The 72,089-nt window shown below is 33.3% G+C and overlaps 1 protein-coding gene across 1 annotated transcript; it reads left to right on the top strand.

The window, feature by feature from the left end:
* Nucleotides 1–22,073: 22,073 nt before the first annotated feature.
* Nucleotides 22,074–45,640, top strand: LOC139887715 (uncharacterized). Its single transcript, XM_071870777.1, has 11 exons — nt 22,074–22,092; nt 22,242–22,258; nt 23,197–23,267; nt 42,314–42,384; nt 42,472–42,662; nt 43,446–43,473; nt 43,528–43,668; nt 43,811–43,948; nt 44,045–44,514; nt 45,028–45,503; nt 45,595–45,640. Exons 1-11 carry the CDS (start codon nt 22,074–22,076, stop codon nt 45,638–45,640), a joined length of 1,668 nt encoding a protein of 555 aa, XP_071726878.1.
* Nucleotides 45,641–72,089: the final 26,449 nt, after the last annotated feature.

Raw genomic sequence — 72,089 nt, 5'->3', positions numbered from 1 at the left:
CGTGTTTTACGAACGAGCATAAAAAGAAAGTGGACAGGCCACTTTGGAGCGGCGCGCCCCTATATGGAGCAGCGCTCCATATGCCTGAAACTGGACTGTTTTAAAAAAAAATTAATTAAGCGCTTTCGGTTGGATAACGGGTTGGGTTGTTACAACTAACTATATCAAGTGGATGCCTAGAACATGTGGTAAGTCCATCAGTTTATAAGGGAAAAGACCTTGGTTCGAGTCCTCTTTCCCTTTTTATCCTTTTTGTTCGAAATGTTTTTCTCAGTTCTCGCTCAACAGTAGTTTCATAAAAGAGGTTAAAATGTTCCAATGCAACACGCAGGCCATTAGGTATATTTGTTTTCTTTGAGGAGAGTTAAAGAAAACAATATAATATATCATGGTATCAGTATTTGGTTTTGATAGAAATAAAAAAGAGAAAAATCGGCAAAAAAACATTACTTTCAAAAATATCGTGTTTTCTTTAAATATCGTCTTCTCAAAATTTTCAAATGTACAAGATTATGTATGTATGCAATAAGTAGTAAACATACGTAGACATTTTGTAGATAAATATTGTCTGATACTACAAACACGTACCAAACAACGTATATTCAAATGCAAACACAGCAACTCGCGGTTCGGACAGTTTCTAGTTTACTACTATATCATTAAGAATTATGAACACTAAAATGACACTTAAGGACAAAAATAAATAAAATATAATGATTTAAAGGGTAATGATGTAATTTGATGTATGTCATGAGCTTTTAGCTTATTTTCATTGGTTACTTCAAACAGTAACTTATATTTTTAGAGCTAAATTTTTTCATAAGTACTTAAATGAGCTGCTACCAAACAATGTTACTAGCTTTAACTTATTGAAGAAAAAAATAAGTTTAAATTCATATAAGTTTAATAAGCTTAAATTCTTATAAGTCACTGAAGTTGTGTGCCAAACACACCCTATATTATATTCTACGAACGAAATAGAACTGTGGTTTGTTTGAGGATGGAAATGAAAAATGGTTGCTTTATATAGTGTAAGAGAAAAGTGAATGGAGAAAAATCGATGGGAATAAGATAATGATCGAGGGTTTGAAAGAATAAATGTGTTTTTATATAATATATATAAAAAATAAAAATCAAAACTTTTCGTTTGAAGTAAAAGCATCAAGAGTGAATACATTGTCAATGAAAGTGTCTTCCAAAAGAAACTGTCCAGACAAAAATAAAGACAACGTCCTAAACAAGGTCTATAGTAGTGAGATTTTTAGTTTTAATAAAGAACATATATACTTTATGTAAGAAGACAAATTAGTCCAAAGTGAATAGTTATTCACTTTGAATTTTAATATAAAGAGATAATTCACTTTGGATTTTAGTTTAAAGAGATAATATCTCATTCTACAAAAAAAAAAAAAAAATGCAAGAATAAGTAAGATGCAGTGTCTCCTAAACGACACTGGTAAGGAGACACTGCTTGTAACAATCGAAAGACATTTCATGGAGAGTGGAGACATGATTTTACAATGTCGTGAATGTGGTAAATCGTTAGTAATTATGGATAGGCATGTAAATGGTCATTGATGGGCGTCGAAATACAGATCAAAAATCAACCTAATTACCTTTAACTAGTAAGGGTAAGCATGATTCATTCTACGGGAAGTAATGGACAAAAGCAATCAATTTTCAGGTTTTGGTTGTTTATATAACTAAGTGATTAACTAAATGACTTACTGATTTAACAATTAATTAAGCAGGATGCAAATTTTGGTGATTGAAAACAAGGATTGTAAGCAAATAAATAAAGAATAAGAGTTGTAAACAATTATTAAAAGGCCTTTATTCCTTCATAATCTCAATCTAAGATGCATTGATTCAAACAAGTCTTGTGTTTATTAAGTATTGATCAGATCTATTAGACAAGATTTCTTGAGTCTACTAATTCTAACTATCTTGAGATTGAATTATGCAACCTAGACACTATATCTTTATCCTTAATCTAATTAACACTAAGTTAGATCAAGAACACAATGTTAAATTACTGTAACTCAACTTGCAATAATAAAAATTATAAAACTTGCATTAATCAATACTCAATCGGTTCATAAACATTACAATCCAAAAGACACAAGTTTCATAATATCATAAACCACATAAGAATTTGAATGAAAATACATGTATTAATTGTTCGTGGAAGAAATAAAGAGAAAAGAACTAGCCGCTTATATTGGTGATGATGAACATGATGATCTTGTGATGAATAGTGAAGAAAAAGCCTTTGATATTGACTTGAATCCTAGAAAGAATGATGAACTTGTGTTAGGTTTGTGTTTTTGCTCTAAAAACTGGAAAAATGGGTGTCCCATTCGTATTCTAGGGTTCCCTTTATATAGGAAGGATAAACTTGTCCCCTAAGAAGAAATCACAAAAAATCCGAATGCAACAAATTATACTGGCGTAATTTACGCCAGGTCTAGAGTAAATTACGCCACCATGTCAAAACCTGGCATAATTTTGAGCCAGGAAATCCATTTATGTCCTGACCCATCTTCCTCTTGGGCGTAAATTACGCTAAGGCTGGCGTAATTTACGCCAGTTATAAAATGCCGATATTTTTTCGCTTTTAATAACTTTTTGCACAAAACGTCTTCAAATGTCATTTTTCACCAAAAACTCATATTTTATTTTTTTATCTTCAAAACGCTTCAAACTTTCGCCATTTATGAGCTAAAACACGCGTAAAATACGGAACGATCAGTCATCTGACACAAAGAATATCCATCCAATTCGATCCACCAAAGACGAATATAGGACTAAACAACTAAATATTGATATATTGATATGGGAGTTTATTAGGGTCAAGGTTGAAAAAGACGCAGAACGAAGACAAGTCGTTAGGACAAGGTTGAGTCGATCAAGACGGATGTTTACTAACGGTGACTTTTTAAACACTAAACACATACACACCATTTTTATCTACGATCGAATTTGAACTCGGAACTTCAAAGTTGATGAGTTTCCTTGATACCGCTAGACAAGAATATTTTGATCCAACATTGACTTATAAAAATAAATACATTAAATATAAATTTTTTCAAACATTATAAAAATAAATATAATACAAATAAATGAATCACATATAAGATAATGTGGTGTAGTAAACAAGCAGGGTGGTCAGCCGCGCGTTGCGGCAGCCACCCCTCGTTTACGCAAAACCTTTTTGTAGCATCCAATTATGTATTCTAATAGGAATATATTAAAGCAGAGCAGTTAACGTAACCTATAAGACAATAATTCATTTTAACATATTAAACATCTAATACAATTGCCAAGAAACATATTATTGTAAAGAAACATATTGTCATATATTACTATATGGGTTGTAACAAATTAATTATCCTGAGCTGTCCAAATTATGTTGTATAATATTTTTTTTTGAGATGTATCAAATTAATTGTTATAAATAAATACTATATAACACGTAAATAAATTTTTATACACGTAATAAAAATTACTCCGTATATATTAGAAGAATGATTTAATAAGGTTTGAAAATTCAAGTTAGAAAAGAATGGCCCAATTTTGATGTAATTTAAATTTGTAATTGTAATGTAATTTGTGTTACACATTAAAGGAATATTTTATTAATGACTCCAAGTCTTTAATTGAAGGAAGGGCTATATCTATGTAGCTAGTATTAAAAAAAGTCATCATGTGCTCCCTTCTCTATTCCTCTCTTACTTGAAAATCTACCCATCTCATTTTGCCTTTTCCATTTGATTCGCTGGTCTCCGGTCTTCTTCTCTGGTAACCATTTACAATATCTTCTGAATATTTTTTCTATGAGTCTCTACATTTTTGTTGACTCTGCCTTCTCTCATGTGTCTCGCCTAAAACCTGAATTTTTCGGCGTCGTTCCGGCTTCTGGTATCCTCCGAACGTCCGGACTTTTCTTCTTTCTTTCCTTTTTCCGTCGCTGATATCTATTGTTCCCACTGAAGAACACATCTATACTACATGGAAAAACTCAGAAAAAGTGGCGGGAGAAATTTCTGATGACCTATGTGGGTGGCGTGTGGCAGTGCGTTTCAGGCCGATTGCTGGTAAAAATTGTACGTTCGAAAATATACCGCGAGTTAATTTGTGTAGGTGGTGTCTTTTTATTTCGCTAGGAAAATGAAAGTATTTGCATTCAAAGTTTGGGGTGGGTTTATGAGGTTTCTTAGGTCTAAAAGCTAAGTGCGTAGTTTCTAAAAGCTGCATTGCCGGAAGTATGACGGTTAGAGTTGTTGGAACAAAGACGAAAATAGTTTGAGATGGAAAAGCCAAAAAAAAAGGACAAAAAGTTACTATTGAGGAATAGTAACCATATTTGCTCAAATGTAATATTACAAGCAGGGTGGTCAGCCGCGCGTTGCGGCGGCCACCCCCCGTTTACGTAAAACTTTTTTGTAGCATCCAATTAGCAAAGCAGTTAACGTAACCTATAATACAATAATTCGTTTTAACATATTAAACATCTAATACAATTGCAAAGAAACATAGTGTCATATATTACTATATGGGTTGTAACAAATTAATTATCCCGAACTATCCAAATTATATTGTATAATTTTTTTTTTTTTTGAGATGTATCAAATTAATTGTTATAAATAATTACTATATAACACGTAAATAAATTTTTATACACGTAATAAAAATTACTCCGTATAAATTAGAAGAATGATTTAATAAGGTTTGAAAATTTAAGTTAGAAAAGAATGGCCTAATTTTGATGTAAATTTGTGTTATACATTAAAGGAATATTTTATTAATGACTCCAAGTCTTTAATCGGAGCAAGAGCTATATCTATGTAGCTAGTATTAAAAAAAGTCATCACGTGCTCCCTTCTCTATTCGCTCTTACTTGAAAATCTACTCATCTCATTTTGCCTTTTCCATTTGTTTCTCTGGTCTCCGGTCTTCTTCTCAGGTAACCATTTACAATATCTTCTGAATATTTGCTCTATGAGTCTCTACATTTTTGTTGACTCTGCCTTCTCTCATGTGTCTCGCTTAAAACCTGATTTTTTGTCGGCGTCATTCCGGCTTCTGGTATTCTCCGAACGTCCGGACTTTTCTTCTTTCTTTCCTTTTTCCGTCGCCGATATCTTTTGTTCCCACTGAAGAACACATCTATACTACATGGAAAAACTCAGAAAAAGTGGCGGGAGAAATTTCCGATGACCTATGTGTGTGGCGTGTGGCAGTGCCCTGCAGACTGATTGCTGATAAAAATTGTACGTTTGAAAATATGCTGCGAGTTAATTTGTATAGGTGGTGTCTTTTTATTTCGCTAGAAAAATGAAAGTATTTGCGTTCAAAGTTTGGGGTGAGTTTATGAGGTTTTTCAGGTCTAAAAGCTGTGTGAGTAAGTTTTAAAAGCTGGGTTGCCGGAAGTATGGTGGTTAGATGATGTTGGAAAAAAGACGAAAATAGTTTGGAATGAAAAAAAAAACCACAAAAGGACAAAAAAGTTACTATTTAGAAATAGTAACTTTTTTGCTCAATTGTATAACTTTTTTGCTCAATTGTATATATTGATAATGATAGTGATAATGATAATGATAATGATAATGATAATTATTAATAACATATACGTCTTTTCATAATTATATAATGTATTTATTGGTTTCTCTTTAAGTGACCCTATCTATGTAAGTTGTGTTATAATTTTAGTAGTTTATTACTACCTTTTATCTAAGTTTATACTAATACTTATATATTGAAGAGTAGTAATGGAGAGAGATGAATATATATTTCATATATATGTAAGAATGGTGTACCACTGCAAACTACATCTTTACATATTTATACTACAATATTTCACTGTGCAGTTAGGTGGAATAGTAATACATCCGTGAGTTGATCCACCAAATTTGTTGATCCACTAAATCTACTTTATCAAAAGTGTCGGCCACTAAATTTACTTTATCAAAAGTCTATGATTTATAACACTCCCCCTTGGACGACAATTTTGTTTCATTAAAAATCAACTATATGTTACTGCCTCGTTAAAAACCTTGCTAAAGAAAAACCCAGTGGGATAAAAACTTTAGCCAAGGGAAAAAGAGTGCAGCATAGAGTTGACTCCCCCTCAAGTAGACATCGCTGAGTCGTCACATCTTTTTGATCTTGCCTCATGCCAATATTGTGAACATGTGTTCTGAAAACAGTAGTTGACAGTGTTTTGGTATAAAGATCTGCATAATTGTTGATTGAACGTATCTCATTTTAATCTGGTTGTCTTTTATAAGATCTTGAGTATATGAGAAGAATCTAGGAGGTATGTGTTTTGTTCAGTCACTTTTGATATATCCTTCTTTCATCTGTGCTATGCAAGCTGCATTATCTTCATAGATAGTTGTTGAACTTTTATCGCGTTCTAGTCCACAAGAATCAATAACGAGTTGTGTCATTGATCTTAACCAACAACATTCCCGAGTGGCTTCATGTAATGCAATCACTTCGGCATAATTTGATGATGTTGCAACAAGTGTTTGTTTTTGAGAACGCCATGATTTTGTGGTACTTCCATTTAGGAATACATATCGAGTTTGAGATTTATCTTTATGAGGATTTGACGAATGACCTGCATATACATAATCAACCAATTCTTGTTTTGAAGCGTTAGAATAAAATAGTTTTAAATCGGCAGTTCCTCAAGGGTATCAAAATAAGTGTTTGATCCCGTTCCATTGTCATTTGGTAGAGGTTGAGATGAATCTTGCCAACAAATTAACTGCAAGAGAAATGTCAGGTCTTGTACAATTTATAAGATACATAAGAACCTCAATTGCACTAAAATATGGAACTTCCGATCTGTTAAGATTTTCAAGATCTTCGCAGGGATGAAATAGATCAGTGTCAATATTGAGTGATCTAACAATAATGAGTTTGTCTTTAAAAAAAATGTTTTAAAATCTTTTCAGTATAAGTTGTTTGATGTACAAGTAGACCATTAGGCATATGCTCAATTTTCAATCCAAGGTAATACTTGGTTTTTTCAAGATTTTTTTATTTCAAAATAATTCTTTAGAAGTTGAATGATTTCATAGATTTCTTTATTTGTTCATATGATGTTAAGAACATTGACATAAACAACTACGATCACATATCCGAACATTGTTTTTATAAAACATACGTGCAAAATAAGTTTATATGTATACCCTTTTTTTTATCAAGTAGTCATTTAATCGGTTATACCACATACGTTCCGTTTGTATAAACCCACTTAGAAATCTTTGTGATTTAATGGAATATATTCCCTTGGGTTTTACATTAGATGCTTATGATACCTTAACCCTTTAGGTATATTCATATATATCACTATTAAGTGATCCATACAGATAAGTAGTAACAACATTCATGAGATGCATTTAAATAACTACCAGGTTGATTAAGTATCTAATAAGTAATTGTATCCATTACAGGAGGATAATTTTTCCTCCTAATTCATTTCTGGTCTTTGTGGGAAATATTGAGTTACAAGTCTAGTTTTGCCTTGTAACTTCATTTGCACATTTCTTTTCGGATAAAAATTCATTTGTATCCCATACGTTTCACATCTTTAAAAGTGATAACGATTGATCCGAAAACTTTTCTTTTATCGAGCGATTCTAATTCAGCTCTTATTGCTCCTTTCCATTGAGCTCAATCATGTCCATTTTGTATATTCAATGACAGATTTTAGTTCCAGATCATCATCTTTATTCATGATGTCATTGTAACATTATATGAAAATATCTCATAGAGATTTTAGTTTCATTTCGGTTCCATAATATTGCATAATTTATCGCAATTTTAGTATTTACATTTATCAATATCCTCTGCAGAAGGAATATTGATTTGTGGTTCTTCTTGAACACTTTCTCTTACCTCATTATCAGCTGATTTTCTTTTTCGAGGATTTTTATCTTCGGAACCAATTGATCTTCCACGTTTGATGCGTGGCAAAGACTCAACAGTGACATTATTGCCAGCTTTTGGAATTTCAGTTCGAGCTGGAGCATTTATCGCTGGTATATATGATTTAGTCACTTTTTATATCTGTAAATGCATAAAGTAATTAATTTGCAAGTTCTTGCATATGCATTATTTTTGAACTTTCGTTTCACATTCTTTTGTGCGAGTTCAATATACCTTAATTGATGTTCACATCATGAAGCATCATTTTATTTTTTATTTTTATTTCTCCCCCTAATCTAGGGAATAATATTTCATTAAAATGACAATCAGCAAAATATGTTGTAATAACATCACCCGTCATGGGTTCAATATATCTTATGATTGAAGATGTTTCATATCCAACATACATTTCCATCCTCCTTTGAGGACCCATTTTAATGCGTTGTGGTGGTGCGATAGGAACATAAACCGCACAATCAAATGTTCTAAGGTGGGAAATATTTGGCTGATGGCCAAAATCAAGTTGCAAGGGAGAATATGTATGACTTGCACTTGGTCTAATGCGAACTAATGATGCAGCATGTAAAATTTACATGTCCCCATATAAATATTAAGAGTTTTGTACTCATTACCAATTGTCTAGTTATTAGCTGCAAGCGTTTATCTATTGATTCAGCTAAACCAATTTTGTGTATGCACATGAGCAACTGGATGTTCAACAACAATCCCTGTAGACATATAATAATCATTAAATGCTTGAGGTGTTAACTCACCAGCATTATCAAGTCTTATCCTTTTAATGGTGTAATCAGAATAATGTGTTCTCAATTTAATAATTTGTGCAAGAAACCTTGCAAATGCCATATTATGGCTTGATAACACACAAACATGAGACCATCCGCTAGATGCGTCTATTAGAACCATGAAATATCAAAATGGTCCACATGATGGATGAATTTATTCACATATCTCACCTTGAATACTTTCAAGAAACATTTGTGATTTCTTTTCACAATATACCTTTCATTAATCACCATATGTGCTTTTCATTAATCACCATATGTGCTTTTCATTAATCATAAACATAATTTTCATTATCGTTTACCGTCACCCAATTTCATATCCTATTGTTCACCTTATCATATCTTTTATCCTAATTCTTATCATGTATCATAAAAAAAATTAAACGCCATATATGTGTCCATACTGTCGGCCATGAGTGCCACGTTGTTCCACTAGTATATTTTATAAAGTGTTGTAATATATTATATATTTAATCAAACCCAAAAATTTCTCAAGCCCACTTGCTAGTAAAATTCCAATTGAGTATACTATTTGTTCAAGTCTTATGTGTAAAGTAATAAAGATTTGTTAATTGCAAATGGGATAAAAATATCTTCATTTTTAATCATACCCGTTGATTATTTTAACAGATCATCATGAATCATCTCATACTAATCTTACTTGTAACAACCCTGATTTCCTTTATTTAGTTTTATTATATTAAATATTAATATACTCGTACACTTTTCAATAAGAAAACTTAGTAACATACTAAAGAAAAGGTCCAGAGAAAAGTAAGCCATATTAAAATAATAATAATAATAAATACCATTATGTTTTAAAATTAATAGGTTCTAGGTGTGAACTGTAATACACTAATACTAAAGTGGGTTTTAATCTTATCATAGCTAATTATAAACACCAATCAAATTGAAAAAGTTTGAAATTCTGAAGCTACATACAATGCACAGACACAAGTAGGTAATAAAAGATAAATTATTTACAGCTGATACATGATGATGTGTTACGTATATCATTAAATTAGATAGTTTACTAATTATATGCTTATTATAAGTTATTATACTATTACACTAATCATGCTTATTATATGCATAATGCTTAATTATTTAATGTTTTATTTTGGGTCATTATAACATATCCCACTAAAAATGATTTCGTCCCCGAAATAGTTTAAGGTGAGCGGGAACCTACTCGATTTCTTGGATACCAAAATATTACACCTTTATTATATTATCATGTAATTAACGACTAGCACTTTCACTAATATCATCTCCATGTTATGTTCCATTATCCGAATCATTACAAACCACTACCGACACCTTAATAATATTACTATCTTTAAAATCACAAGTGCTATCTTGGGCTCACAACAGGAAAAAGAAACCGCACGTCAATTGATCTAGTGTGTATTTATTAATCATAAACAGAAACAGGACCACCGATTTTAAAATAACGATCTAGCATCGTCGAAAAGTTAAAGATATCATGAAAAGTTATTGTGGATTCAACCAATCAAATGGAGCCACCGTTACTCCTAAATTGCATGGCTAGAGTTCAGTCTCAGAACTTTATATGATTAAACTTATGAATATTATAATATATTTTCATTAGCAACCCATACTATTTTGGGAAGTAATTAAGTAATAAAAAATATATTACAGATTGTGATAGGTACAAATACTATTTTAAAAATAAAGAATATTGCTCCCACAATTTTTTAAATTAAAGTAGATCCATTATTTGCTCAAAAGGGGAAAGGGACCACAAAACACCAATAAATAATTGCTATCTTGTTTCACTTAATAATTAAATGGGGTATTGGGATTTAAAGGTTGTCGGTTAAAAATATATACATAAAAGCCACTCATTTCATTCGCATGCTTAGTTCACAAACATACCAAATTATTTGTCACTTTGATGATTGTTTTGAGCTATCTTTTGTCTCGGTTATAAACCACCAACAGTCGAAATCAAGTAGTCATAATGGGTGGTGGTATTTTAGCTTGAAGTGGGTTCAAAAGATGGCGGTTTGAAATGAATTAAAACAGAATATTTTACAGCGGTATTGGGCTTCGATGGGTGGCGGTTATGGTTGTTGTTGAACATAAAGAAAATATGATACCCGAAGGTAGTGGTGACTGTGATCGTGAAAATGGTGATTTGTTTTATGGTGTCGTGGAGATAATCAAATGAAGATGGTGGGTTGAGTTTCGATTATGAATCTTAAATATCTCTCTGCAATTGCTTGAGTGTAAGTAATATATGTATATGTATTTTAATATCTCTTCTTTTCTTTATCAATATTAACAAGAGGATAGTTTTGAGGTACGAATTCTTTGTTAATTAATTAAGTCAAACTAATGTAAATTAAATATCTTCAACAATTTTTGGAATACCTGATGAGAATAACTCAGTGGTGGAAGAACCCAAGCTGATAAATTCTTGATCAGAAGACACATCAGAGGTTTCAAGATCGTCCGACGGTTTCAGCGGCGAAGGACGGTGGCCGGCGGGAATCTTGAGAGGTGGAAGTGGTGGTTGGGCAACTGGAAGAATCACCTTAATTATACGGAGCTCTTCGTGCTGATAACGTGTTATAATTTTAGTAGTTTATTACTACCTTTTATCTAAGTTTATACTAATACTTATATATTGAAGAGTAGTAATGGAGAGAGATGAATATATATTTCATATATATGTAAGAATGGTGTACCACTGCAAACTACATCTTTACATATTTATACTACAATATTTCACTGTGCAGTTAGGTGGAATAGTAATACATCCGTGAGTTGATCCACCAAATTTGTTGATCCACTAAATCTACTTTATCAAAAGTGTCGGCCACTAAATTTACTTTATCAAAAGTCTATGATTTATAACAAGTTGGTATTTTTTTCTAACTGTTTTTTAAGTAGGCATAACAGTTTCGTTCACAATAGAACATGTCCATACAAAAAGCTGACTTTTGACAAACCTTTTTCTTTTTGGAAAGGCCGCAATTTTATTAAAATAACGAGACGGTTTAATCACCGATATATATATATATATATATATATATATATATATATATATATATATATATATATATATATATATATATATATATATATATATATATATAGTGGTAGGATCAAGAGGGAAGTAACCAATCGGGTGGAAGTGGGGGGAAGCAAATATTTTTTTTTTTCGTTTTTTGAAAAAACTTTGTCACGAACATTATAGATTGGATGAAAATAAGAACATTTAGAAAAGACACTTCGTGATTAATGTTATTATTTTGGCGGGAAAACGCTCGAAGAAGTAATATATAACAATTATCGTGTTTTTCGAGCGTATGTTGAGGTTTTAGACATTAGGGTTTAGATATTAGGGTTTAGATATTATGGTTTATAGGGTTTAGATATTAGGGTTTAGAAATTTAGGGTTTAGGGTTTAGATTTAGGGTTTAGATTTAGTTTTTAACACGAACGGTTTAGAGTTTAGGGTTTAGGATTTGGTGTTTTGGGTTTATGGAATAAACCCAAAACACCAAACCCTAAACCCTAAACTCTAAATCGGGCTAAATTTTACTTCACAAAACATGAAGAAAAAAAAACGTTAACATTCTTCACGAACAACATTATCTTGAATGTTATTTTTGTCGATCGTTTTTCCACCAAAATAATAACATTCATCACAAAGTATCTTTTCTAAATGTTATTATTTTCATCCAATCTATAATATTCGTGAACAAAGTTTTTTCAAAAAACGATTTTTTTTTTTTTTTTGCTTCCACCGCTTCCCCCCGATTGGTTACTTCCCCATTGATCCTGCCCCTATATATATATATATATATATATATATATATATATATATATAAATTAAAAAAGTTTTTGCTTAGGTGTCATTTTGTTATTAAATTGAATTAATTATTCATTATAATTTAATATATACATATACATATAGATTTACATATATACTAGTGAAATGACCCGTGAAATCACGAGTTTGTTTAAACGAAACAATTTAATGACATGTTTTAGGTATTAGTTGAATGTAAATGTTAAACTCATTTATAGAGACATATATTTTCGCATACATATGTAACGTAATTAATTTCATAAAAAGAATCCATATTTGATGTAACATCCTGATGTCGGGCCTAGGTGAAATTACCTATTTTGCCCTTTTTGTCCGTTTAGTATTTTAAAAGTGTGTTTTAGTGAAATAATTAATTAATAAGTGTTTTTAATTAATTATTAGTCTAGTGGGTGCGTTTTGTGACAAGGGTCACATAAATATTTTATTTATCAATTTTGAACTTCGTTTGGGCTACCGAACGAAGTGTGTTGCGTTTCAGTAATCAGGTAAATACCCGTGTTTTATAAGGAATGGGATTTAATACCCATTTAAAGACTAAAACCGCCCCTTGTTTTTATTTTAGTTCCAGAACTTGGTCTTCCTCTTCTCTCTCTTCGTTCCCATCGAACCCCAACACCATAAACCCTAGTTCTTTGATTTTTGTTGAAGATGATGATTAATTGCAAGCTCATATTCGGATTTCTTGCTTCTTTAACATCCATAACAGGTTTGTCTTCTACTAATCTTGTATTTGATTCTTGTTAATTTAGGGTTTTTGATAAAAAGTTAGAAAATGCAATTGATGCTTGAATCTTCATTCTTGTATTGTTATTTGTTAGATAAATGTTAGATTAATAATAATTACATGTTTGTATCTCTGATTTCTTGTTTTGTTCTTGATGATTTGGTGTTCTTGACAAAAATGATAAATATTGTATTTTGTGCTTAAATCTTGAATTGATGTGTTCTTTTGCTTGTGGAATGCTAGATTATTGTTGTTGTATGTTTGTTCATCTTTGAGAACCCTTAACTTGGTCAAAATACTGCTCGAAACATGAAAATAGTGGGTGAAATCGAAGGGTTCAGCAGCGTAGCTGCTGCTGCGTTATTTTTTGCTGCTGTGCAGCCTTGCTGCTGCTGTTTTCTGCTGTTATAGCAGCTGATTGCTGCTGTAGCAGCCCTGTCATGATGATATTCGCCCACGTGGTGTGCACCCGTTTGCCCGTACCTTTGTTTTGTGGTTCATGTGCGTTGTTTGGTCGCCTGTGTGGCTCATAACCCATTTTTTTGGACATGTTTAGTGTATGTATTATATATTTATATTTAAGTGTGTATATATATATGTATGTATAAGTGTATATATAAGTGCATATATAAGTGTGTGTGTATATATATTCTTGTATATATATGTGTGTATGATCGTGGACTTGTTTCTTGACCATAAAAACTGCTCGAAACTCGATTTTTGTGGGTGAATCCGGTAGGGACAGCAGCGTAGTTGCTGCTACTGTTTTTCCTGCTGCGCGCGGGCTGTTTCTGCAGCATTTTTGCAGCTGGAGCTGCTGTTAGCTGCTGATTGCAGCCTTTATACTGCTGCTCTGCTGCGCTTCGCCCACCGTAGCGCGCATCGGTTTGGCGTGGTTGCACCCCGATGACCCGTACACATGTTCTATGGTTTATGTGTTGATTTATTCGCCCGTTTGACCCCGTTTGACCCCGTTTGACCCGCTTGGACTATATTGTGTCAAAATGGGTATTTGTTGGTTTTGATACGTCCACGATGTCGATTTAAGTGTATATGCATGTATATATGTAGAAAAGTGAATGTTGGGTCGGTTTAGGTTAATTGGTGATTAATTTGACCTAATTGGACCTAGTATGACTTAATTGGTCATAATTGACCTAGTTTGACTCAATTAGGTTAGTTTGACCTAATGTGACTTAGTTTGGTCATAATTGACCTAGTTTGACTCAATTAGGTTAGTTTGACCTAATGTGACTTAGTTTGGTCATAATTGACCTAGTTTGACTCAATTAGGTTAGTTTGACCTAATGTGACTTATTTTGGTCATAATTGACCTAGTTTGACTCAAATGGGTTAGATTGACCCGTTTTGACCTAGTTTGACCTAATTGGTGTTAATTTGACCTAATTGGACTTGGTTTGACTTATGTGGACTTAGTCGACCTAAGTGGACTTAATTTGGGTGTAGTATGACTCGGTTGACTAGATTGGTTTTAGTTTGACTTGTTATGACTTCCACTTAGTTAGATTGCATGAAAGTGGGCGTTAACTGAGAACATCGGACTGACCGTTAGAGTAACTGTCCGTTAACATGGTTGATGTATGGTGTTTATCTTATATATGATTTATATATACGTATAGTATAGTTAGTATTGTGGTATAGATTACTAACTTGTTCAGTGTTATCCTCAGGTGATACGGACGAGGAGAAGACTCGGTGATATTAGACTACCGAGTTCAGCTGGCTATCGGTGAGTGGGTCTATCAAAGGATAGAGTTTGAGTAGCAAGCCGCGCTACTGTCGTTTACTCTATTTTATTAGACTGTGGTTATATCTGATTGCCATGATTAGATATTTGATTGCCATGTTTAGATAATGGTTAACATGTTAGTGAATTATTACATGTTGATGATATTGTGTGATATTATGTGCACCGTGTTTGACGCCAGCCGGGCCTGGGGAGGCTGGGGACTCATAACCGAGCCTAGGGAGGTTAGAGTCCGTATGAGGTCAACCGTGCCTGGGGAGGTTGGGTCCAAAGGCTACTGATTGTGGAGTATAGTTTGAATGACGCATCTCCTGCGTCCGAATGACTATACTGTGAATCGAGTAGCGAGGACTATCGGTAGACTCTAGCCCGATCAACTAGGAGTCGTGTGCTCGTACAAGCCGCCGATCCTCATATTGTCATTGTCTTTGTTTGTATGCTGTTAGGACGTTAGCATACTTTTATGTGGTTGCTGGATTGATGCTTATACTTGATCCGTTAGATAGATTCCATTCACTTAGCAGTTATGCTAATTCCCCCTCATTTCAACCCTTGTAGGTTCAGTATGATTGCATGTTAGATACCAGGGTGAAGATGGGATGTCGGAAGATATGTTTGACGAGTCGGGCCTCTGATGTCGTGTCTTTTTATTACATCAGTCGAGTCGGGTTAAAAACCTGTTTTGTATATATATGGAATATTTATATTTAATAAGTTGTAATTGTAATATTAAACAGGTAATGTGTTTATCCGGTTGTCCGACTTACGAACGGGTCATGCCCGATTTTCTAAAAAAAAAACGTCTTGTCCGCTGTGTTTTAAAAAAAAAAAAAAAAAATCAGGGTGTTACAACTTGGTATCAGAGCATAGGTTCGGCAGCGTGTTCGCGGAAGTGACACGTTCCCGAACCGTGAGTTTAGTCAAACATATCTTGGGGGACGGTTCAAGTGAATGTGATAGGTATATCGGTGTTAGTTGTAGGAAGCTAACCAGTGTTATACTAAGCTTTGGTGTGAGATGTTGTGCAGTACAGGTACGGCTGATAGTGACGGTGACACTGTGACCCCACGCCCCGAAAACAGGCAGCGCTTCAGATAAGCTTCAGATTACAGATGCGTCCCAGGTAAGGAAGACAAGAGTCAGATGTCAGGGTCATACGGACCGATGACCGGGTGGTAAGGGCTGTTACCGAGGGATTCTGGTCGGGTACCCTGAGTAAGAATCGTTAGTATCGGTTGACACATGTATTACCCTGGAACTAAACGGTTAGCCAGTGTCAGACGGGTGTTCGGTTTCACTTAGGTGAAACAGTGTTGGGTAAAATAAACAATAAAGAAAATAATAAAATATTAATAATGATACTGAATAAGGGTTCAGTTGGACGGTCGGTGGATAGTTGACCCTTTGGTATCACGGAATAAAATTATTTTATAAAAAAAAAAAAAAAAAAGAGAGGTTAGTAAACTTAACTCAGTAAAAAGGACTAAGACGGAGTGATACGGGCTGGGTAAAGTTTATGATGTGACAAGGTACGGGTCGTCTCACTTTGAGATACAGACCTTTGGCGGCCATGTAAGTGGGTTAGGGTAAGATAGACTAGGAGTTCTGTAGTTACCCTGCAGGGACAACTTCAGTTGGATCAGACAGTGCTCGGGACACAGAGCATTGCAGCGATTGACAGTTCAGAGGTGGAGTCTGGGGCGGGGTCAGGGGCACAGATTTCATCAGTCGGGTGATCTTCTGCTCTTGTGATCGGACATGAGAGAAGGAACCCTATAGTGAATACAGTGGAGCATACCAGAGGTTGTCAGAGATTGGTAATGCATTAACGGCTCGACTAACGGTACGTGTGCTACATTCAGTATTTCTATTATTACCGTTGGTAGTTTGTAGTTGCTTTGTATGTGTCGTCAATGTGGATCTGTATGCTAAATATCTGTTGTGTATTATAGTGGAAACTGTGTAGTTGGCCTTAGACTAGTTTCCTGCTTGTAGCGCATAGTAGCTTAGATAGTGGAATAAGTTGTCATGCTAGATGAGACCGTATTTGTAGTGCATGCAACCCATTGGCTTGTTAGCTCAGACCTAGTTATGCTGCTATGCTAGAGAGTTTGGTAGGAATCAAGACCTAAGGATGGTCTACGTTCTTACTGTTGACTGTTGACCGTTGGGACACACGTAGTGACCCATAGAGACTGTTCTAGGGCTGTAATTCCTTTATGACGCGATCAGAGACTTGAACCATAGTTCATGGTCGAGTGACGCGTAGACTGTATGCTTGATAGACAGTGACAGACCCGGTAGATGTAATTGGACCCGACAGTGGCCTAGTATGAGTGGATTTGTCGAGTAGGACCAGTAGGGTTGTCCTAAGGGGTTGTCTTCCTTCTTTGACCTGACTTGACTTTGTGTGACGCTTAGAAAGTAAGTACAGGTAGTTCTCGTGACTTGAGTCTCTAGAGTAGGTAGAGACGTACGTTGACCGGACCGAGGGTTGAGAGTAAGTTGACCCTAAGGTTGAGATTGTGTTCGGCTATAACCTAAGTTACTGGTAGTGTCACCTAGGGACGAAACGGTGATAGTAAGTAGTACCATGTTTAGAAGGTATCATGACTTGTTATGATGGGACTGTACGGAACGTATGTGACCAAGAGATGGTCCATTCGATAGCGAGCAGAGAAGTCATGATAAGGTCTTCAAGAGGGTTGACCGAGCCTGGTATTTTGTAAGGGATTAATAGCTATACTTCGTGATGGATTAGTGGATTCACTTAGGGTCTTGCTCCGAAATACCCGAAATGAAGGTATGATTTGGGATAATGTATTGCGCCTGGCCAACGGAATACATCATGGCGAATCATACAGTAGTTTCGGGAGTCGGAGAAGACATAGTGATTGGTAGTCTGTTTGGGATTTCGGAAGGTTTAGACCGAAATTTGACTATGGTGAATTGGTACTGACGGAGGTAATGTACCTAGACTTGGTATAGTTGTTGATTAGATAGGTTTGGATTGAGGATTCTGACGGGATCTTAACCTAGTGATAGCCTCTGAGATGTAACTTTAATGATACCAGACAGGTAAATTAAGGTTAACTAGCAGACTCAACCCGCAGATAATCACTTCTGGTATAGGATGACGGTAATTCTATACTTGGAAACTATGATTTAGTGGTTAGATTTGACTCAGAACCGTGTGGTTTAGTGGTCCTTCGAGAAGTGAGTTGGACTGAGATGAGTGAATTTTGACGAAATTCTCAAATTTCGCGGTTGGATACAGGTATTAGGTTACGAAACTTGGGTAATTTAGAGTAACCTGGTTTGACTTAGCAGGATTTTAGCGTCGGATTAGCTAAGTTTGAGTGTTTCAAAGTGATCAATGGCATATTGTTCGTGTTTCAGACTGAGTTGATTCGGGAAAATTCGATGAACGTGACTCGGGGATAACCTCAAATCATGAGTGATATGTACTATGTAGTGGGTGCGTTAGTAGTAACTCGAGAGGTTTGTATGTAGAACCTAGACTTGGGTTAGTTAACTCTTAATCCACGAGAAATGGACAGAGCTTTGTAGGTATATGACCGTAAGACCTGTTTTGATTTAGGTCTAGTTGTGACCCGTTGAGGTGGATTGTTGTACCCATGACCTCTGTTGACTTTGATTGACCAGATTCCGAGGACGGAATCTCTTTAAGGGGGGTAGATTTGTAACATCCTGATGTCGGGCCTAGGTGAAATTACCTATTTTGCCCTTTTTGTCCGTTTAGTATTTTAAAAGTGTGTTTTAGTGAAATAATTAATTAATAAGTGTTTTTAATTAATTATTAGTCTAGTGGGTGCGTTTTGTGACAAGGGTCACATAAATATTTTATTTATCAATTTTGAACTTCGTTTGGGCTACCGAACGAAGTGTGTTGCGTTTCAGTAATCAGGTAAATACCCGTGTTTTATAAGGAATGGGATTTAATACCCATTTAAAGACTAAAACCGCCCCTTGTTTTTATTTTAGTTCCAGAACTTGGTCTTCCTCTTCTCTCTCTTCGTTCCCATCGAACCCCAACACCATAAACCCTAGTTCTTTGATTTTTGTTGAAGATGATGATTAATTGCAAGCTCATATTCGGATTTCTTGCTTCTTTAACATCCATAACAGGTTTGTCTTCTACTAATCTTGTATTTGATTCTTGTTAATTTAGGGTTTTTGATAAAAAGTTAGAAAATGCAATTGATGCTTGAATCTTCATTCTTGTATTGTTATTTGTTAGATAAATGTTAGATTAATAATAATTACATGTTTGTATCTCTGATTTCTTGTTTTGTTCTTGATGATTTGGTGTTCTTGACAAAAATGATAAATATTGTATTTTGTGCTTAAATCTTGAATTGATGTGTTCTTTTGCTTGTGGAATGCTAGATTATTGTTGTTGTATGTTTGTTCATCTTTGAGAACCCTTAACTTGGTCAAAATACTGCTCGAAACATGAAAATAGTGGGTGAAATCGAAGGGTTCAGCAGCGTAGCTGCTGCTGCGTTATTTTTTGCTGCTGTGCAGCCTTGCTGCTGCTGTTTTCTGCTGTTATAGCAGCTGATTGCTGCTGTAGCAGCCCTGTCATGATGATATTCGCCCACGTGGTGTGCACCCGTTTGCCCGTACCTTTGTTTTGTGGTTCATGTGCGTTGTTTGGTCGCCTGTGTGGCTCATAACCCATTTTTTTGGACATGTTTAGTGTATGTATTATATATTTATATTTAAGTGTGTATATATATATGTATGTATAAGTGTATATATAAGTGCATATATAAGTGTGTGTGTATATATATTCTTGTATATATATGTGTGTATGATCGTGGACTTGTTTCTTGACCATAAAAACTGCTCGAAACTCGATTTTTGTGGGTGAATCCGGTAGGGACAGCAGCGTAGTTGCTGCTACTGTTTTTCCTGCTGCGCGCGGGCTGTTTCTGCAGCATTTTTGCAGCTGGAGCTGCTGTTAGCTGCTGATTGCAGCCTTTATACTGCTGCTCTGCTGCGCTTCGCCCACCGTAGCGCGCATCGGTTTGGCGTGGTTGCACCCCGATGACCCGTACACATGTTCTATGGTTTATGTGTTGATTTATTCGCCCGTTTGACCCCGTTTGACCCCGTTTGACCCGCTTGGACTATATTGTGTCAAAATGGGTATTTGTTGGTTTTGATACGTCCACGATGTCGATTTAAGTGTATATGCATGTATATATGTAGAAAAGTGAATGTTGGGTCGGTTTAGGTTAATTGGTGATTAATTTGACCTAATTGGACCTAGTATGACTTAATTGGTCATAATTGACCTAGTTTGACTCAATTAGGTTAGTTTGACCTAATGTGACTTAGTTTGGTCATAATTGACCTAGTTTGACTCAATTAGGTTAGTTTGACCTAATGTGACTTAGTTTGGTCATAATTGACCTAGTTTGACTCAATTAGGTTAGTTTGACCTAATGTGACTTATTTTGGTCATAATTGACCTAGTTTGACTCAAATGGGTTAGATTGACCCGTTTTGACCTAGTTTGACCTAATTGGTGTTAATTTGACCTAATTGGACTTGGTTTGACTTATGTGGACTTAGTCGACCTAAGTGGACTTAATTTGGGTGTAGTATGACTCGGTTGACTAGATTGGTTTTAGTTTGACTTGTTATGACTTCCACTTAGTTAGATTGCATGAAAGTGGGCGTTAACTGAGAACATCGGACTGACCGTTAGAGTAACTGTCCGTTAACATGGTTGATGTATGGTGTTTATCTTATATATGATTTATATATACGTATAGTATAGTTAGTATTGTGGTATAGATTACTAACTTGTTCAGTGTTATCCTCAGGTGATACGGACGAGGAGAAGACTCGGTGATATTAGACTACCGAGTTCAGCTGGCTATCGGTGAGTGGGTCTATCAAAGGATAGAGTTTGAGTAGCAAGCCGCGCTACTGTCGTTTACTCTATTTTATTAGACTGTGGTTATATCTGATTGCCATGATTAGATATTTGATTGCCATGTTTAGATAATGGTTAACATGTTAGTGAATTATTACATGTTGATGATATTGTGTGATATTATGTGCACCGTGTTTGACGCCAGCCGGGCCTGGGGAGGCTGGGGACTCATAACCGAGCCTAGGGAGGTTAGAGTCCGTATGAGGTCAACCGTGCCTGGGGAGGTTGGGTCCAAAGGCTACTGATTGTGGAGTATAGTTTGAATGACGCATCTCCTGCGTCCGAATGACTATACTGTGAATCGAGTAGCGAGGACTATCGGTAGACTCTAGCCCGATCAACTAGGAGTCGTGTGCTCGTACAAGCCGCCGATCCTCATATTGTCATTGTCTTTGTTTGTATGCTGTTAGGACGTTAGCATACTTTTATGTGGTTGCTGGATTGATGCTTATACTTGATCCGTTAGATAGATTCCATTCACTTAGCAGTTATGCTAATTCCCCCTCATTTCAACCCTTGTAGGTTCAGTATGATTGCATGTTAGATACCAGGGTGAAGATGGGATGTCGGAAGATATGTTTGACGAGTCGGGCCTCTGATGTCGTGTCTTTTTATTACATCAGTCGAGTCGGGTTAAAAACCTGTTTTGTATATATATGGAATATTTATATTTAATAAGCTGTAATTGTAATATTAAACAGGTAATGTGTTTATCCGGTTGTCCGACTTACGAACGGGTCATGCCCGATTTTCTAAAAAAAAAACGTCTTGTCCGCTGTGTTTTAAAAAAAAAAAAAAAAAAATCAGGGTGTTACATTTGAATATCAATAATATAATATTAATAAATAGACAAAATTACACAGATAGTCCATGTGGTTTGCTCAAAAATGCACGAATAGTCCAAACTTTATTTTTTCAACTAAATAGTCTTTTAGTTTGGACTTATTCCATGAATAGTCCAAAAACGTTAGCTCCGTTAAATCTTTCTGTTAACCCCAGTCATGTGCCAGGCACATGAGGGTATTATTGTCACTTAATCTACTACTCCCCATTTTTTTTCCAGATCTAAGGCACCTTCAACACAAAGAATTTATTCAGTTTCTTCACCATAATCTTCCTTATTCGGTTTTTTTTTTTTTTTTTTTTTTTTTTTTTTTTTTTTTTTTTAGGAATACATCTCAACCAAGTAAAGCATGATTTAATGAAAGGAAATAATCAATTGTCTATGACCAATCTCTATAATTAAATCTCGAAGCAAAATGAATCTCTAATATCAAGCCATTGCGACAAAAAACAACCATTATGAATTTGATCCAAAACAGATGAGTTTCCATTGTATTCTTATTACTAGTTAAACCATTGTTGTTTTTTGAGATTTTAATGTATTTGTCCCTAATAAGCTCTAATATAACGTATTTCTCCAAGTAAACAACAAAATATCACATATACCCTAACTAATCCCTTACACTCATATATATCCAGCAACTCAATCGTGGGATTATATTAAACCTAAAAATCTTCATAATGACAATTAAGCCCTCTCTGATCAATCACTCCCGCCCTTTTTCTTCTCAACGACCCATGATTCCCTCTAACAGCGAACTACAAATGGCGAATAACTTCCAAAATCAATCTTATTCATCCGATTTTATCTTCCATATCAACGGATTTTCAAGGTTAGAACCCTAATTTTTATATAAAACTTGTTGATTTGTATTGGAGTAATCATTATTTAATATATGTTATTGTTTTTATATAAAGCGTGTATGAATACACAGCTTCCACAAAGTCTGTTGGAGTAGCTAGCTATTGGTCACAGTATTTTTATTTTTAGGGATTTTGATGTATTGTTGTTGATATTTTAGGGATTTTCATGTATTGTTGTTGTATATCAGTAAGTTTATGGAAAAAAATTGTCTATCATTTAAACAATGAAGTGATCATTAGAAGAGTCTATAATTAATTTAATATATAGTACTTCTTCTTAATTCTTTTTTTGCAAAAATACAGTGACGAGAAGAACACATTTATGTTTTGGCTTGTTGTAGACTATTAATTAATGAATTAGATAGATTATAAGAAACCTCATCTAATTTGTCTTGTGCAAATTTTATGCATGTGTAGATGCATCAAGGTGATGTTGATGATTATTTGGAACCAAGATGGGAGAACATGGCAGAATCACTTGTAATTGAGTATGTTTACGCAACTTTTATGAGCATCATCATTTAAAAATTTTATATGACTATATAGAAGATGTGTAGTTTATAATTAATTAATAGTGATATATATATATATATATATATATATATATATATATATATATATATATATATATATATATAAATTCTTTTGTAGAGTTGTAATGCGATATGTTCATTTAATTTTCATTTGTAAGCAAGTAATATCCAAGTACAAGTTGAAAATAAAATATGGAGGTTTCTTTCGGTTGGTCAAAAACTCATCTAGGAGAAGGTACTGTTTTGGATCTCAAAAATGTATCTACATAAACCCAAGCTCATACAGCTTGAACAAATTAACCGAAGAAGTCACGAAGCATTATCCATTCAATAGCAATCTAGTTTTCTCGATTCAGTTTGTTGACAATAATGTAAACTAGAAAATGAGCACGCGCGATGCTGCGGGCCTTTGGGTTGCGTATTCATAGTTAACGGAGTGTGTTATAGGTGTGTGTATGTGTACTGAATATAGTCCGAAGTATTGAGCGTTTTTTTTTGAAGTGTCCGTTTCGCGTATAGTTAGTCCCGTTGTGTTCGTAAGTTTTTTTTGAGTTGAACGGTGGGCTTGGAAAAATTTAACTCGCACCGAGCGAAAAGATAGGACCCGGTAAAAAAAAGGGTGGAGTTAGTTTGTTTCATTTTAATAAGATTGTATATTTACACTTTTTACCCCCGAAGAAATGTAAATTTGAAGGGTTGTTGTGTAATTTGAGGTAAAGATGAGGGGCCGAATGCAGTGTGAACGCAAATACGAAACTACAACCCAAATGTATTGAAACTACAAAGATTGTAGTGGCTATTAGTATATAGGTAAATGAGCAATCTTACGTTGACATTGATTCCGATGAAGACTTCATGGGGATGCTTGCAATGTACCATAACGAGAAAGAATTAACTATTTACGTGACGACTGATCATAGTTGATAATGCTAAAAACGAACATATATTTCATAGCATTATTCCTCAAGAAAGACAAGCTTTTAGTTGCAATTGTTCTATTTACAAGTGATATTCGTTTAAATAATAAAAGGTGAAGACAAAAGACAGATTCGACGAATTGAAGACACAAACGACCAAAAAGCTCAAAAGTACAAAATACAATCAAAGAGGTTCCAATTATTGATAAGAAACGTCTCGAAATTACAAGAGTACAAGATTCAAAACGCAAAGTACAAGATATTAAATTGTACGCAAGGACGTTCGAAAATTCGGAACCGGGACCAGAGTCAACTCTCAACGCTCGACGCAACGGACTAAAAATTACAAGTCAACTATGCACATAAATATAATATAATATTTAAATAATTCTTATAATTATTTAATATATTATATTTATTTATAAAACCGTCGGTAAACAAAGAGCCAAACTTGTGTGAGCTGTATTTACAAACTCCGCGACTCGCGGAGTTTGAAGGCCAAAAGGGCCGCGAGTCGCGGAGCCCCAATTTCTGAAACTCCCTATAAAAGCAACCGAATTCTGATCGCAAAAATCATCCTTTTTCTTCTTCTCTCATAATACGTAAATATTTATATTTATATTTTAATTTTAATTTTAATTATAATTCTAATAATAAGGGTATGTTAGCGAATATTGTAAGGGTATAAAGTCGAAATTCTGTCCGTGTAACGCTACGCTATTTTTAATCATTGTAAGTTATGTTCAACCTTTTTAATTTAATGTCTCGTAGCTAAGTTATTATTATGCTTATTTAATCCGAAGTAATCATGATGTTGGGCTAATTACTAAAATTGGGTAATTGGGTTTGTACCATAATTGGGGTTTGGATAAAAGAACGACACTGTGGAAATTAGACTATGGGCTATTAATGAGTTTTATATTAACTAAACAATACCTTGTTAATTTAATATACAAACTTATAATTCGACGTATTTATATATAACCACATACGCTTGACTGGGTACGGTGGGCGGGATATCTATAAATACCAATAATTATTCATTTTACCGGATACGGAACTGGATTAATAGTTAATAGACTTGTTGAAACAGGGGTGAATTACATTCAAGGGTAATTGGTGTAATTGTTAACAAAGTAGTAAAACCTTGGTTTACACGCAGTCGATAACCTGGTGTATTCATTAAACAAAGTATTAAAACCTTGTTACAATTCGAATCCTCAATTAGTTGGAATATTTGACTTCGGGAATAAGAATAATTTGACGAAGGCTTTCGCTCTTTATATTTATGACTGATGGACTATTATGGACAAATCCGTATGGACATATTAAATAATCCAGGACAAAGGACAATTAACCCATGGGCTTAAAAATTAAAATCAACACGTCAAATATCATGATTACGGAAGTTTAAATAAGCATAATTCTTTTATTTCATATTTAATTTCCTTTATTTTATATTTAATTGCACTTCTAATTATCGCATTTTTATTGTTATTGTATTTAATTGTACTTTTAATTATCGTACTTTTTAATTATCGCAAGTTTATTTTATCGCACTTTTATTATTCGCAATTTCATTATTGTTATTTACTTTACGCTTTAATTTAAGTCTTGTATTTATATTTATTATTTTACATTTGGTTTTAACTGCGACTAAAGTTTTAAAATCGACAAACCGGTCATTAAACGGTAAAAACCCCCTTTATAATAATAATATTACTTATATATATATATTTGTATTTTTATAAAAGTAAACTAATATAGCGTTAAGCTTTGTTTAAAAAGATTCCCTGTGAAACGAACCGGACTTACTAAAAACTACACTACTGTACGATTAGGTACACTGCCTATAAGTGTTGTAGCAAGGTTTAAGTATATCCATTCTATAAATAAATAAATATCTTGTGTAAAATTGTATCGTATTTAATAGTATTTCCTGTAAAAATATAAACTATTTTGTACCCCTCTGCTAAAACATCAAGTATTTTTTGGCGCCGCTGCCGGGGACACTCTTAAACACCGGAAGCGCAACGCTAATATAAAAAAACAAAAAAAAAGAAGATTTTTAGTTTACTTTTATTAAAATTCGTTTTTATAAAAATACGTTTTTGTAAAAAAATTTACGTTTTTTTAAATATTCGAAAATATAAAAAGAAAAACAAAAATATAAGTATTTTTAAAATTTTGATAAATATTTAAGTTTTATAAAGTTTCTTTAGTTTGTAAAAATATAAGTTTTATTTAATTTATTTTATAAATATATTTTATAAATATAAAAAACCGAAAAAAAAGATCGAAAAAAATATAAATATATATAAATCTATTTTTTTTAGATTGTTATAAAGTATTTTATTTTTATCTTAGTTATTAAAGATAAGTTTTATTTAAATTATATAAATATTTTAATTAGATTTTAAAACAGAAAATATAAAAACAGAAAATATAAAAAAAAAAAAAGAGTCAATTTAAACTGTACCAGAGTTGAAAACTGGAACCCCGCGACTCGCGGGGTTTGCTGCTTTAAATACCGCAACTCGCGGAGCCACTCTGACACGGGTACACAGAACCCTAATTCAGCATTAATTACGAATAATTATTATAATTATTATTATAAAACCCTAATTAGATTTTAATTAAAAATTTATTTTAGTTTTTATTATTATTTTGTTTAAATAGTTTAATTAAAATATAAAATTAATAGTTTTATAAAATAAATAACATAAAAATAATATTTTTATAAAAATTGTATTTTTTTTTACAACTTTTTGTATATTTTTAATATTTTGTCCCTTTTTAATCGTTTTAGCGTAATATTTGTATTTTTCGCTCATATTTAGTTTTAAACTTAGTTTTTGCAATAGTTATTTTTACTCCGAGATTTTTAGGCTTTGCCGTAGAATTCCTTAAGTGCTTTTTCTTTAGACTAAGATTTAGGTGCTTTAGAATTTTGCGACGCCTTTTTAAGTTTTAGTTTCTTTTTAAGTTATTTCCATTTGGGATTTAGTTTTTCCTGTAAGCTTTAATATTTTTAGACGACTTTTACCTATGTATCAATTATCATTCCAATTAGTAATCTCAATTTGCGATTATAATTTTAAGTTAGTTGTAGTAATAAGGTTAGGTTAGTCAATTGTTTTTAAGTTTTATAAGTTTCTTTTATTCTCCCTTCACCTTTTATTTTTCAATCATTTTTCTTTTTCGACCTTTTTCCGACGAACTCTTTTTCTTTCTTATTTCTCGCTATTCTAGTTTTTAGGACTTAGAATTTATTCTACTTCTTATCTAAATTTCTTAAAATTACGAAAATTTATTTTAAGTGGTTAAATTGATAGACATCAAAATTTTCTGGTTCGTAGTAATAGTTGAATTTGTACGTGGACCGGGTTATTGGAGCCAAACAGTCCTCAATTATATTGAGACCAAACGAATCCTGCCCCTCTGCTGCATCTTTTGGCTATTCGAAACGTGGGCAAAATCAGAAAAGTCTATTGATTGGATAACTTATTATAATTTTTCTTTCCTTTTTAAAACTAATAGGATATTCAGTGAATGCACCGAGCAAGACGTTCACCACCTTTTGTACGTTCACTACCTGTAACTAGATCAAGACATTTAGCAAATATTACTGCCGTTGATTTTTCTTTAGAATCGTCATCCAGTCGACCAAGTACTTCAGTTCAAATTTCCGATAATCCATTTTTTGAACCCGACCTCACAATTGAGAATCCGGAGAATATTCAGGAACGATTCGTAGATCCTGAACCACTAAACTTTCCTCCGGAACCACCAATCATTCAAACAGAGATTGTTGAGGAACGAACCATTAAATCAGAATCCTCTAGTGATTCCGATTCAACAAATTCAATTATGGAGAATCTGGAACCTTTAAGTATGGAAGACCGAATGAGAGCTAAACGCACTGGCCAAGGTCACGCAATTACTCATCCAGACATTAATGCGCCAGATTATGAAATCAAAGGACAAATTCTACACATGGTGACTAATCAATGCCAATTTAGTGGTGCGCCGAAGGAAGATCCAAATGAACATCTACGTACCTTTAATAGGATCTGCACACTATTTAAAATAAGAGAAGTTGAGGATGAACAGATATATCTCATGTTATTTCCCTGGACTTTAAAGGGAGAAGCCAAAGATTGGTTGGAATCGTTACCTGAAGGGGCGATTGATACATGGGATGTTTTAGTTGAAAATTTTCTTAAACAATTCTTTCCGGCATCTAAAGCCATAAGACTTCAAGCAGAAATTGTTACATTTACACAGAAGCCAAATGAAACTCTATATGAGGCGTGGACAAGATATGAAAAGTTATTAAGAGGATGTCCGCAACATGGTTTAGACACCTGTCAAATAGTACAAATATTCTACCAAGGATGCGACATCACTACAAGGAAAGACATAGATATAGCAGCTGGTGGTTCTATTATGAAAAAAACCGAAAATGATGCTTACAAAATTATTGATAACACTGCTTCCCACTCACACGAGTGGCACCAAGAAAAAGATATCGTTAGATCATCTAAAGCAGCTAGAGCCGATTCTAGCCATGACTTAGATTCCATTTCTGCAAAGATAGATGCTGTGGAGAGACGAATGGAAAAGATGACTAAAGATATTCACTCAATACGAATTAGTTGTGAGCAGTGTGGAGGACCACATTTGACAAAAGATTGTCTCAGTATTGAATTAACAATGGAACAAAGAGAGAATATTTCATACATAAACCAAAGGCCTGGAAATAATTATCAGAATAATTATCAACCGCCAAGACCAATTTACAATCAAAACCAGAATTATAACTGAAATATTCCATACAACAACCAACAAGGTCCTAACAATCAACAAGTATCCAATAATAATTACAATCAGCAAAGACCTAATTTTCAAAACAAACCACCACAACAAACCGATGATAAAAAGCCGAATTTAGAAGATATGATGACGAAGCTAGTTGAAACTCAAACGCAATTTTTCACATCTCAGAAACAAACTAATGAACAAAATGCCCAAGCATTTAGAAATCAACAAGCTTCTATTCAAAATCTGGAACAAGAAGTAAGTAACCTAGCAAGGTTAATAGGTGAAAGAAAACCGGGAAGTCTACCTAGTGATACAAACGCTAACCCCCGGAATGAAACAGCTAAAGCCATTACCACAAGAAGTGGTACAACACTTAAACCACCTGAAATACCTGTAACTTCTGATGAAGCTATTCCTACTCCACAAGAACCACAACCTGATCAAGATAAGGAAAAAGAACCGGTAGTTGAAAAGGTTAATGAAGATAACACAGTTAAGGCTAAATCTTATGTTAAACCATACCAACCACCACTTCCTTACCCGAGTAAAATGAAGAAAGAGAAACTTGAAGCCGAGCAATCCAAATTCTTGGATATGTTTAAACAGATAAATGTAAATCTTCCTTTCATTGATGTAATTTCAGGAATGCCTAGATATGCTAAATTCTTGAAAGATCTAATCTCAAATAGAAAGAAAATGGAAGAACTCTCGGCTGTTACTATGAATGCTAATTGTTCAGCAGTGCTGTTAAATAAGATACTAGAAAAACTATCTGATCCAGGAAGTTTCACAATTCCATGTTTTCTGGGTAGTCTTAGTTCAATAGAAGCATTGGCAGACTTAGGTGCTAGTATAAATCTAATGCCGTATTCACTATACGCTAAACTAGACCTTGGAGAATTGAAACCAACCAGAATAAGCATACAACTAGCCGATAGATCAATAAAATATCCTAGAGGGATAATGGAGAACATGCTAGTTAAAGTTGGTACTTTAGTATTTCCAGTAGATTTTGTTGTTCTGGACATGGAAGAAGATTCTCAAGTTCCTCTCATATTAGGAAGACCATTCTTAAATACGGCTAAAGCAATGATAGACGTGTTCGGTAAGAAACTGACCCTAAGTATAGAGGATGAGAGTGTTACCTTTTCAGTTGATAGAGCAATGCAACAACCACAATCTGCAGATGATACATGTTATTATATTCAAACTATAGATGCACATGCAGAATTATTAGAAGAATTTCCAGAATTACAAGGAACAGGAGAATGTTCTTTAGGAGAAGGTAATGAACCAATTGATGAAGCTGAAATGTTAGCTACACTTATAGCTAATGGATATGAAACAACAACAGAAGAAATTCAAATGCTAAAAGAAGAAGACAGATATCGATACAAGTCATCGATAGAAGAACCTCCGAAATTAGAGTTAAAGCCACTTCCAAACCATTTGGAATACGCTTATTTACATGGTGAATCTAAATTACCTGTAATAATATCATCTTCTCTTACTGAAAATGAGAAATCACAACTCATTTCTGTGTTGAAAGCTCATAAACCAGCCATTGCATGGAAGATTCATGATATTAAAGGAATAAGTCCTTCGTATTGCACACATAAAATCCTTATGGAAGAAGGTCATAAAACGTATGTGCAACGCCAACGAAGACTAAATCCTAATATGCAAGATGTAGTTAAGAAAGAGATTATTAAACTGCTAGACGCAGGTCTAATTTATCCAATCTCTGATAGTCCATGGGTAAGCCCAGTTCAATGCGTGCCTAAGAAGGGTGGCATGACTGTCATTACAAATGAGAAAAATGAGCTTATTCCTACTAGGACTGTAACAGGATGGCGTGTATGTATTGATTATAGAAAATTAAATGACGCCACCAGAAAAGATCACTTTCCCTTACCTTTCATTGATCAAATGTTGGAAAGATTAGCCGGAAATAGTTACTATTGTTTTCTAGATGGATTTTCCGGATATTTTCAAATTCCAATAGCACCCGAGGACCAAGAGAAAACCACATTCACGTGCCCTTATGGTACTTTTGCTTACAAACGCATGCCATTTGGACTTTGCAACGCCCCAGCAACCTTTCAAAGGTGTATGATGGCGATTTTTCACGACATGATAGAAGAATGCATGGAAGTATTCATGGATGACTTTTCAGTCTTCGGTGATACATTTGAATCATGTCTAGTTAATCTGGAATGAATGCTTATTAGATGTGAAAAATCAAATCTAGTTCTTAATTGGGAGAAATGCCATTTCATGGTTAAAGAAGGCATCGTTCTTGGACACAAAATTTCAAAAGAAGGAATTGAAGTGGATAGAGCTAAAGTAGATGTAATTGCTAAACTTCCACATCCCACCAATGTTAGAGGAGTTAGGAGTTTTCTAGGGCATGCCGGTTTTTACCGACGTTTCATAAAAGATTTTTCTAAAATTGCCACTCCTATGAATAAACTCCTAGAAAAGGATGCTCCATTCATCTTTTCAGATGAGTGTATCAAATTTTTTAATATTCTTAAAGAGAAACTCACTAATGCGCCGATCATGATAACACCAAATTGGAATCTACCATTTGAACTAATGTGCGATGCAAGTGATTTTGCAATGGGAGCTGTTTTAGGACAAAGGATTGAAAAACGATTTCAACATATATATTATGCTAGTAAGACGTTACAAGGAGCACAAACGAACTATACAACTACTGAAAAAGAACTCCTTGCTATTGTCTTTGCTTTTGACAAATTTCGATCATATCTCGTTCTAGCAAAAAGGTGGTCTATACCGACCATTCTGCTCTTAGATACCTATTTTTAAAACAAGATGCTAAACCAAGATTAATCCGTTGGATCTTACTCTTACAAGAGTTTGATATTGAAATCCGAGATAAAAGAGGAGCAGAAAATCTCGCCGCTGATCATCTTTCTCGTCTTGAAAATCCCGAATTAGAAGTTCTAAATGAATCGGCCATACAAGACAACTTTCCTGATGAATATCTATTGAAGATAGATTATAAAGAAATTCCATGGTTTGCAGACTATGCAAACTACTTAGTTTGTGGATTCCTTGAAAAAGGATTATCGTACCAAAGACGAAAGAAATTCTTCAGTGATATAAAACACTATTTTTGGGAAGATCCACATCTGTTTAAAAGTTGTCCCGATGGAATAATACGCCGATATGTATTTGGAGATGAAGCTAGTAAAATTTTAAACCATTGTCACACAGGACCAACAGGAGGGCATTATGGGCCTCAACTAACAGCAAGAAAAGTTTATGATGCTGGATTCTATTGTCCTACAATTTACAAAGACGCACACCTTCTTTGCAAATCCTGTGATGCTTGTCAATGGGCCGGAAAAATAAGTCAACGTGATGAAATGCCACAAAATGTCATCCAAGTATGTGAAGTATTTGACATTTGGGGTATTGACTTTATGGGTCCATTTCCAAAATCTCATAATAATCTATATATACTCGTAGCCATTGATTATGTATCTAAATGGGCGGAAGCACAAGCTCTCCCAACTAATGATGCACGAGTTGTAGTCAACTTTTTAAAACATCTTTTTGCAAGGTTTGGAACACCGAAAGCTTTAATAAGTGATCGGGGTACTCATTTCTGTAATAATCAACTTGAGAAAGTTCTTAAAAGATATGGAGTAACTCATAAAATCTCCACCGCATATCATCCACAAACAAGTGGACAAGTTGAAAATACCAACCGAGCTTTAAAACGTATTCTAGAGAAAACCGTAGGATCAAATCCGAAGGAATGGTCCATTAAATTGGAGGATGCACTCTGGGCTTTTAGAACAGCCTACAAAACTCCAATTGGAACCACACCTTTTAGACTTGTTTATGGAAAAGCATGTCATCTTCCAGTAGAAATTGAACACAAAGCATTTTGGGCTTTGAAGACATGTAATCTTGATTTACATGAAGCTGGACGTTTACGATTAAATCAACTAAACGAATTAGAAGAATTAAGACATGAAGCATACGAAAATTCGTTAATCTATAAAGAAAGAACGAAGAAATGGCATGATAAAAGAATCAGAAGTTCAAAAGAATTTAAAGAAGGAGACAGAGTTCTTCTTTTCAATTCACGATTCAAGCTATTTCCTGGAAAATTGAAATCAAGATGGTCTGGACCATTCATAGTCATAAGAATTTTCCCATACGGAACGATAGAATTAATAAATTCAAATGGGATTGAATTTAAAGTTAATGGTCACAGAGTTAAACATTACATACATGGTCCGATGGAAGTTGACAATGAAGTTAATCATAATTTCACCACCCAAGAAAACCTTCAAAATGAAAACATAAATATGTTATCAACAACATATGAAAAATCAAAACTGGAATATAGGGAGGATTCAAATTTGAGTGATGAAGAAGAATTCCTATACAAACCTCCCATTCCAAGAAACGAAGAAAAATGTGAACAAGAAATTCAAATAGAAATGAAAGAACCAAGGAAAGAACACCCGAAAAAGGTTTACAAACCAACTCGACTTACTAAAGCAGGAGACCCGGGTGAATTTATCATTTCTTGCTTACTTAATGATGGTGCTGTATATAATGGACTCGCAGATTTAGGAGCAAGTGCAAATATTATGCCTCTTTCCTTATACAAAAGATTAGGCATGGGTAAATTAAAACCAACCAAAATAGGTGTTCAATCATTTGACCAAACCATTAAACACCCGGTTGGAATAGCAGATAAATTACTTGTTAACGTGGGAAGTTTGACCTTTGTTGCAAACTTTATAGTGATTAATATGTAGGAAAACCTTGATATTCCTCTAATTCTAGGTCGCCCATTTTTAGCAACCACCGAGGCATTCATTGATGTAAGAGAAGGTAGAATAACACTTAGGGATGGTGATACATCGATCACCTTTGTGAACCGAAAGTTTAGATCTCCACAAACCAAAACTGTTAGACCAATAAAAACGCATAAGTGTGGGGAAGATGAAGAAACACTTAATGATGATCCAATCACAAAGAATGCCGTTGATGATACGAAATTAGATGAATCCATTTTTAACAGTTCAACGAAGAAACTTTATAAACGGATTCACGATGCTAAGATTAAAGGAAACTTTAAGTTATATAACCGATTAATATCCAATTTATCGTCAAAATAAAAGGCAATGTTAGTTGAATTTGTGAAAGTTATGGAGGAAATCAACAAATGGATTGAAGTAAAAGTCAAAGATATACAAGTTGTTGATGATTCAATTGAAAATAATGTTAATCACAATTTCGACACCACAGCTAACTAAGTGTGGGGAGAATCAAGTCTTTAAAGGATAATATGTATTTCTGATAGAGTTAGATTGTCTGTTTTCGTGTAGTTCTCGAAAATGGAACCCGAATGTTCTTTTCCTAGCAGACCCTAAAGAACTAGTCTTCTCCCCCCATTCTGAATTTTTATTTTTTTAGGAAATGAAGACTGCCTGTGAACTAAACCATGGTCTAATGCTACACGCTTTGATCACTAAACGTAATAATGACACACTTCCGAGTGAAATAGTATCAGTAATCAGAGAAAGAATGGACGGAGTTAGAAAAGAATCCAGATGCGAAGATAATAAGTTACAATTTGGTAAAGGAAAATCAAAATCTGCAGCAAAAAGAAGAGCACGACACCTAGAAAGATGTCACAAATGCGTAAAATGGTCACATGGAGGTAAATGTTCAAATAATCAAACCTATTTAAATACTGAATTTGTTACTTTATGCAGAGACGGACCGTTCGTATGTTTAGAAGAAAAGACACTGAATGCTCGAGGTTACGCCTATGTAGCCATGGAAAACTAATTAAACCGACTATCTTATGAATGGGATAGATCATATAACTAAGAAATCTATTTCACAGGTATGTCTGTACAGTTTTTTTTTTTTAACCTTTTGATAATAAACGCTAATTTGTTCGCTATAAAGTATTAAATTGGTATTGAATAAAATTAGGTTTGGCGACCGAAACTATTGATATCATTCAAAAATTTATTACATCACTGCGAAATTTAACGTTTATTCTTAAGGTATAAATATCTTTAATCAATCAACCCAAAATATTTCAAAAATTCGTCATGAGTTAAATTAGGTCTTGGAACCGAAATTACTTTACCGAAAAGAGGGGCGCATATTTTTGATAATATTTGATTGATAAAAGTGGGATAAAAAGCCAAAAAGATTTTTAATTTTATTTTTACCATGTTTTTAAAATTAATATATAAATCTTAAATTGATATTGTAAACTTTGTAAGAACAATATATTTAAAATTGTAAATATTTGAAAAATTAATATAAGTTTGGTGTAAATTTACAATATGAATTTTTAAATTAAGTTTGGTGTTAATTTTTAATTTTTAAAATATGAATTTTTAATTTTATGCATTTCAATTTTTAAGTTTGGTGTGAATTTTTAATAATAATTTTGAATTTTATATTTAAGTTGTGTGAATTTAAAAACAAAAATTTACTTTATCTCATTAAGTTAAAAATATGATTTTTAAAATTCGTCGTAAGTTGAAGACTAGGTCTTTGAACCGAAATTGCTTTACCCGAGGGAGGGACGAGAACTTTTATTATCATTATTTTTAATCTTATTGAATTAAAGTATGCCAAAAACATTAAAAAACCCAAAAATCTTAGCTTTTAAAACAATCGCTACAAAAAGACAAATTTTAAAATTTTGTTGAAGGACGGACTAGGACATCGATCCGAAACGACCTCGTCCTAAATAACAAGGGAAACAAAATTTTAAAATTAATTACTTAATTGTTTTAATTAGTATAAGATGTTAAAAAAAAACAAAACAAACTCCGCGACTCGCGGAGTTTGAAGGGGAAATCTCCGCGAGTCGCGGGAGGACCGAAATACAGAAAAAAAAAATAAAACACAAATAACAGCTCAGTCCAACCCACAACACAAAACACTGCGAAAACCCTCGAAAAAACCCCAAAAACACCCTCAAAATCACAATTTTTAACCGTTAATCACCAAATCTTTTACTAAAATCATGTTGAGAAGGATGCTATCAAGGAATTACTCAAGAAAAATGGTAAATTTCTACACCTAAACACCATTTAATCCGAAAATTAGTGTTCTTGAGCAATTTTTTCCCCAATTTGATTTTGATGCTTTTTAGTGTAATTAGGCTTAAATTGTTTATGTATTATGCTTGTATAACCTAGATTGATGCTGTTTAACATGATTAGAAGCCTTAAACTTCAAATTTTGAGTAATCTAGGGTTTGTGTTCTTGAGCAAATTTGGGGCTTTTTGATATAAACAGGTTATGGCCGATTTTTGTCATGAATTGTTGCTAAATTAAGTAGTGTAACATGTTTAGGTAGTTAAATGATCCAAACTTTGAGCCTAAACATGATTTTGAGAATTAAAGTGGACTTTTTCAAGTCTAAAATTCATGAACTTGATTTTTGAAAGATAATGCCATTTGAAACTTGTTTAATTGCTAGTAATGATTATTTTGACATGTTATTTGAGTTGAATGCTTATGAACTTGGCGAACATTTTCGTATATGCTTATTTGAAAAAGTGTAGATTTGATAAAAAAGTGAAAATAAGCTTAAGTTTGATATAAATTGATCATGTCATTGTAATTATTTTGATTGATGATTTTGCTGACACTAATGCATATTTGGATGCACAAAAATTGTGTTTAATGTGTTTTGCAGACTGAAAGGGGTGAATCTTCATCCCAAGCTCGCAATGCTCCTGCTGAGAATGCGGAACAACAGGAGGTGGATAACTACTACAAGCAAGATATACCTCATCCAGTCATGACCTTTTCTGATATGCACTTGGAAGATTTGCACCCGAACCTAAGGTTTGACAGACTTTGGATAGATTATCCAAAATACCAAAGGGGTTTGCATACTCTTCATTCTAAGGTTGTTGAGGTACCTAGGGTCATAGAATGGGGACCATTAGAAGCTGTAGAATTGGCCGGGCCAATTAGGGAATTACTTGTACAGAGGTATGGTAATTCTACTTTTAATGACTGGATACGTTTATTCACCATGCGTAGACCTGTATATAAAGTATGGTGTGAAGAATTGTTGTGTAGTATAGAATTAAATGATCGGGTAGCTAGTTTAACCGATCGATCTTTTATTAGATTTTTGTTAGGAGGTTCGATGCGTCACATGTCTTTACTAGACATGGCTCAGGCTTTACGAATATATACGCCTGAGGAGTTAGCATCTGCCGATTGTAGAGGGTTGATACTAAATGGTAGAAAGATAGATGAAAATTTTGATACACACGGTGTATGGAGTCAAATGACAAGCCATCACCGATTCAAAGGGGGAAATTACTCTTATTTGGATATAGATAGAGCTAAATTAAGAGTGATTCATAGCTTTTTAGCTAATTCGATTACACAAAGAGGTAAGAACAAGGAAAAGGTAAATGAACAGGATTTGTTTTACCATATGTGTATTCGAGACCCACAAAGCGCTGTAAGTATACCTTATTGTGTGGGTTATTATTTATCAGCTATGGTTAGGGAGATGAGACCGCATAGCATAATAGGAGGTGGTATTTTTATTACTTTGATTGCTGAATATCTCGGTGTGGATATAAGTCGGGGGGGATTATTAGTCGAAGAACCAGAACCCCGCGATACTATAGGTTTAAATGTATACCATGGTGCGAAAGTTTTGAAGAGGCAAAATAACGCCGCAGTACAATACCATGTTAGACATCCACAGGTTGAGAGAAACTAACAGCAAGGTAATGTAGGAGGGGGAAATGAAATGCAAGAAATGCAAAGGTTTATAGCTTCACAGGAGTACAAAAATGCTAGACAGAGAGCATTTGAAGATTGGCAAGTTCATCAAAACCAAATCATAGCTCATTGCCAACATATAGGTAGAAACTATATTCCTACACCAAAACCCATCTTCCCTCCCTGGTCTATAGAGATGCAACCACCGTATCCTACGTATAACCCTGCCGAAGCATTTTATAGCACCTATGGTTATGCTTGGAACCCCTATTGGTACCAGTATCATCCCTAGTCTACTTAGTTTTATTTATTTTGTAATTTGTAATGTTGATACGTTTAATACTTATGTTAATATTGTAATAGTTTTTATAATTTTCTAACTTTTATTCTTAGATTTTAATAATTTTTGAATGTGGGGTAATATACCAAACTTCAAAAATATGTATATATGTTTGCAGTTTATCTTATGTACACAACAGGGTAAAACAACACATTTTCAAAGACTGGCATTAAGTTCAGCAAAAGCAACTAATTTTGACGACAAGGTGCAAAATATATGTGAAATAACAACAAAGACGGAATGAACAAATGATGTGCACCATTTATCATTCAGCAAACAAACGCCAATATGTTTGGAAACTTTGGTAAAATTTAATCATTTTCACACAAATCACCCTCAATAATTTAAATTGTTACTGATTTCTTGCAAATGAGGGCATTGCAAGATCTTAAGTGTGGGAAGGGGTTAAATTCTTTCAGATTTTAAAATTTTTTACTTTATACACTTGGTTACCATTAAAAATACTAGTAAAGCAGTAGTTGTATTAGAATCTAGTGCTCTCTGATAATAAAGAACAGCCCTAGTCTTATATACTGACTACCCAATTCTAGTAAAAATTTTAAAAATTTTCAATTAATTGAACTCAAAATCATGTTTATACATATTTATGAACAATAAAACTAGGTTTTAACACCGAAACTATTGTTACCTCAGAAAGGACATAAATTGAGAAACAAACCAAAATGTTAAAATTCATTTAAAATGAAATAGAGGACGATAAAAAGGAAAATAAAAGCCAAGTGTGGAAAAATTTACCAAGTTATCTTAAACATATGTCACATATATCTGTAACAAATAACTGAAAATACTTTTGCTTTGGACTAAACTAAACTGTTTTACCTGATTTACTGTAAGAAAGATGGATCTACATGATGAATCAATTCCATCATTAAAAGGAAGTAAAGTCTTCCGAAAAAGACACGCGCTTCTTGATTTAGGTCATGAAGTTGTCGTCCAGAGCAGCTGTAGGTTGACGAAAAATCTAGAAAAGTCATCTCTAAAATCGGCAGGAAATCCACGGACCTCAGCATTAAACAGGGTCGCCAAGTGGTCAGATTTATCCTAACCATGAGAAGGATTTATCTCGTACAATGGGGGGGCACCATGCAAATTAGCTGGATAAGACTAATGAATCAGATCCCCAGAAAGGATAATCTCCTTAAAAGATCAAAAATCAGCTTTTAAGCCTGATATTACTCAATCCTTGAGATTGACCTTAAAGATTGAGAATTACAAACTCATGAAATTCAATGATATCTAAACTCGAGCTTGAACGAGAAAATATTTTGATCAAAATTACAAACCGATTTGTTTTTTTTTGAAAACCCTATTTTCAATGCGTTCATTACCATTGAACGTAAAATCCTAGGAATTCACCTGGAATTCATTAGGTCACCTGAACTAAATCGGGTGTCAACCGTAAGAACGGTGGTTGCATAGTGGTCAAAGACAGGACCTTGTGCCAGACCGAAAAAATATAAGGGTGAGCTTTACTATTGCTCCTACCAAGGATAGTAATTGCGTCCGACACATTATAGACCATAATCAAATGCATGTCATTAGACATTGCCTTAACAGTTGCTTGTTCAACGCTTTCCTTTACAACCGGACGGTAGTTTACCGAAAGGTAATATACGGGACAAGTAAACTGGACGTGTTGCTTTCCAAATGCAAGGTTAGCAAGTGGGTGACACAAAACCGTAAGTTTTGAGCTAAAATTTTCAAATCTGAAACCCACCAAACCCACAAAAATATTTTGCAAACACCGGTGAAGGGTTATTCCGGAAAACTTATCTAGGGTAAAAACTAGATTTAATTTTTAAAAGATCAAATGTTTTCATAAAGATCCAATTTCCTTAATGGATCTAAATTTTTATAGTCATGTGGGACTGTAAACCATATCGTTACTACCATTGTTTATACCGCCGTATAGAAATCACTGATGTACAAAGTGTGAAGAATAAAGAAGTGATTCTAGTATTTCAAGACGATATTGCTTGAGGACAAGCAACGCTCAAGTGTGGGAATATTTGATAATGCTAAAAACGAACATATATTTCATAGCATTATTCCTCAAGAAAGACAAGCTTTTAGTTGCAATTGTTCTATTTACAAGTGATATTCGTTTAAATAATAAAAGGTGAAGACAAAAGACAGATTCGACGAATTGAAGACGAAAACGACCAAAAAGCTCAAAAGTACAAAATACAATCAAAGAGGTTCCAATTATTGATAAGAAACGTCTCGAAATTACAAGAGTACAAGATTCAAAACGCAAAGTACAAGATATTAAATTGTACGCAAGGACGTTCGAAAATCCGGAACCGGAACCAGAGTCAACTCTCAACGCTCGACGCAACGGACTAAAAATTACAAGTCAACTATGCACATAAATATAATATAATATTTAAATAATTCTTATAATTATTTAATATATTATATTTATTTATAAAACCGTCGGTAAACAAAGAGCCAAACTTGTGTGAACTGTATTTACAAACTCCGCGACTCGCGGAGTTTGAAGGCCAAAAGGGCCGCGAGTCGCGGAGCCCCAATTTCTGAAACTCCCTATAAAAGCAACCGAATTCTGATCGCAAAAATCATCCTTTTTCTTCTTATCTCATAATACGTAAATATTTATATTTATATTTTAATTTTAATTTTAATTTTAATTTTAATTATAATTCTAATAATAAGGGTATGTTAGCGAATATTGTAAGGGTATAAAGTCGAAATTCTGTCCGTGTAACGCTACGCTATTTTTAATCATTGTAAGTTATGTTCAACCTTTTTAATTTAATGTCTCGTAGCTAAGTTATTATTATGCTTATTTAATCCGAAGTAATCATGATGTTGGGCTAATTACTAAAATTGGGTAATTGGGCTTTGTACCATAATTGGGGTTTGGATAAAAGAACGACACTTGTGGAAATTAGACTATGGGCTATTAATGGGTTTTATATTAACTAAACAATACCTTGTTAATTTAATATACAAACTTATAATTCGACGTATTTATATATAACCACATACGCTTGACTGGGTACGGTGGGCGGGATATCTATAAATACCAATAATTATTCATTTTACCGGATACGGAACTGGATTAATAGTTAATAGACTTGTTGAAACAGGGGTGAATTACATTCAAGGGTAATTGGTGTAATTGTTAACAAAGTAGTAAAACCTTGGTTTACACGCAGTCGATAACCTGGTGTATTCATTAAACAAAGTATTAAAACCTTGTTACAATTCGAATCCCCAATTAGTTGGAATATTTGACTTCGGGAATAAGAATAATTTAACGAAGGCTTTCGCTCTTTATATTTATGACTGATGGACTATTATGGACAAATCCGTATGGACATATTAAATAATCCAGGACAAAGGACAATTAACCCATGGGCTTAAAAATTAAAATCAACACGTCAAACATCATGATTACGGAAGTTTAAATAAGCATAATTCTTTTATTTCATATTTAATTTCCTTTATTTTATATTTAATTGCACTTCTAATTATCGCATTTTTATTGTTATTGTATTTAATTGTACTTTTAATTATCGTACTTTTTAATTATCGCAAGTTTATTTTATCGCGCTTTTATTATTCGCAATTTCATTATTGTTATTTACTTTATGCTTTAATTTAAGTCTTGTATTTATATTTATTATTTTACATTTGGTTTTAACTGTGACTAAAGTTTTAAAATCGACAAACCGGTCATTAAACGGTAAAAACCCCCCTTTATAATAATAATATTACTTATATATATATTTGTATTTTTATAAAAGTAAACTAATATAGCGTTAAGCTTTGTTTAAAAAGATTCCCTGTGGAACGAACCGGACTTACTAAAAACTACACTACTGTACGATTAGGTACACTGCCTATAAGTGTTGTAGCAAGGTTTAAGTATATCCATTCTATAAATAAATAAATATCTTGTGTAAAATTGTATCGTATTTAATAGTATTTCCTGTAAAAATATAAACTATTTTGTACCCCTCTGCTAAAACATCAATAGTCACGGTAGCCATTTTTTATTACCGAGGTATTGTCAATATCTATGTTTATAGATGTATATATGATTACTTTTCGTTTAACTGTTAATCATTCATGTACATTTGATGTAGTGGTCAATGTCAACCTAGTGATGAACCACATGGTGAAGATGATTCAAATTTTTGTACTTATAATGAAGAGAGTTATCACAGCCCTCACAGTAGTGATCATGAAGATTAGACAGTGCACTCCCAAACTGAAATTCATTCGCTCAGCAACAAAAATGCAGAATTGAAAGAGAACTCAAAGTTTCCAGACGTGACTAGTTTCAAGAGAGCTTTGAACCATCATGCAGTAACAAATGAGTTTGAGTACTTTATTGAGAAAAGTGACACAACACGGTTCACGGCAAGGTGTAAACAATTGGAGTGTAAATGGCGAATTCATGCTTCTATCATGCAAGATAGGATTACCTTTCAAGTAAGTATATAGTTTATTAATGAAAATTGTGAAGTAAACATATACAACATATATAGTTTTGAGTATATTGTGGTTGAAATGGAATATTATGACCCATTTGGATCATTATGATCTATTTTTGACCCGTATGCATATTTATGAGAAACGGAAGTCACCAGCATGACCAAAATGTCATTTTTGACTCGTATCAACAATTTGGTTGTTCTAGGGCAGGGAGATTGAAATTTGAGTAGTGAACTGAAAATTTTATTAATTTGTAAAAAGTATCAAACATGACTCTCGGGCATACTTTGAGGGCTACTAACTTAAAAATTGTTAGGTTATGAGAAGAAATAAAAATTTAATTTAGAAAGTAGACCCGACAAGCTTCTAATCGGTGTATGATATGCTCAATTTTTTCGAGTTTAGAAGACTTTTAATCAGACTTCTAAAGTGTATTGTGTGGCTGCAATTTCCTGGCAACTGCATTTGGTAAAAAGTGCCAACTGTTTTTTTATGCAAATCATATACAGATCCTTAATGTATCTTCTTCATCCTATTACTATTCTATGTTATAATCAAGTGATATCTTTGATCCACGTTTGACCTTCTTATAAAGTAGCCTTATCAGTTGTATCATATATGATTTTTAAGTGGACTGAGTCAATAGGTAAGTTTTAAGTGGCTAAAAGACAGCCTCCATATTTAGATTCAATATGTATCATTCATCCGTAATATGCTTAGCATACAATTGATATGTTTGTGTCTATAACAAGTTATAATTTTTTTTTTTTTTTTTTGTAGGTGAAGAGTTTAGTAGAACCGCATACATGTACTCAAACCAGTATGAGTGGTAACAAATGAGCCACTCAAGGATGGATTGCAGATGTAATCACGGACAAACTACGATCTGATGGAGATGTCTCAGTTGCAGAGATTAGAAGGTGGCTTGTGAAAACTTACAATGTAGAGGTACCATACATGAGAGTTTTTAGTGGAAAAGAACAAGCTTACACAGATATGTATGGTAAGTAGGAGGACTCTTTCATACAACTTGATGATTTCAAAGAGGAACTATTAAATAGGAATCCCGGAAGTGTTGTTGGCATTGATTTTGACACAACGACTGGTCAGAAACGTTTTTTTACGTTTTTTCATTTCATTAGCAGCTTGTTCTAATGGATTTCTTGCTGGTTGTTGTCCCTATATTTCTCTTGATGCTTGTCATCTGAAAGGCAAATTTAATGGTGTACTAGCTGCTGCCACGGGTGTTGACGGTAATAATTCCATATATCCAGTAGCCTATGGTGTGCTTGAGTCCGAGAATACAAAATCATAGACGTGGTTTCTTGAGTTACTCAAAAAAGCAATTGGAGTGCCATGTGGTCTTGTTATCTCATCAGATATGCAGAAAGGATTAGAAGTGGCAATCACACAAGTGTATCCAAACGTTGAGCATAGAGAATGTATCAGACACTTATGTAGTAATTTTAAGAAACACTTTTGTGGTGACATCTTTAGCTCTAACTTGTGGGGTGCTGCACGAACCTTTTGTCCTATTGAGCATGACAAACTACTAAAGGAAATGTTTGATGTACAAGAAGCGGCAATTACATATCTTAATCAGAATCACAAGAAGATATGGAGTCGGAGCAAGTTTGGCACAATATCTAAGTGTGATTACATTACTAATAATATTTCTGAAGTTTTTAATTCTTGGATAGGTGACTTGCGTTCTCAACCTGTCCTTGATCTACTAGATGCCATTAGAGAAAAGTTTATGGTACGATTTTATAAGAAAAGGAAGCTAGTGGAAAAGTGGAATGGCACTTTAGTTCCGATGGCTAAAAGTTATATCAACAGTATCTCCAAGGTAAGTAGATTGAGTTATAATTATTATATTATCAAAACAAGTAAAGTTCTAGTTTACAATCTGCAGATGGTAAAATGGGTCACAAATGTCATATAATCCTTACTTTTGGAAGTGTAGATTAAATGCACGCCCTTTGTTATAAATATGTGAAAATGGAAATTTTGATGTTATTGCTTTATTGTCAAAACATATAAATGGAACTAGTCATAGAGGTTGAAAGTTTTCCTAAGTTCTATCATTTTAAGTGTACAACCATCTCCAACAGTTTAATTTTGTATCTAAAATGAATAATGTGAAAAAAAGTGTGTCTGTAATCATAAGTCATGGATTCATCATTTTTTATTCCTTTATTACTATATGATAGTGAAGTATAAATTATTTTCTCTGAACAAACAATCCCATCTCGAGGGCTAAGAAGTGACTTATATGAACTTTAAACCATAATTTTGATTTTATAAAACATAGATATTTGGTTAACATGATCCTCATTTAATATTTTCCTTTTCTTTGTAGAACTTGGGTGAATATGAGGTTCTTAGAAGTAGCGATAATGGAGCTCAAGTGAAATTTAAGGGGAAACAATGGGAGGTTCTATTAAATGAGCGAACATGTAGTTATCGAGTTTGGCAGGTGAAAGGACTCCCATGTAAACATGCTGCAGCTTTCATTGGTAGCATAAGGGATAATAAATGGGATAAACATGTTGATCGATATTTTACTATTGAGAAATTCAAAGAGGCTTATGCTCTAGAAATTTCTCCGATGCCGGCAAAAGATGAATGGGTGCCCAAACCAACACAAGATAAGATATATCCACCAATAATCAAACGACCACCTGGACAACCAAAGAAAAAGAGAATTGTACCATCTAACGAGCCTAAAAGAAGACAACGATGTGCACGATGTGGCCAATATGGTCATCATGATAAGACATGCAAAAATTCACCCGAGGAAGGGTATGATCCATATCAACCATCGACGAGTAAAAGGTTTATCAATTTCTTTTATTCTTGTATTTACATTTCCAAAAATCAAACCTTGAAATTATATTTAATGCTAATAAGAGTTTTGTTATTATAGGAGATGTGGAAAAAATACAAAAACTCGTGACAGCGGGCAAGAATGAAGTAATAGCACTCCGAACATGCCACCCATTCAATAGTTAGTAACTCTTTTTCTATATATATTTGTTTCGTTGTCAGCTATGCTAAATTATATGATATATTTCGGGTTAAAATATTTGGAGTTAAAATCTGGACTGACCTGATGTTACTTGAAAGGACCCGTTCATATACATTATAAATGATTCACAATAGTTGATTACATCGCGAGGTATTTGACCTCTATATGATACATTTTACAAACATTGCATTTGTTTTTAAAAGACAAACTTTCTTTACAACGAAAGTTGACGGCATGCACACCATTTCATAATACATCCAACTATAATTGGCTTAATAATAATCTTGATGAACTCAATGACTCGAATGCAACGTCTTTCAAAATATGCCATGAATGACTCCAAGTAATATCCTTAAAATGAGCTAATGCACAGCGGAAGATTTCTTTAATACCTGAGAATAAACATGCTTTAAAGTGTCAACCAAAAGGTTGGTGAGTTCATAGGTTTATCATAACAATCATTTCAATATATTAATAGACCACGAGATTTCCGTTTATAAATATATGTACACTTGCAAGTGTATAAAAGTATTCTATAAGTTGTAGGCATCCGGTAACAAGCCTTAACGTTCATGTTTTACCCTCTGAAGTACACCAGATCAGGTGTGTTTAAAATAACCTCGAAGTACTAAAGCATCCCATAGTCAGGATGGGGTTTGTCAGGCCCAATAGATCTATCTTTAGGATTCACGCCTACCGTACATAGACAAGTAGTTTAATGTTACCAAGCTAAGGGTATATTTCTGGTTTAAACCCACGTAGAATTAGTTTTAGTACTTGTGCCTATTTCGTAAAACATTTATAAAAACAGCGTATGTATTCTCAGTCCCAAAAATATATATAAAAGGGAGCAAATGAAACTCACAATACTGTATTTCGTAGTAAAAATACATATAACGTCATTTAACAAGTGCAAGGTTGGCCTCGGATTTACGAACGTATCAATATTGAGATTCAATATTGCAGAAAAGTATGTAGACGCAACGGAGATGATAAACACTAGATTGACCTCACGAGCATACCCATGAACCATACCCATCACCTCCATAGCTATAACCCATAATTTCCTTAGCTTCGACTCATTCAAAAAAAACTATTTTGAAATCACTTGGACAGCACTCTGTCGTAATATTTTATGTATACTAATAATATCTTGAAATAATACAGAGCAAATATATATATATATATATATATATATATATATATATATATATATATATATATATATATATATATATATATATATATATATATATATATATAAATCGATTGAGAGAGTTTAGAGAAATATATTTTCAAGTTTCTATGAAATAATGAAACCTATTGAATTCTATTTATAATAGATTTTTGAATTATTAAAGTATGAATTATTAAAGTGAATTATTAAAGTATGAATTATTAAAGTGAATTATTAAAGTATGAATTATTAAAGTGAATTATTAAAGTATGAATTATTAAAGTGAATTATTAAAGTTAAAGTAAAGTAAAAGTAAAGTAAAGGTAAAGTTAAAGTATAGTAAAAGTATAAAAACTATGTATGTATAATACGCATATAAATATATATAATATTAATTTAAATCGTTATATATATTTAATGAAATAAAATATAAATATCATTATATTTATTATACTGGTTAAGTAATGAGTTGTCAAAAGTGATTCTAGATATTTATAAAAGTTATATACGTTTTAATAATAAAGCTCTTTTTAAACTGAAAACGTCTTTGTACGTTTGAAAATAGATTAATAGAATATTATGGAAACCAATTCTCCACTAACTTTTGTCTAACTTTCGTAAATGACACTTTTTGTTTTTATTTATAAATAGCTTTACAAATTATTCTGAATATCGTTAAGAGGAATAGATTTTCTCAAATCATAGTGGACCTCTCAACAGAGACTTGTAATCATAATTCAATGTTTCTGATAATTCAATCATTTAATATATTTTTTCTTAATTTCGTCGAAAATCATATTGAAACAAATACGTTCGTGTAAAGTATTATACGTTTAATACTTTATTAATATTCTCAAGTTATAATATATATATATACATATACATATCTATTTATATATAACGGTTCGTGAATCGTCGGAATTTGGTCGAGGTTATAATGAATGTATGAACACAGTTTAAAATTCTTGAGATTTAACTTAACAAACTTTGCTTATCGTGTCGGAATAATATAAAAATTAAAGTTTAAATTTGGTCGGAAATTTCCGGGTCGTCACAGTACCTACCCGTTAAAGAAATTTCGTCCCCGAAATTTGATAGAGGTCGTCATGACTAACAATGTCACGACCCTACTTTTTCCGTTATCTTTTTCCGTTAATTATTTAACGACCGTTAACTGTTAGTGTGCCACGTCATTTCCATGACCTATATTATTATTTTTGTAATAATATATATATAATAATTATTATGTGTTATGTGGATATATGTATTCATATTTTAAATTATACGTTTCTACGTTCCGCGGATTTCCATCCGGCGAATCTTTTCGGTTTTTAAACCAACGGTCGAGCTTTCGGGATTTTTAAATCCTAAATATTTTAAATATGATATTTTAAGGTCATATTATTAATAGGTGTATTTATATTTATTTTTCGTCGCGCGTTCGTTATATTTCCGGATTTTTAATCGCGTAAGCGTGTTTTCGCGTTTCGGGCTTCGTTCGGGATTTCGGGCCTTAAGGATTTCATCTTTTAGCAAGACGGGCTAGTGGGGCCCACTCCCCACCTCCCATTCGGCCGAAACCAAGGGGAGGGGGGTATCCCCCTTTTGTTTCCTTTTTCCCATTTATTTTATTTCATAATTTATTTTTATCACCTAAACCTAATCCTAAATTTTAGACTTCTCCCTCTCTTTCTCTCTTGCTAGTCGACACCACCACCACCATTCATCATCTTCATCAACCAAAATTAAAGCTTGGATCTAGAAACAATTAATACCAACGCGTTCCTCTCTTCGTTCTCTACGCGATCATACTCGTTGATTTTCGATTTGGGTATAAACCCTAACCCTAGATTTTTGATTTTTCAATTATATTACTGATTTTATATGTTATATGATTAGTATGATATGTATAAGTTGTTGTAATGTTGTTTGGATGCGTAGAATTACTCGTTTGCGTATGATTTCGGTTTGTAAATTTTGAACAGCAGTTTGATTCGTATATTCTGACTTTATAACTGTTATGAATGTTAAAATAAAGTACATAAATGAGTTCCTCTCATCAAGACATTAATTTTAGACTCCGGATTCATGTCGTTTCGTTTCCCGGAGCCCTAGATATGCTTAATTTGGTTTTTGTAAAAGATTGAAAGGTGTTCTTGGCATGAACAAGGTTGGGTCCGACTTTGTGACCATCCTTGGTGTCTTTAGGGTGTGCCATTTGGTTAGGACTGATGGTGAGACGAAATTTTATGTTCGGGTCACCTAAATCCGAGCCACGGTTCACCCGTTGTGCCCGAATTACCGTTTTGAGTAAATTGATTTCCCAAATGTTGTCATGGCTGATATCCATGACCTAGGGACTGTTCTTGGAGTGTTCTTGAGTTCATAATTGTGTCGGGTGGTTTGAGTAGGTGAAGTTGCATATGTGGCTTGCCCGAAACCGACACCCGGGGCTCAAGATACGACCCGGCGAACTTTTAAACTTAAAACTTATGGTTAATGATTAAACTTATGATAAAATTTATGGAATTCATTATTAATTAATTACTTACGATAAAAGAAGTAATTATTATTATTTAAAACTTATGATATAAATATTTATTATATCATTTAATTATTAATTATAATTTAATTAACATTTTAATTAAACTTATGATTAGTAATACTTTTATTATTAAAGGAAAATACTTATGATAAGTATTAAATTTGTTTTTGAGAAATTATTAAAAGACTTATAATAAATATTAAATAATTATTTAATTATTATAAGACTTAATTATTATTTAATTATGACTTAATTATTAAATACTTATGATTTAATAATTTTAATTAGAAACTTATGATATGATTAATAATTCATTATTAATTAATAATACTTATGATATGATTTAAAATTTATTATAAATTAATAATATTTATATTATGATTGACATTTAATTAATTAATTAAATACTTATGTTATACTAATTATAACATTTCAACTTATATTAACTTTAATAATTCATTTTATTTAATTAAACTTATGTTAAGACATTATTATACACATTTGACTTTAAATAACATTATAACCTATGTTATTATTATAACTTACACTTTTAAAATTAATGTTGATTATGTTTGACCAAGGTTGACTTTTGAGTTGACTTTCGGTTGACTTTGACTTTCAGTTGACTTCTGTTGACTTTCTAAATAAGGAAACTTTCCTAACTTCAAAACTTTCTAAAAATAGAACTTTCTAAATTTGGAAACTTTCCAAAAATAGAAACTTTCCAAAAATAGAAACTTTCCAAAAATAGAAACTTTCCAAAAATAGAAACTTTCCTAAAATAGAAAACTTTCCAAAAATGGAAACCTGCTAAAAATAGAAACTTTCTAAAAATAGAAAGTGTGTGTCCTTATGCTGTTCCAATCAAACTGATGCTTGCTGAGTAATGTTCTATGCCTACTTGCAACATGTACAATAGCTATCATACTAAGACTTGGCCTAAGTTAGTTATTTATTTCGACCTGCTTTATTTATAGGTCGGCGTTGTGATCTTTCTTGATCACTTTACTTTACTTGCTGTTCGCGTGTTTGTGAGATTTCTTCAGTTGCTATTTAAGGTGAGTTATAGTCCCGTTTTTACATACTTTTCAAAGTATATTTTTGGGATGTGATTACATGCAGATTTTTATTTACGTTTAGACACAAGTAACAGTTAAATTTAATTATTCATTGTGAGTTGGACAAAAATATTCCCTAGTCTGGTAACTGTAATCATTGGTTTCTACCGGTGAACGCGAATCCTATGGATAGATCTATCGGGTTTGACAACCCCATTTCGAGCTAGTCGCGCTAGCAATTTATAATCGGAATGTTTAGTACTTCGTAATTTGTTGTAGATACACTGTCCAAGTGTATATTTTTATTGTGTTTGGCAAGGGTAAATAAAGGGTTAAGTGGTTACCAGGTGGCTCATTGATAATGGAATAATGTTTAATGTTTTCTAACATTTTTAAATCTTGTGGTCTAAAGTTTACTTATTTATTTAAACCTATAATTCACTCAACCTTTGTGTTGACAGTTTACTTGCATGTTTTCACAGGTACTTGAGTTATTTGATGCTTCCGCTGTCGTTAGAAGAGTCTGCATGCATTTGGGCAGATTTTATGAAACAATTTATGAAACTTAAGTTTGCATTCTATTTTGGATAATTTAAATTGTGGGTTTGTTGGCAATGTTTTGTGTCAACTTTTGGTTTCATATTATGGTTGGTTGGTTTTCGAACTACTTAATTTGGTTTGTTTCCTTTTTGGGGAACATTTTGAAATAAAAGAATGCAACTTTGTTTATTTAATTCATTTAAGTCCGATCAAGCTGTGGGACCAACTGGCGGATCCGTTAAGTGTTTTGACGGGGTCGTCACATGTGGTATCAGAGCTCTGGTTGTAGGGAACTAGGCGGTCTTAATGTGGTCAACCCGTGGTTATTAGGGTGCATTAGAGTCTAGTCTACAGCCCGACCTTTTTGCTATAGCATTATTATGCATTTCATTTCGTATAAGTTATATTATTAGCTTTCATATCTTTTGGTATATGGTTTGCGGTTTTGCTGTTTGCAGATGTCGACCTCGAGCGATAACTCTGTTGCTGCTCCTGCTCCTCCGTCTCCTGCTAGACGTCGTGCTAATCAACCGGAGATCGATGATCCTGTTCATTACTATTTTTCTACCATTACTCATATGAACCGGGCTTATAATGAGGTGACACGTATTAACGCCCTTAGTGATTGTTTGCGCACCTTGCCACATAATGAAGTTATGGACGAGATCCGTGCCGACATGCGTAACTTTGTCACTTTCAAGCATAGGGTTGAGGATGCGAACCGCAAGCGTGATCGAGAAGTTAATGCTAAGTTCGAGGCTCTCGAGAGCACTGTTCGTGTGTTGAAGGAAGAGTTGGATGTTGTGAAAGGGAAGTTGCGTAAGTATGAGGATCCTGCTGAGACTCATGCTGGACCAGCTTATCACACCCGCTCTAAGCGAATGTGATGTGATTATTCATATTGATTATCTATTTCATCAGACTTAATGTCCTTTTTATACATACATTTTGGGTTATGTACGGCGTTTTGCCGAGGATTTTATTAAGATTTTGTTATGGGATATTTTTTTTCATTATGTATGGATGGTTATTTTTATGACATCTATTATCATTATCATGTTTTATTTCTGATGTTGTGGCTCTTGGCATGTTATATTATGCGTAATATATGTTCATGTATGTTAGGTGCTATGTATGTTGTATGATGTTATCATAAAATATGTATGCATGTGATGGTTATTTCTATAACAATCATAACTGTCATGTTATTACTCATAGTGTTAGTTGACTAATATCTTAATGGTTAGTCTTTTCGTGTTTTGATCTATTCCTTTATGACACTAGTATTATTCTTGGTACTAACGGATGTGTTATTCTATTTTGAAGATCATGCCTCCAAGAGAGTCCACTGAAGCGCGTATGCAACGCCTGATCAATGAAGGAATTGCTGCTGCTATGGCAGCAAATGCTAATGTTAACGCCAATGTGAACAACAACGTGGGATGCTCCCACAAAACTTTTATGGCTGGTCGACCTCAAGAATTCAGTGGTACGGAAGGACCAATAGGGCTTACTCGTTGGTTCGAGAAAATCGAATCTATTTTCAGGGTCAGTCGAGTCCGTGAAGAGGACAAAGTTAGTTTCGCTAGTTGCACTCTCAAGGATAGTGCCTTGACATGGTGGAACAATCTGGTTAGTAGTTTGGGAAGCGATGTAGCTTATGGTTTGGCCTGGAATGATTTTAAGGAAAGATTGATCACCCGCTATAGACCTCGGGGTGAGCTTAAGAAGCTAGAGGTTGAGCTCAAGAATTTGAAAATGCATGGCACCGAATTAGATGCCTATGAACGAAGGTTTTTCGAGTTAACTTTGCTGTGTCCTAGGGTTTATGCGGATGAGGACCGCAAAATTGAGGCTTACATTGATGGTTTGTCCGAGAAGATTGAACACGGGGTTGAGTCCAGTGAACCCCAGACTATTGAGGCAGCTATGACTATGGCCCACAAACTTAATGACAAGGTGTTGAGAAGAAGCAAGACTACAGTTGTTGAAAGTAGTGAGGAGGTTGTCAAGAAGGCTGATAATGGGAAACGAAAGTGGGATAACAACCGCAATCAAAACCAAAATCAGCAGAAGAAACAGGATACCTCAGGTGCTAACAACAGAAATCAACGTGTGTGTCCTCGTTGCTATAAAGTTCATGATGGTTACTGCACAGTTACTTGTAAGAGGTGCTCTAAGCAAGGGCACATTGCTAAAGATTGTACAGTGCTTTTGCCGGGGTCTGCTACTCCCGCGACTGGTGGTAATAATAATAATGTTGGTAATAGAGGTGGTAACGGTAACGGTAATGGGAAATCGAATAATGGAGGTAATCCGAGGGTTTGTTATGAGTGTGGGAAGCCGGGGCATTTCCGAGATGCTTGTCCCAACAAGAAGACCGCAGAGACTGCACGCGGCCGAGCGTTCAACATTAATGCTAAGGATGCGGAGGAAGATCCTAAGCTTGTTACTGGTACGTTCTCGGTCAACGATTTATCAGTTTATGTGTTATTTGATTCAGGGGCTGATTTAAGTTTCGTGTCGAGTAAATTAAGTCCGAGAATCAAAACGCCGTTAACTCTCTTAGACAATACTTATGTTGTTGAAGTAGCTAATGGTAAGGAACTTACTGCTAAGACTGTACATCGTAAGTGTAACATTAATCTGGGTGGTAGGGATTTCGAGATAGATTTGATACCGATTGAACTTGGTAGTTTTGATATTGTTATTGGTATGGATTGGTTGTCCGCGAACCGTGCCGAGATCGTCTGTTATGATAAGGCTATTCGTATTACTGATGTGATTGGAGAGCCACTGATGGTCTTTGGAGATAAGAAATGCACACAGTTAAACCTTATTAGCTGTATGAAAGTTCGTAAACATCTCCGTAAGGGCTGTCATGCTATTCTTGCTCATGTTGTTGATCCTAGTAAGGAAGTAATGAACGTTGATGACGTTCATATTGTTAGGGATTTTCCCGAGGTGTTTCCCGATGACTTACCTGGCCTTCCGCCGCAACGCACGGTAGAATTTCAAATTGATCTTGTTCCCGGCGCTGCTCCTGTAGCACGTGCTCCTTATCGTCTTGCGCCTTCTGAACTTCAAGAATTGTCAAGTCAACTCCGTGAGTTGTTAGACAAGGGTTTTATTCGTCCTAGTTCATCCCCTTGGGGAGCTCCTGTTCTGTTTGTTAAGAAGAAGGATGGTTCTTTTCGTTTATGCATTGATTATCGTGAACTGAATAAGCTCACTGTTAAAAATCGTTATCCTCTTCCGAGAATTGATGATCTGTTCGATCAGCTTCAGGGTTCTTCTGTTTATTCAAAAATTGATCTTCGTTCTGGCTATCATCAGTTGCGTGTTAAAGAATCTGATGTTTCAAAAACTGCTTTTCGCACCCGTTACGGTCACTTTGAATTTCTTGTTATGCCGTTCGGATTGACAAATGCACCTGCTGTGTTCATGGACCTCATGAACCGTGTGTGTAGACCCTATCTGGACAAGTTCGTTATTGTTTTCATCGACGACATTCTTATCTATTCTAAGAGTGATGAAGAGCATGAAGAACACTTGAGGTTAGTGCTTGATTTGTTAAAGAAAGAAGAGTTGTACGCTAAGTTCTCTAAGTGCGCTTTTTGGTTAAGAGAAGTTCAGTTCCTTGGTCACATTGTTAGCAAACAAGGAATACAAGTTGATCCTGCTAAAATTGAGGCGATTGAAAAGTGGGAAACCCCGAAAACTCCTACTCAAGTTCGTCAGTTCTTAGGATTGGCAGGTTACTATCGAAGGTTCATCCAGGATTTCTCTCGTATAGCGAAACCTCTGACTGCTTTAACGCATAAAGGGAAAAAGTATGAGTGGAAGGATGAACAGGAGAATGCTTTTCAGATTTTGAAGAAGAAACTGACTACCGCTCCGATATTGTCTTTACCGGAGGGTAATGATGATTTTGTTGTTTATTGTGACGCTTCACGACAAGGCTATGGTTGCGTTTTGATGCAACGAAAGAAGGTTATTGCGTACGCATCACGTCAGTTGAAGATTCACGAGCAGAACTATACAACTCATGATTTAGAGTTGGGGGCCGTTGTTTTTGCACTTAAGATTTGGAGACATTATTTGTATGGGGTCAAGAGTACTGTGTACACAGATCACAAAAGTCTTCAACATATCCTCGATCAGAAACAGTTGAACATGAGACAACGAAGATGGATTGAGACGTTGAATGATTACGATTGTGACCTTTTGTATCACCCGGGTAAGGCCAATGTTGTGGCTGATGCATTGAGTCGTAAAGAAAGGACTGAACCTCGCAGGGTTAGGGCCTTGAATATGACAGTTAGATCAAACCTCGCAAGGCAGATTCTTGAGGCACAACAAGAAGCCTTAAAGGAAGAGAATTTTGTGAAAGAGAACGTAAGAGGTATGGCTAAGAAATTTGAGATTCGAGCAGATGGTACTAGGTACTTTGTAGGACGTCTTTGGGTTCCGAAGTTTGGTGAACTGCGACAACTTGTTTTGGATGAGGCTCATAAGTCTAGGTACTCTATTCATCCTGGTTCAGGGAAGATGTACCATGATCTTAAGGAGCTGTATTGGTGGCCAAATTTGAAAGGTGATGTGGCTACGTATGTGGCTAAGTGTTTGACCTGTTCTAAGGTCAAAGCTGAACATCAAAAACCGTCCGGATTGTTGGTACAACCAGAAATTCCCGAGTGGAAGTGGGAAGGTATCACTATGGATTTTATCACTAAGTTACCAAGAGTTTCGGGTGGCTACGATGCGATTTGGGTGATTGTAGATCGACTCACTAAGTCGGCTCACTTTTTGCCGATTAGGGAAACCGATTCCATGGAGAAACTCACCCGTTTGTATTTGAAAGAGATTGTTTCGAGGCATGGTGTTCCCGTTTCTATAATTTCCGACAGAGATAGTCGATTTGTATCGAGATTTTGGCAATCGTTGCAAGAAGCCTTGGGCACTAGATTGGATATGAGCACCGCTTATCATCCTCAAACGGATGGTCAAAGTGAGAGGACCATTCAGACATTAGAAGATATGTTGCGAGCTTGTGTAATTGATTTTGGAAATGGGTGGGATAGGTATTTGCCGTTAGCTGAGTTTTCTTATAACAACAGCTACCACGCAAGTATTAAAGCCGCACCGTTTGAAGCTTTGTACGGTAGGAAGTGTAGATCTCCTATTTGTTGGAATGAGGTTGGGGATGCTCAACTTACAGGTCCTGAGATTATTCACGAGACTACTGAGAAGATTGTTCAAATTAAAGAAAGGTTGAGAACTGCTAGAAGTCGGCAAAAGAGTTATGCCGACAAAGGAAGGAAAGATGTTGAATTTCAAGTTGGCGATCGTGTTATGTTAAAAGTTTCGCCTTGGAAGGGTGTTATTCGTTTTGGTAAAAGAGGGAAGTTAAGTCCTCGTTTCGTGGGACCGTTTGAGATCATTGAAAGAGTTGGACCGGTGGCTTATCGTTTGAAGTTGCCACAAGAACTCAGTGCTGTTCACGATGTTTTCCATATTTCGAACTTAAAGAAGTGTTTGGCTGAATTTGATCAGACTATTCCTTTGGAGGAACTTCAGGTTGACAAGCAATTGCATTTTATTGAGGAGCCAGTTGAGATCATGGACCGAGAGGTTAAGACTCTTAAGCAGAGCAAAATTCCTATTGTTCGGGTCCGATGGAACGCTAGACGCGGTCCCGAGTTCACTTGGGAGCGTGAAGACCAAATGAAGCAGAAGTATCCGCATTTGTTCTCAGATGCCGAGTCAACCCCTGCGCCTGCTTAAATTTCGGGACGAAATTTCCATAACGGGGAGGTACTGTCACGACCCTACTTTTTCCGTTATCTTTTTCCGTTAATTATTTAACGACCGTTAACTGTTAGTGTGCCACGTCATTTCCATGACCTATATTATTATTTTTGTAATAATATATATATAATAATTATTATGTGTTATGTGGATATATGTATTCATATTTTAAATTATACGTTTCTACGTTCCGCGGATTTCCATCCGGCGAATCTTTTCGGTTTTTAAACCAACGGTCGAGCTTTCGGGATTTTTAAATCCTAAATATTTTAAATATGATATTTTAAGGTCATATTATTAATAGGTGTATTTATATTTATTTTTCGTCGCGCGTTCGTTATATTTCCGGATTTTTAATCGCGTAAGCGTGTTTTCGCGTTTCGGGCTTCGTTCGGGATTTCGGGCCTTAAGGATTTCATCTTTTAGCAAGACGGGCTAGTGGGGCCCACTCCCCACCTCCCATTCGGCCGAAACCAAGGGGAGGGGGGTATCCCCCTTTTGTTTCCTTTTTCCCATTTATTTTATTTCATAATTTATTTTTATCACCTAAACCTAATCCTAAATTTTAGACTTCTCCCTCTCTTTCTCTCTTGCTAGTCGACACCACCACCACCATTCATCATCTTCATCAACCAAAATTAAAGCTTGGATCTAGAAACAATTAATACCAACGCGTTCCTCTCTTCGTTCTCTACGCGATCATACTCGTTGATTTTCGATTTGGGTATAAACCCTAACCCTAGATTTTTGATTTTTCAATTATATTACTGATTTTATATGTTATATGATTAGTATGATATGTATAAGTTGTTGTAATGTTGTTTGGATGCGTAGAATTACTCGTTTGCGTATGATTTCGGTTTGTAAATTTTGGACAGCAGTTTGATTCGTATATTCTGACTTTATAACTGTTATGAATGTTAAAATAAAGTACATAAATGAGTTCCTCTCATCAAGACATTAATTTTAGACTCCGGATTCATGTCGTTTCGTTTCCCGGAGCCCTAGATATGCTTAATTTGGTTTTTGTAAAAGATTGAAAGGTGTTCTTGGCATGAACAAGGTTGGGTCCGACTTTGTGACCATCCTTGGTGTCTTTAGGGTGTGCCATTTGGTTAGGACTGATGGTGAGACGAAATTTTATGTTCGGGTCACCTAAATCCGAGCCACGGTTCACCCGTTGTGCCCGAATTACCGTTTTGAGTAAATTGATTTCCCAAATGTTGTCATGGCTGATATCCATGACCTAGGGACTGTTCTTGGAGTGTTCTTGAGTTCATAATTGTGTCGGGTGGTTTGAGTAGGTGAAGTTGCATATGTGGCTTGCCCGAAACCGACACCCGGGGCTCAAGATACGACCCGGCGAACTTTTAAACTTAAAACTTATGGTTAATGATTAAACTTATGATAAAATTTATGGAATTCATTATTAATTAATTACTTACGATAAAAGAAGTAATTATTATTATTTAAAACTTATGATATAAATATTTATTATATCATTTAATTATTAATTATAATTTAATTAACATTTTAATTAAACTTATGATTAGTAATACTTTTATTATTAAAGGAAAATACTTATGATAAGTATTAAATTTGTTTTTGAGAAATTATTAAAAGACTTATAATAAATATTAAATAATTATTTAATTATTATAAGACTTAATTATTATTTAATTATGACTTAATTATTAAATACTTATGATTTAATAATTTTAATTAGAAACTTATGATATGATTAATAATTCATTATTAATTAATAATACTTATGATATGATTTAAAATTTATTATAAATTAATAATATTTATATTATGATTGACATTTAATTAATTAATTAAATACTTATGTTATACTAATTATAACATTTCAACTTATATTAACTTTAATAATTCATTTTATTTAATTAAACTTATGTTAAGACATTATTATACACATTTGACTTTAAATAACATTATAACCTATGTTATTATTATAACTTACACTTTTAAAATTAATGTTGATTATGTTTGACCAAGGTTGACTTTTGAGTTGACTTTCGGTTGACTTTGACTTTCAGTTGACTTCTGTTGACTTTCTAAATAAGGAAACTTTCCTAACTTCAAAACTTTCTAAAAATAGAACTTTCTAAATTTGGAAACTTTCCAAAAATAGAAACTTTCCAAAAATAGAAACTTTCCAAAAATAGAAACTTTCCAAAAATAGAAACTTTCCTAAAATAGAAAACTTTCCAAAAATGGAAACCTGCTAAAAATAGAAACTTTCTAAAAATAGAAAGTGTGTGTCCTTATGCTGTTCCAATCAAACCGATGCTTGCTGAGTAATGTTCTATGCCTACTTGCAACATGTACAATAGCTATCATACTAAGACTTGGCCTAAGTTAGTTATTTATTTCGACCTGCTTTATTTATAGGTCGGCGTTGTGATCTTTCTTGATCACTTTACTTTACTTGCTGTTCGCGTGTTTGTGAGATTTCTTCAGTTGCTATTTAAGGTGAGTTATAGTCCCGTTTTTACATACTTTTCAAAGTATATTTTTGGGATGTGATTACATGCAGATTTTTATTTACGTTTAGACACAAGTAACAGTTAAATTTAATTATTCATTGTGAGTTGGACAAAAATATTCCCTAGTCTGGTAACTGTAATCATTGGTTTCTACCGGTGAACGCGAATCCTATGGATAGATCTATCGGGTTTGACAACCCCATTTCGAGCTAGTCGCGCTAGCAATTTATAATCGGAATGTTTAGTACTTCGTAATTTGTTGTAGATACACTGTCCAAGTGTATATTTTTATTGTGTTTGGCAAGGGTAAATAAAGGGTTAAGTGGTTACCAGGTGGCTCATTGATAATGGAATAATGTTTAATGTTTTCTAACATTTTTAAATCTTGTGGTCTAAAGTTTACTTATTTATTTAAACCTATAATTCACTCAACCTTTGTGTTGACAGTTTACTTGCATGTTTTCACAGGTACTTGAGTTATTTGATGCTTCCGCTGTCGTTAGAAGAGTCTGCATGCATTTGGGCAGATTTTATGAAACAATTTATGAAACTTAAGTTTGCATTCTATTTTGGATAATTTAAATTGTGGGTTTGTTGGCAATGTTTTGTGTCAACTTTTGGTTTCATATTATGGTTGGTTGGTTTTCGAACTACTTAATTTGGTTTGTTTCCTTTTTGGGGAACATTTTGAAATAAAAGAATGCAACTTTGTTTATTTAATTCATTTAAGTCCGATCAAGCTGTGGGACCAACTGGCGGATCCGTTAAGTGTTTTGACGGGGTCGTCACAAACAATGAGGATGTTATTATAACGATTATAGAGTTTTATCATGTTCAAGAATAATGGATAAAATAATTCGATTACTCGAAGCGTGTGAGTGAAGTTATCGTAAATGAATGAAATAAGATAATAGTGATTCGTCATATCTTTTGACGTCATCACGATTGATCTCCGAAAAGAAAATCTTTGTAATCTATATTGGATTTGATTATTCGGTGATTAAGGAAATTATGATCCTCTTCGAATTAATGCGATAATCCATTTTGATTTCTCTGTCGGATATTTCAATATAAATCCACCTCATTTGTTTTCTTACAACTCACACCTTCTCAACTCATATTTTAAAGTATTTGTCAATATGCTTCATCCAGTGCTGATTCTTGATATACTCCTCACTTTCATATCTGTCGCTCTTCTTTTTCATCTGCCTCCGGAAGAATCTATTTACTTCTACTATACTCTTGGTTTTATAGTGTTTTTAGTTCTCCCGTGTCTTTATATTACTATATGCATTGATATATACGGTTTGTGATTTCTGGGTTGTTGTTGGGTTTTATATCTTCCCTTATATTTCAAAGTCCTTGTTTCTTCTATAATCATTGTCATTCACAGTTAATGCTCTCTTCTATTTGCTATGATTTATACTCCCATTTCTAGTTCGGAGCTTTATCCTTTCGTTTCTTCTTCTTGCGATTAAGCACCGCTTGTAATGGTCCAGAATTCGCAGATATAAATTTCGGAATGAACATTGTTAATGTTCTAGGAATAAAATTGTAATGGCACGATCTTGACTTGTCAAATTACCAGAATACCTCAGAAAAGGCCGAATCATCAAGAAATATTTTCTTGATATTTAGAGATCAAAGAGAATACAAGAGTCGTGTAACATAGCACATGATGACGTTATGATCTGTGAATCATCATGTTCCATTTAGAAACTCAGCATGAATTACTGTAATATAATTACGTTGATCAAGTGTCATTATATTATACTAACTCATGCTTCAGCTCCCAACACTTCTTCAAGAATATTCCTATTTTAAACTCGAATGTTTTAGAATTTAGAAACTAAAATAGTTTCTTTTATGATATAATACAGATAGCGCGAAGAGGTAAATGATTTCAGATAAGAATAATTATAAAAATATCTTCAGAAGTATGGATGATATTTATAATGAAAGATACGATGATATCTTAGAATGTCTAATATCAGAGGATGATGAAGGATATTGTCCGCAGGGGTTTAGAGTCAGGAGCAAGGTATTCGTTAATGACTTCAGCAAGTACTAAATCATTTGGATTCTTTGAAGGCAGGTTCAGCCTTTGTGATTTGTCCACAGCCTCCTTCATACTTTGCTCAATCCGTTTTCCAGTTCCAAAGCTTCTCTTTTTCTGAGCTTTGCCAATATAGTATCATTTATCATCCAACTTTTTATTGTTAAGGTCGTTTACAGTTTTTGCTGCTTCATCAGCATTTTTCAAAATTTCGAGAACTGGTTCGCAGTTTAGGGTGTTTTTCAGAAATTTCTCATTCAAAGAATGTAAGTCTTGGAGGTAGATGTTGTGTGTATATGTAATTGTTGATGTAGACATGCTACGAGGTTTCAAAATACTGATTGCTGATTCTCAATAATTGGTATGGCAATTCTTGTTATAAGGTACGAATGAGTATATGATAGGGTTTCGATAATTATAATGATTTTTTTTTTTTGGAAAGTCAAAGATCAGTGAAGTTGTTGGTAAGTTTATTGCTAATGTGGTGAATATAAACGATTCCCCGGTAACGTTGGCGAAAGGGCAACGTATCTATCGAGGTTATAATAAGACTGTTTTGATTGAGAAGTCGAAGTTGACTTGCTGGAGCTGTGACAAAACTGTCTATTTTGAAATGGAATTAAAAAGTTATTTTAGCTAGTAAATGCCAAAGGGTCTAACACGGATACGTGTCGAACTATGACTTGGGTTTTGAGAGTTTTTCAGGTGTATAACTGTGGGTAACATGTGGTTGGATCATCATCTCGATTGTTCCTTAGTTGAAGTGTCTTCAGGGATTTCGAAGGGTTTGAGGTCATATTGTAATCGTTAATACATATGATGTTCTAACACAGTTTTGAAGTCAAAGTATAGCTTTGAAAGATATAGGAATCTAAGAGTGATGATACTGGTTATATTTCGAATTGAATTATGCGATTTCAAAATCAGAATATGTAATTGAATTTGAATGAGTATGATTGTTTTGATTTATATGAAAGAATGGATATTGTTGTGAAAGTAGGGAGTATAGTTGATGATTGCTGAATCAGTTTCGAAAAATGTAATATATTAATTGTGAATTTATATATCTCTCGGTTATTACCTACCCGTTAAAAAAAATTTCACAATTAATATTTTGTACAAAAGAAGTTTATTACAGTCTTTATGAAAATATATGTGTATATTTTCTTTAGATGTAATATAGATTTAATGAGTTAATATTAAATTAAACTCATTTGTTTTATGGTTGGAACTAGAATTGAGTAATCCCTAAAACTTTACAAATTGCATAAGTATTTCTTCAATAATATTGAAATTATGAATCATTACTTTGTTATTTGTTGGTTTTCGTGAAATTCTTGTGAACTTCGCAAGGTACGAATGATGTTATTTGAAAAGTTTCGAGTACATCGATGATAAAAGTGTAAAATCAAACATATATTCCAATAATACACTTGATTTATTATGAATTGGATTTTTATTGAATTGAGACAGAGATTGTAATTAACGATGGTTAAGTTGCGGACGAAGGACGTACATCATTGCATATTTGTAATATGAATTAACTGAGTAGTTAAGATTCACACATAATAGCTTAGTACGGGAAGATTTATTATGGTTTAAAAATTTATACATATAAAATATACATATAAATCTTTCGATTGGAAAAGAGTTAATACTTCATAACTCGTTGATACAATATATTTGTTGTTGATTCGTAATGATGTCCACAATGATTCTTGAACTGACAGAGTTTGTGATGTTACAGGTGCTGTTGATTCTGACGATACTGACGGCACTGACTGTGTTGATGATGCTACGGTCCTGTTGATGTTGTTGGTAAAACAATTTTAGCTTGTAAATCATACACCATTTTCGATCAAATTTTCTACTCTACCATCTCCGTTCACTCATCCAATTTACGGTCAGAATTAAATAATCTCTAAGATTTTGGAGATTATATAACTGCCGCAGAGATATCTCTTCAATGAAGTTTATGAATTAATACTTCATCGTTTGTTGTTGTTGATATTCCTGGATATTTACAGGGCGTATGACGTTGATGTTTGAGATACAGATTGTGATGTTGCGGTGTGGGATGTGAATGTTGTTGGTGGTGGTGGTGATAGTACTGTTGGTGTTGCTGATGGTGGTACTGTTTATGCTGCTGGTGCTGCTGCTGGTGTTTGTAACCTTTGCACCATATTCTCCAAAGCCACTACCCGAGCGCGAAGCTCGTTGACTTCTTTTATTACACCGGGGTGATTGTCGGTTCGGACGAGCGGATAAATAAAATCTAGAATTTGGTGTAGTATGTAATCATGACGAGATACTCTAGAAATAAGAGAGAAAATGGTGTTTCGGATAGGTTCGCCGGTAAGTGCTTCAGGTTCTTCGCCAAGAGGGCAATGTGGTGGATGGAAGGGATCACCTTCTTCTTGTCTCCAATGATTAAGGAGGCTACGAACTCATCCCCAATTCATCCAGAATAGATGATGACTAATTGGTTGATCCATTCCGGTCACACTGCTTTCGGAACTTGAGTGGGATTCCATTTCGGAATCCGAGGGACTTGAAATAATGACGAATTCCATTTTGTACGATTGAATAAAGAATTTTTCGATATGAAATGATTTTCCGGCTATCGGGTGGTATTCTAATTATATAGAGCAAAAGGTTTCGTAGATTACGGAGGAATTTATGGAATATGTCAGGCAAAGTTTACAGTAACAGATACGCTAAGATATGAATTAGCAGATACGCTAAGATATAAATTTTGTCTATACTATTCATGCAATCAATGCAATAAGATGTGTCTAGACTAAGAATGATAAGCAGGTAATTTCTGACAAAAATGATGAGCAAAACTTTTGACATGCAGACACGGTCGAAGTCCAGACTCACTAATGCATCCTAACGACTATCAGTTAGACACACTAATGCAGACCTGATTCGCTAAGACCACCTCTCTGATACCAACTGAAAGGACCCGTTCATATACATTATAAACGATTCACAATAGTTGATTACATCGCGAGGTATTTGACCTCTATATGATACATTTTACAAACATTGCATTCGTTTTTAAAAGACAAACTTTCTTTACAACAAAAGTTGACGGCATGCACACCATTTCATAATACATCCAACTATAATTGGCTTAATAATAATCTTGATGAACTCAATGACTCGAATGCAACGTCTTTCAAAATATGCCATGAATGACTCCAAGTAATATCCTTAAAATGAGCTAATGCACAGCTGAAGATTTCTTTAATACCTGAGAACAAACATGCTTTAAAGTGTCAACCAAAAGGTTGGTGAGTTCATAGGTTTATCATAACAATCATTTCAATATATTAATAGACCACAAGATTTCTGTTTATAAATATATGTACACTCGCAGGTGTATAAAAGTACTCTATAAGTTGTAGGCACCCGGTAACAAGCCTTAACGTTCATGTTTTACCCTCTGAAGTACACCAGATCAGGTGTGTTTAAAATAACCTCGAAGTACTAAAGCATCCCATAGTCAGGATGGGGTTTGTCAGGCCCAATAGATCTATCTTTAGGATTCGCGCCTACTGTACATAGACAAGTAGTTTAATGTTACCAAGCTAAGGGTATATTTCTGGTTTAAACCCACGTAGAATTAGTTTTAGTACTTGTGCCTATTTCGTAAAACATTTATAAAAACAGCGCATGTATTCTCAGTCCCAAAAATATATATAAAAGGGAGCAAATGAAACTCACAATACTGTATTTCGTAGTAAAAATACATATAACGTCATTTAACAAGTGCAAGGTTGGCCTCGGATTCACGAACGTATCAATATTGAGATTCAATATTGGAGAAAAGTACGTAGACGCAACGGAGATGATAAACACTAGATTGACCTCACGAGCATACCCATGAACCATACCCATCACCTCCATAGCTATAACCCATAATTTCCTTAGCTTCGACTCATTCAAAAAAAACTATTTTGAAATCACTCGGACAGCACTCTGTCGTAATATTTTATGTATACTAATAATATCTTGAAATAATACAGAGCATATATATATATATATATATATATATATATATATATATATATATATATATATATATATATATATATATATATATATATATATATATATATATATATATATATATATATATATCGATTGAGAGTGTTTAGAGAAATATATTTTCAAGTTTCTATGAAATAATGAAACCTATTGAATTCTATTTATAATAGATTTTTGAATTATTAAAGTGAATTATTAAAGTATGAATTATTAAAGTGAATTATTAAAGTATAAATTATTAAAGTGAATTATTAAAGTGAATTATTAAAGTATGAATTATTAAAGTGAATTATTAAAGTATGAATTATTAAAGTGAATTATTAAAGTATGAATTATTAAAGTGAATTATTAAAGTATTAATTATTAAAGTGAATTATTAAAGTAAAAGTAAAGTAAATGTAAAGTTAAAGTATAGTAAAAGTATAAAAACTATGTATGTATAATACGCGTATAAATATATATAATATTAATTTAAATCGTTATATATATTTAATGAAATAAAATATAAATATCATTATATTTATTATACTGGTTAAGTAATGAGTTATCAAAAGTGATTCTAGATATTTATAAAAGTTATATACGTTTTAATAATAAAGTTCTTTTTAAACTGAAAACGTCTTTGTACGTTTGAAAATAGATTAATAGAATATTATGGAAACCAATTCTCCACTAACTTTTGTCTAACTTTTGTAAATGACACTTTTTGTTTTTATTTATAAATAGCTTTACAAATTATTCTGAATATCGTTAAGAGGAATAGATTTTCTCAAATCATAGTGGACCTCTCAACAGAGACTTGTAATCATAATTCAATGTTTCTGATAATTCAATCATTTAATATATATTTTTTTAATTTCGTCGAAAATCATATTGAAACAAATACGTTCGTGTAAAGTATTATACGTTTAATACTTTATTAATATTCTCAAGTTATAATATATATATACATATACATATCTATTTATATATAACGGTTCGTGAATCGTCGGAATTTGGTCGAGGTTATAATGAATGTATGAACACAGTTTAAAATTCTTGAGATTTAACTTAACAAACTTTGCTTATCGTGTCGGAATAATATAAAGATTAAAGTTTAAATTTGGTCGGAAATTTCCGGGTCGTCACATTACTAAACGAGATCTAAGTAAAATACTTCTAGTGGATATCTAAAAGATGCACACAAGAAAAGATCGACCAACACTGATGGCTTTCCAGCCCATTTCGCTACTGTAATCAGCCTCACAATAATAAAAGGATAGGCTGAAAATTAGTTGAATGTTACTTGTGTGTGCACACTTAGTTTGGGTTTTGCTCAATGTGATATTACGTATGTTTCAAGAATTGGAAGTATGTTGTTACTTCTTGTTCCCATGCTACTTCTGAAATCAAGTTTTAATCACGTAAGTTTCTCTAATTGTTATTTTGTGTCATATACAGGAGGCTAAATTATTATTGTCTCAAAGAAAATGAATGAACAAGATCAAGTAGCTCATGGAAATGGAGAGGCGTATTAGTGAAGAGGACAAGGCTTAATTGTTTGAAAATTGAATAAGCGTATAATTTATTTTGTTGTCTGCCAAAACATATAATGGGCAAAACTGGAATTTTAACTAAATTGAAATGGTTTTATTATTTTTTTAATGAGATGGGTATATTTGTAATTATTCTATTTACTTGGATATATATATGTTATTTTAACACTTAAGAGGGGTATACTTGTTTTTTTGATTCAGAACAGTGATGCTATGTGTATTTCGCATCTTCTCCAACAGCGATATAGATTTTTTTAACTCGTTCTAATTTTATATGAAAGTATTATATCAAACCCACCAAATTCAAATTCAAAATCAAATCCAAATCTAAAATAAAATTAAACCTAAATCCAAAATCTAACTTTATGGTGTATGAACTTACAGTGAATCAAAACGTAAATGGCGCTGGATGAAGAAGTAATCGGCAATGGTAAAGAAAAGTAGCAATGGTAGTGGCGGTGTTGGCCACCACTGCAGCTCCATCGGTGGTTTGAAGCACCACAACTTTTTACAGTTAAATAGAACTGAATAACAGCTAATTGATGCAATTCGATTTACTGATGGAGTCTTGCAAAAGTATGATGTCATCATAAACGAAACTTGGGCAGTGATTATTGGAGAAGTTGATTGCGACGACGGCGGCAGAGGTAGTGGCGGTGGTGGTGGTGGTAGGGGTGAAGATGAGGGTTTGGGTTTTAGGTTGCTGATTTTGTTTTGGATATGGAAAAAAATATGGATTTGATTTGGGTTTTATAATGGATTTGATTTGAGTTTTTTGCTTTCATTTTCCAAATCTTTTGTTTTGATTTTATTTAGATTAGAGATGTTGATCTTGTTTTGGATCATTTAGAAAATGAGAGAGGAAGAACATGATAGCAAAGAAAAGTCAAAAGTACCTGGTTTTGTACAAGGTGGTTCGGGTTTGTGAAGAGAATGGTAAAAGTACAAAAATATCCTCATATGTCTCGTGAATGGACAAAAATACCCTCATGTGCATGGCACATGAGGTGATCTAACAGCAGTTTACTAAATGACGTAACAAAATTGGACTATCCGTGGAATAAGTCCAAACTAAAGGACTATTTAGTTGAAAAAATCAAGTTTGAATTATCCGTATGTTTTTTACAAACCATAGGGACTATCCGTGTAATTTTGTCTAATAAATATAATTATTATATTAAAAGTAAAATAATAATAATAAAGTTCGCTCAAAGTTGAGTATTTATATTTATATTTTTAATAATAATAATAATTATTATTTATAATAAATATATTTTAAATTTTTTTAGAAAAATAAAACTACAATTTAGGAGAGATTAATATTTTCTTTTATAAAAGATTTCGTATTATTTTTTTTAATTAAATTAATATATAATTATGACATCATTATTATGAAAAGTAAAAGATAATTAGCTTAATGATGACATCATCATTTTAAAATTTTATATGACTATATAGAAGATGTGTAGTTTATAATTAATTAATAGTAATATATATATATATATATATATATATATATATATATATATATATATATATATATATATATATATATATATATATATATATATATATATATATATATATATATATATATATATAAGATATAGTGCAATATATACGTATAGAATTTCCTACTAATTCTCTGATATTGACGTGAACATAAAAAAATGGGTTAAAATGTTGGCACACCGCACACCCCTTTGTCATTCCACATATCACCGTCAATTATTTCAATGACACTGATTTTTGACTTTTTATATTTATTTTATACGGAGTAATTTGTAAGTAAATTATGTCTTTTACTACACACTATTGTGTATGTTTTTATCTATTATCATTGTATGACTAATTAAATGATTTAGTTTTTTTTCTATCTTTATACGAGTAGTAGATTAACATATACTCCGTACTACTTTATATTTTAAAAATAGATAATTTAATTTATATTTAATTTATAAAACACATATAATATACGATAACATATAATATTACATTAGGTCTTTAATCAAAAAGATTTACAAAAGAAGATTTACAATTGGAACGCCTAATTGAATGTACATATGTGACGACCCGAAAATTTTCGACCAAATTTAAAACTTAATCTTTATATGATTTTGACAAGATAAGCAAAGTCTGTAATATTGATTCTCAAAATTTTTGAACTAATGTTATATATTCAGTTAAGCTTTTTACTATTGACCGACGATTCACAAACATCTATTTGTATATATATATATATATATATATATATATATATATATATATACAATAAGTTGGAATATTAATTATTAAAATTAATTATAAATAACTTGCAATTGCAATGTGTATTTAAAAACTGATTTATGTATATTAAATAAAGATATATACATATATATAATTTCAAGTTATTTAGTAAACGATAGTAACATTCGTTTATTGATTCGATTGATATTTAGATAAGTTAACTAAAACGTTTAAGATGAACAAGTAAAACACTAATTTGCTACAATATTTTCGAATTGCTACACTACCCGAAAAGCTACAGTGTTTTCGAAAACCACTATTTGCTACAGTAAAAATTATTTTGCTACAGTAAAACACTATTTCAAAATGAACATGTATGTATATTTTACAAATGTTATAAAATATAATATTAACTTAGATATAAAACGTTTTGATTTAAAATAATATTATTATATATTAAGACATTAATTTATAGACGCAAATAACCAAAACACTCGAAGGTACAAGATACACTTTGGGTAATTATTGGTAATGTAAGTCTATATTTTGACAAAGGTACACGTCGCGAAACGTAAAGTACAAGTTATTAAAGCATACAAAATAACGTTCAAAAATCCGGAACTGGAACATAAGTCAAGTGACAACGTACAAGTAATCGGAACTAAAATTACAAGTCACCTATACACGAGAATATAATATAATATATATATATATATAATTAATATAAATTATATATATTATAAATATAATTAAATAATATGTCGACAAGCTAGTGTACAAAAACATGTGAGCTGTAAAACACCCCCCATGCGATCGCATGGGAAAAGGCCTTGGAAGCCATGCAATCGCATGGCAGCCTTGTCCAGGCCACATCTATAAAGCTCGATCATTTTTGCGAATTCATTTATCCCTCTCTCAATATCTCTGCTCTATATACATATATATTTATATTATTATTATTATTATTATTATTATTATTATTATTATTATTATTATTATTATTATTATTATTATTATTATTATTATTATAATTAAGATTAATATTATTATTAATCTTATAGTTAGGAGTATTATTATTAGTAGTATTATACATAAAATATTACGACGGGAGTATGCTCGAACGATTTCAAAACGAGTTTTTCGAGCGGGATAGAGCTAAGGAAATTATGGGTTATAACTATGGAGGTTATGGGTATTGCTTGGGGGTTATGATCATGAGTCAAAGGTCAACCTAGCGTTTATCATTTCCGTTGCGTCTACGTACTTTCCTGCAATATTGAATCACAATATTGATACGTGAGCATTCATATCTTATCTTTTATATATTTAATAGTGTATCCATATCTAGTGCTCGAGTATATATGTTTATGCATACTTGTATGCTTTAATTTTGTCAATAGATAGTTTATGATGAATCACGAATTTGATACATATGTTATTGACATAAGGTATATGATATGCATGTCGTTGGAAAGCTGTCGAAAAATTAATAAATTTTCATTTAGAAATCGTGTGTTTTCAAGAAACGGATTAAAAATTATGGTCAACTGAATTATGATTAATATTAATTGAAATTGTGTTTGAAACTTTAAATTGATATTTAAACAACTTGTTTATGAGATTGATAAATTGAATTTCCAAATATTATTAATCGAGTAAATGAATTCTTATATAAGGCACGTCTCGTTGAACAATTGTCAAAGTTGACTGTCTTATCATGTTTTAAAGCATTATAAACACTATAATCTGATTTTACAAGTATTGGAAAACTATGTGAAATGATAAAATATTTTCGATTGCCATGATAATTCAAATATAATATAGCTCCTGAAATAAATAAGATTTTGAGTTTGATAAACTATAAATTCGTTCAATTATCAAGACTTATACTATGTTAATAAACATGTATAGATTTAAAGATCATATTGGGCCAGGTTGACTTTTGAGATGACTTTTGTTAACTTTTGAATGTCGGTCTCGAGCATTAGGATTGTGATACACTATGACCCGACCTAGTTTGTTAGACATGTATTGACCAACATATGTTCTCTAGGTTGAGATCTACGGTTATTTTGCATTACGAGTTTCGATCACATTTTGGTGAATGACCTTATGTGCTGCTAAGGTGAGTTTCATATGCTCCCTTTTTAATTGGTTTTGCAATCTATATTTTTGGGCTGAGAATACATGCACTTTATTTTAAATGCAATGGACACAAGTACATACTAAATTCTACACAGAGTTTAAACCAAAAATCCCTTAGTTTTGGTAACTAGTAGCTGCCGGTTATAAGAACTGGTGGGTGCGAATAGTTGTATATGGATCCATAGGGCTTGACATCCCTGTCTGTTCCAGGTATAGAAACCCTAGCCTAAACTATAAAACAGACGTATGCTATTTGAGTTTAGTACATGTTGGATTGCGTGTATTGTACATGTTGGTTGCATGTATGTTAAAACAGGGGTACTTATTATAACGTTAAAGCTTAGTTACCAGGGTGCTCAATCTTGTAAAATATTTTGATAAACGTTTCTGGATGAAACAACTGAAATCTTGTGATCCACCTTTATATACAGATTATGCGCAACATTAAAACTATGAACTCACCAACCTTTGTGTTGACACTTTTAAGCATGTTTATTCTCAGGTTCCTAGAAGTCTTCCGCTGTTTGCTTATATGTTACACAAGCTATGTGCATGGAGTCATACATGCTTTATTCGAGAAAACGTTGCATTCGCAAACTCATCACCATGTATCTTTGTGACGCCCCGTACAAAACCATCGTGTACGATTCGTCAACAACAGGATCTTTACACGGTCAAGTACTACATGCTATTTGAAAACCAGTTTTGCATTCATAAAAGACATAGCGTTTACA

This window comes from Rutidosis leptorrhynchoides, chromosome 2, assembly GCF_046630445.1.
Source record: "Rutidosis leptorrhynchoides isolate AG116_Rl617_1_P2 chromosome 2, CSIRO_AGI_Rlap_v1, whole genome shotgun sequence".
Taxonomy (NCBI): domain Eukaryota; kingdom Viridiplantae; phylum Streptophyta; class Magnoliopsida; order Asterales; family Asteraceae; genus Rutidosis; species Rutidosis leptorrhynchoides.
Note: the sequence above shows the minus strand (reverse complement) of the source record. Positions and strands in the feature narration are given on the sequence as shown.

Bases quoted from the DNA above. Each gene is read 5' to 3' on its own strand.
- LOC139887715 (XM_071870777.1), top strand. The intron at 43,949-44,044 runs GTGTGCTTGAGT...TTATCTCATCAG, and splicing joins CATATATCCAGTAGCCTATG to ATATGCAGAAAGGATTAGAA. The intron at 45,504-45,594 runs GTTTATCAATTT...TTGTTATTATAG, and splicing joins CAACCATCGACGAGTAAAAG to GAGATGTGGAAAAAATACAA.